The sequence below is a fragment of the Amphiura filiformis genome, chromosome 16 (assembly GCF_039555335.1).
Source record: "Amphiura filiformis chromosome 16, Afil_fr2py, whole genome shotgun sequence".
NCBI classification, from domain to species: Eukaryota; Metazoa; Echinodermata; class Ophiuroidea; order Amphilepidida; family Amphiuridae; genus Amphiura; species Amphiura filiformis.
The window spans coordinates 27,494,015-27,554,962 of NC_092643.1; the positions used below are offsets into that span (position 1 = coordinate 27,494,015).

The 60,948-nt window shown below is 37.1% G+C and overlaps 2 protein-coding genes across 2 annotated transcripts; one reads left to right on the forward strand and one right to left on the reverse strand.

Moving 5' to 3' along the window:
* Positions 1–25,151: 25,151 nt before the first annotated feature.
* Positions 25,152–54,134, reverse strand: LOC140135824 (katanin p80 WD40 repeat-containing subunit B1-like). Its single transcript, XM_072157450.1, has 16 exons — positions 53,770–54,134; positions 48,366–48,496; positions 47,688–47,805; positions 46,921–47,021; positions 46,035–46,160; positions 44,887–45,002; positions 44,093–44,164; positions 42,407–42,611; positions 40,771–40,925; positions 39,610–39,740; positions 37,719–38,035; positions 31,463–31,630; positions 30,658–30,734; positions 28,068–28,142; positions 27,728–27,841; positions 25,152–27,110 (listed from the first exon to the last, which is right to left on the reverse strand). Exons 1-16 carry the CDS (start codon positions 53,795–53,797, stop codon positions 26,978–26,980), a joined length of 2,067 nt encoding a protein of 688 aa, XP_072013551.1. The 5' UTR covers positions 53,798–54,134; the 3' UTR covers positions 25,152–26,977.
* A 328-nt stretch (positions 54,135–54,462) lies between these two features.
* On the forward strand, positions 54,463–58,753 carry LOC140135825 (UPF0598 protein CG30010-like). The gene is made up of 3 exons (XM_072157451.1): positions 54,463–54,680; positions 55,564–55,612; positions 57,000–58,753. Exons 1-3 carry the CDS (start codon positions 54,534–54,536, stop codon positions 57,500–57,502), a joined length of 699 nt encoding a protein of 232 aa, XP_072013552.1. The 5' UTR covers positions 54,463–54,533; the 3' UTR covers positions 57,503–58,753.
* Positions 58,754–60,948: the final 2,195 nt, after the last annotated feature.

Below are 60,948 nucleotides of genomic sequence, written 5' to 3' on the forward strand. Positions count from 1 at the left end.
TAAATGCACAAAAATCTTTTAGAAGTATTTTGTTTGATAATTACAAATCACATAATAATTATTATGCCTCATTTCACATTTATCAAGACATCATTTTTATTTTTATACAGCCTTTTGATCGAGTTGCTTACAACTGATCTAACAATGATACTGATTCCATAGTCTGGCCTTTACAGTTTACCAGTAATTTTGACAGGATTGGTCTTCAGAGACTCAAGAGCAGCTGCGTTCAAGTTTGTCTCTGGTTCCCAAGTGTTTCTTGATTTTGGAAAATCCCGCCATTTTATGAGATATTCTAGACGCCCATTTCTATAGCGTCCTCTGATAATATGCTCAATCACATATTCAGGAGTTTTATCCTGAACTGGTGGCAGACCTGGAATGATTGGAACCTTTGTTTTCTCAGATTCTTGTGTGGCCAAAAGAGGAAGAAAAGAGTCCTCGGGACAATCGTCCGGAACAAGTCCTGGAATTGGATCTCTTTGTTCTAAATCTGCTGGTTCAGTATCATTCCTTGGTCGGACATACCTATCATATGCAAATTTCATACGATTGACGTGAATTGGTGTAGTAATCAATTTGTTGTTTTCTAAATTACGTACACGGAAATTGACTGGACCTGTTTGTTCAACAAGCAGGTATGGACCCGACCAGAATTTCTGAAGTTTGCGTGAAAGTCCTTGCTGCAATGCAGGAATATATACCCATACTGAGTCTCCAACTTGATAAGGAACTTCCGTTGCACTCTCATCAAAACGTTCTTTCATCTTGTTTTGATTTTGCTCTGCGTGACGTTGTGAGATCTTCCTCGCAATTTCTAATTGAGAGATTAGATGATGAATGTGCTCTCTGAGATTCTGTTCTGCATAATTGCAGCCTGACGTGAGCGTTACATCTAAAGGAAGTCTCGCTTCTCTACCATACAAAAGAAAGAACGGACTGAATCCAACGGAGTTTTCAGCAGGAGTTGTACGGTACGCAAACTGTATGGCTGTGATATATTGATCCCAATCAGTATGGAATTCATTTACATAGTGTGAAATGGTGTCTAAAATTACAGCATTGTACCGCTCTTGTATCGCGTTGCATTGTGGGTGATAACTTGAGGTATTCAATTTCTGTGTTCGCATGATTCGACACACTTCCAAAACGATCTTGCTCAGAAAATTTGTTCCTCTATCGCTTAATAACGTTTCTGGACAACCGTGGACACATATGACATTATCGAAAAATGCTCTTGCTATTGTTGAAGCATTTGTTACTTTCAAAGGTACCAAAATGGGCCACCTGGTGCAGTGATCCGTAAAGCAAAGAACATAACGGTTGCCAGAGGTTGTAATTGGTAAAGGTCCTAAAATATCAACACTAACGCGTTGGAAAGCACCTGGTACTTTCATGATTTGCATTGGGGCGATAACTTTGTGCCTATGCGTTTTGCGTTGAGAACAGGATATGCAAGATCTAACCCAGTTATCTACATCACGATACATCCTTTCCAGAAGTACCGCTGACGAATTTTGCTGTAAGTTCTTTGAAATCCAAAATGTGCAGCTAACACGTGATCATGGCAGTTGTTCAGAACTGTATCAACAAAAGTGATTGGAATATACAACTGATAAGTATTCCTTTCTGGCATGTGCCTCTTTGCTGGAGTATGCCAAATGTGATATAATAATCCTTCATGGACATAATATTGATCAGCCTGTAACAACAGATTTCTAGCTTTAAGAGCATCATCTGGCAATTTGTCGTGCTCTAGAAAATTCAACATAGAACTAGCAAAAGTATCGGTCAGCAGTGCATCTTTAAACCCTTGTAAATTGATTTCAGCTGGAAGAGTCGGTACATCTTTGTTTTCCACCTTTTGTCATTCCCAACACGTTTACCATATTGATAACGTATATTTTTGACAACATTCACTTCAGGTTTTGTGTCACTTCTAACATCACTATCTACATTGTCATCAGGCAGCTCAGACAAGACGTCTTCCGAAATCTTGTCTAAGTCTGAACCTATCCATACATTGTTTAATTCTTCACTTGAATCAGACTTACAATGGTTACAATCGACACAAGTGTTTAGATAGTCATAGTTTAACCTAATAAGTGCATCAGCGTTACCATTATTGCGTCCCCTGACATGTACTACATCAAATGTATATGCTTGAAGTTTAATTGCCCACCTAGCTAAATGACCAATTGTTTGTTTCTTGCTGAAAAGCCATTTCAGTGCACAATGATCTGTGACTACTGTAAATTTTACACCATGTTGTAGATATGGGGCATATTTTTGACTCCTTCAACAACTGCCAAGGCCTCTAATTCTGTGGTCGTGTAATTCTTCTCACCTTTGTGCAAAGCTCTACCACCATAAGATATGACTCGTTCTTTTCCATCTTGATTCTGAGCCAAAATGAATCCTAACACTACCCTACTGGCATCGGTTTGCAAAATGAATTCCGTGCCATCAAATCTAGGATATGCCAAAATTGGTGGTTCTTGCAACTTTTGTTTGAGTGTTTCAAAAGCAGTTTTGCACTTTTCATCCCAAACGAAGTGCACTTCTTTTCTTGTTAAATTGGTGAGGGGTTCTGCAATCTTACAAAAATCTTTGATGTATTTTCTGTAGTATCCTACAAAACCCAAAAATGACCTGACCTCAGAGACCTTGGTAGGTGGGGGATACTCCTTTACAATTTTGACTTTGTCAGGATCTGTCGCAACACCATTTTCACTCACTATATGACCCAAGTATTTCACTTCTTTCTGACCAAATGAACATTTCTTTGGCTGTAGTTTTAGACCAGCTTGACGAAAACGGTCAAACACTTGTTTTAGATGACATAAATGCTCAGAAAATTAATTACTGAAAATGATGACGTCATCCAGATAACATAGAACAAACTGCCAGTTAAGACCTCTCAAAACTTCTTGCATTGCGCGTTGAAATGTCGCAGGAGCATTATGAAGGCCAAATGGCATTCTTTGGAATTCAAATAGACCATCTTGTGTCACAAAAGCGGTGAGAGGTTTTGAACTCTCTTCTAAGCCTATTTGCCAATAACCTGAAGCAAGGTCTAAAGTTGAGAAGTATTTGGGTTTGGCAGCGCCTAAGCTATCCAGTGCGTCGTTAATGTTTGGCAAAGGAAAATTGTCACGTGGACAAATATCATTCAATTTCTTGAAATTTATCGCAAATCTATAAGAACCTGGAGCACCAGCCTTGGGTACCATACATACAGGAAAACACCATGGACTAGTTGACTCTTTAATAATTCCTTGATCTAACATTTCATTGACTTGTTTCTTGATTTCCGCTTGAATATGTGGAGTATATCTATATGGTCGAGATCTAATTGGTGGATGTCCATTTGTTTTTATTTCATGTTTTACACCAGAATAATCTCCATGCGGACCTCCTTCCACTTTAAATATATCAATGTATTCGTTGAACAAATTAGTAATTTCTGACATTTCTGAAGATGACAAATGATCAGTGTTTACAGATACTTTAGAAAGTACTTCTTGAAGTCTAGGATCCTCATCCTTACTATCAATTGGCGATGAGTGAATTTCATTGACAAATTCTTCCTTCAAGTTAGGAAATGGAACTATTTTCTCAGATTCAATCAGTGTAAAAGTGCCTAATTTAGTCCTAGGATACAAAATGATTGGTTCATCAGTTGTATTCATTACAACTAAATGAGCACATTGATCAATTACACTTGACACCGTATTGGCAACTAAAATTCCCAGGGCAGTAACACGCCTACCACCTTGACAGAGACCAATGGTTTGTACTGGTAGCCTATTGTTTATCTTTGCACAAACTACAGACTGAGTGTGAGGAGGAATTTCTTGTTTCTCTAGCACTCTAATCTGACTACGCTTTTTGAGCTTCAACTTACTATCACCACAATCAATAATGGCACAATGTTTCTTCAAAAACTTCTTGCCTAAAATGATGCAAGAACTAAGATTGCGTGCAATATTCAAAGGCACCGGAAAAAGTACACCATTGATAGATATGACCAAAACAATAAATCCTGTTACCTCTAAATCACTACCATTTGCTACTCGAGCAGATTTAATACGAGGTTTTTGTATCATATGATGAACAGAATGCAGGTTTGAATACAACCAATCATGGTTTATTAAATTAATTGAAGCACCTGTGTCAACCAAACATTCAACTGGATTGCAATTTATGGAAGCCGAAATGGTATTTGAATCAGACAAATTAATTTCAACAAATAAATCGGAATTGTTCATATCACTCTGTCCATAAGGTGGTAAAGGGCTATGTCCTCCTTTTTTGTCACAATTGGCAAATACATGTTCATTCTTACGACTATACTCACTCCCACCTGCATGTTTTTGAACATGCTTGTTTCTCTTACGATCCCTCGCAGATGGGTACATTAGTTTAAAGGTTTACCGTCAATTCCCTGTTTTGCATAACATTTTCTCCACCCATGGCTGCGCCTATACGTCCACATCTATAACATGTTATGTTTCGTTTGGTAGACCTATTGATGGGCACATGATCTTGATATGAGTTTGCAAAGGAAACCTTTTTACTATCTTTGTCACTTTCTAACTTCCTCAGTCTAGTACTTATATTAGAAACCATGTTTGCTACAGAATCCAATGTTACATTTACTTCATCCACTGAATTACTAGAGTTTTCTACAGTTTTAGTACTAGATGTGTCACTTTCAGCGGTTTGCTGCACTGCGATACCTAATCGTGCCGCGTCTAAGGCATTACGGAATGTCTTAGGTTCTTTGGAAAACACAAATCCCCGCAAAGAAGGCAATAGACCTCTGACAAAAACTGACATTTGCTCGGAATCTGTTTTACCAACTTGTCTGCACCAGCGCATAACATCTGACGCGTATACGTCCAAAGTTTCATTGGTGAGTTGTTTACGCGACAGCAATTTTGATTCAATTCCCCAACGCCACGAATCACCCTCAAAATTCTCCTTAAGAAGAGCCTTAATCTTATCAACCGTATCCTTGTCGCTTTCGGGTATTGACTCAAGAAAGACGCTAGCATTGCCCTCAATTTTAATTGTCAGAGCCAATGCTGCTTTTGGCGCAGTATAATCTCGAAGTGCAGCATAATTTGAAAATTTGGTAATAAAAGAATCTAAATCATCTTCAGGATCTCCTGAATATTTGATTTTTAAATCATACATGTCGTATTTAGTAGCCATGTTTAAATCAAAATCTAATATTTCATCATCAGAACTACTATCAGATGTATTAGAAATTTCTTCAGAGCTATCATTCAACTTTTCTTCTAATTTAATTTCATCATCACCAGAAGCCATGGATGCTTACAAAATTAAATCCATTACAATATTGGCAATCCAAATAAGTTGATAAATTGACTCGCTTTAATAAAGCAAAATTATTTAGAATATTTTCAAAGTCAACTTATTAATTTACATCAACAAAGTTTTGCAAATAACCTACATACATACAAGTTTTCCACTATCTATTTACATGCCATTAATTCATTGATCAAATAATTCATATTAGCAATCATAGTAAGCTACAAACATGATGACCATCAATGAACCCGGTTGACTAACAAAGAAAGCATATTCAATTGAATGAGTATACTGCGCGCGAATTTTAAATACATGCCACGCCACAGTTTATGACGGCTGAATGAACAATCAGACACAATACAAAGCCAAGCTTATAACTGACTAAAGAAAGCAAGCTTCAATTCAATGAATACAATTGTACACTCCATTGATTACACATTAAAGCAAACCCGTCACATACACAGCTGGTATCGATTGGCAGCCAACGCCCATGTCTAGCGCAAAATTACTCAACTCGCCAAATTTTGAAATGAAATAGGCCTACTACGTGCCTAGACTATAGATAAAACATACAATATATGTTGATGCCACCAAAACAAAACTTACCACCATTATTAACTTACCAAAATAAAATTTGAAACAAAAATGGTAAGGGTAGCCCGTAGCATCACTCAGAAACTCCGCTGACGTCTTCGGCCGTCGATGAACAAGATGTATTAATATATTGGGCAAAAATTGTCTCTTGTAAGTGTGATCTTTAAAATAACATTGATATAAAAATATCAAAACGCCTTGGCTTTCTCCACCATTTCTAATAAAGAACTTTGGGAATAGGACTCGCTAAATATTTTAACCGGCGAGGTAGGTACCAGGGAATAATCACACGGCTTGGTAGATGCGTCTTGGTTCACTCGTCTCGACTAGTCCCTCAGATTGGTATTCGGTTCATCGTCTCTTCATCATAGGCCTGAGTAGGGGCGCTAAAATAAAGTTCTTCATAGAACCAGAGGTTCAACCAGGGACTTATTTAGGCTTTTAGAATCAGCCAAGCACGAGTATTATCACACAAACATGAAGACAATCAAAACCCAATTTACTGTTAATTAAGTTATATTTATTACTTACTACATCTTCTTCATTCGGTATGAAACTTTATATTAAAACTAACAAGAGAACTAGGAGTAGAACAAACTCCATTATCCAGTAATAATTAGCGAGAATTGTACTCGCTCTAAACTAAGAAGTTGTGTTCAAATCTTGACGCACACGGAGAGTTTATGGAGAGATGTTAACCATCTGAGTGAATGCCACAGACTACAATTAAACATCCGTTTGCGTCGTCCACAAAACCTCTCTTTACAAAAGCCCATTGTGACGTTTAACGATAGTCTAATCGAAATGATACGAGAGAGTGATCTCACTCGAGGTGAATGACACCATAGTTTTGAATAAATAAATAAATTAAAATAGAAGGCACGGGCTATAAAATAATATATCGCCACAACAAAATAGAGAAACCGGGAGATGATAATCTCTGCTTTATAAGTGCCGTTTTAAATCTTTATAGCTCTGCAGTCGGCCTAATGCCGATTTTTCTCTGAGCGCGCAACCCCGTTCAGTGCAGTTTTGCCGTTTGGCGCCGTACTGCATCATCATCTACAACGCGTGCTAGGCAATGTTTTTTTTTTTTTTTAATATCATTATTTTTTATTTTTTATTTTTTTGCTTGCTATCTTCTGATAGCAATTTTGAGTCAACTTCGTCATTTTAACATTTCTTTATAGCTTTGCATTCGGCGTAATGCCGATTTTTATACTAAAAGAAAATGTGGCGAGACATGCCGTAATTTGCTCGATTCTGGTGCCGGTTTTTATAGAGCTCCTGCATTGATTTACATGGGTAATATTAAAATTGAAATATCTCAAGAACCGAATACCGTATGACGCTTAAACAAACTTTGAAATAAAGCTTTTACATTTCTCTATCTGTTTTATTTCATTTTGGTGTTTGTCGGATTCGTGTGATTTTGCTATCAACTGCAGATAGCTCAAATTTAAATGCCCGTTGGTTGTCGTTTTTGTCTGCTGAACGAGATAAAGGGTAGGCCTACATACCACAAAAAAGCTTTCCAGAGACTGTACGTGCTAAATAGGGGTCGCGTTTTGGCCATAAGTCGAGTTACGTCCAACTTTGAAATATATATTTGATATCATCTTAACTAGAACAAAATTCTGCATAACATTTCTGAAAATGACTACAAATTTTAGGTCCGACTAATTTTTGAGAAAATTAATCTTACTATAAATAGGGGAATGTTGTATGTATGTATGTGTGTATGTGGTTTATGTAAAAGGCTCCGTCAGTTTCGATCCAAATGTCGCCAAATTCATACGGGAGATCGAGGAATATACGGGAAATTGCCTGGACTTTATTTGGTTGAAATCGGTCAAGAATTGGCTGTAAAAACAGTGAAAATATAGGTAAAAACGAGGTTTTTGTTATGAAATACTGCAGCTGGTAGGCAGCGCGTGCGTAATGCGTACTACGCCAATGCGCGCGTAAACGGCGCAGAGCCACGCGACTTGCGAGCCAGAGACCAGTGGACATGATAATATAGAAAGTTGACATGATATAGAAAGAAGGAAAAATAAATAGAAAATAAAAGACAAAAAGGTACATGGACTGGTCCGCATACACGCTATGAGAGGACGTAATACGGGAAAAATGTGTGTGGTATAAATGACATTTGACATGAAGCGGTACTATAAAAAAAATGGAAATTAAAATGACAAAAGAGGTACGAGTATAGGCCAACGGGTTAAACTATAAGAAGAGAAGATAGATTAATATAAATAAAATGTACCTTTTCAATGATTCTACCTGTTCAGTAATTCTTCATGTTAATAACGAACGCTCCCATTTAGGCCTACTCACTAGCGGGGACCCGCGCGAAGCGCGGGTATCCCGCTAGTCTTACTATAAATAGGGGAATGTTGTATGTATGTATGTGTGTACATGTATGTGTGTGGCATATGTAAAAGGCTCCGTCAGTTTCGATCCAAATGTCGCCAAATTCATACGGGAGATCGAGGAATATACGGGAAATTGCCTGGACTTTATTTGGTTGAAATCGGTCAAGAATTGGCTGCAAAAACAGTGAAAATATGGGTAAAAACGGGGTTTTTGTTATGAAAAACTGCAGCTGACAGGCAGCGCGTCAGCGCCGCGTGCGTAATGCGCACTACGCCAATGCGCGCGTAAACGTCGCAGAGCCACGCGACTTGCGAGCCAGAGACCAGTGGACATGATAATATAGAAAGAAGGAAAAATAAATAGAAAATAAAAGACAAAAAGGTACACGGACGGGTCACGGGATTATGATAACGGATGAACATGTCCGCATACACGCTATGAGAGGACGTAATAAATACGGGGGAAAATGTGTGTTGTATAAACAACATGAAGCGGTACTAAAAGAAAAATGGAAATTTTAAAATGACAAAAGAAGCTAAAAGAGGTACGAGTCATAGGCCAACGGGTTAAAGTAACTAAATGAAACGGGAACGAAACAAAGAAGGAAAGAAACCATTCAGGAAATGTAAGAAAAAAAGAAGCTAAAATAATGAGAACAGAATTAAATAAAAAAACATGGAAACGGGAAATCGCAAGCAGCAAATAAAAAAAGAGAAGCCAAAAGGAAAATGTTAGAAATAACACATTATTTTATAAAATAATGGGAATGGGGTTAAATAAATAAATAACATGGAAACGGAAAATCACAAGCTAAGCAGCAAAAAAAAGGGAAATGTAAGAAGAGACAGATTTATATAAATAAAATGTACCTTTTCAATTATTCTACCTGTTCAGTAAAACAGGCAGATGCGGAAAGTGATGAGTATGTAGCCTAATATCACTTTAAACTTCCTGATCGGGACTGATGTATTAGAAAGAAAAAAACTCGCCGCTACATGATAAAGTAAAAATTTAGAGAAAATAATGTAAAACATTATTTCTAGAGTAGAAAGATGCAATGAATCGGGATGAGATTCTAAATGCTATCTTCAGTAGATATAGCGAAAAAATCCTAAAACGCGCACGTAACGTCTCTGCCCGAATTAAAAAATCGGCATTCGGCCTATAGGCCTATGCCGCGCTATTAAAAAAAAAAAAAAAAGGGGGAGAGGTAAAAATAGAGAGAAAAAGGCAGATGATAATCTCTGCTTTATAAGTGCCGTTTTAAATTTTGGTCAGCTTCGTCATTTTTACATTTCTTTATAGCTCTGCGGTCGGCCTAATGCCGATTTTTCTCTGAGCGCGCAACCCCGATCAATGCAGTTTGGCGTTTCGCGCCGTACTGAATCATCATCTACTACGCGTGCTAGGCAATGGTTTTTTAATTTTTTAATTTTTTTTTTTTAGGCCTAAATATTATTATTATTATTATTATTATTTTGGCTTGCTATCTTCTGAAGATAGCAATTTTGGTCAGTTTCGTCATTTTAACATTTATAGCTTTGCATTCGGCCAGTGCCGATTTTTATACTAAAAGAAAATGTGGCGAGACATGCCGTAATTTGCTCGATTCTGGTGCCGGTGTCTATAAAGATCCTGCATTGATTTACATGGGTAATATTAAAATTGAAATATCTCAAGAACTGAATATCGTATGACGCTCAAACAAACTTTGAAATAAAGCTTGTACATTTCTCTATCTGTTTGATGTCATTTTGGTGTTTGTCGGATTCGTGTGATTTTGCTATCAACTGCAGATAGCTCAAATTTAAATGCCCGTTGGATGTCGTTTTTGTCTGCTGAACGAGATAAAGGGTACATACCACAAAAAAGCTTTCCAGAGACTTTACGTGCTACATAAGGGTCGCGTTTTGACCATAAGTCGAGTTACGTCCAACTTTGAAATATATATTTGATATCATCTTAAATAGAACAAAATTCTGCATAACATTTCTGAAAATGACTACAAATTTTAGGTCCGACTAATTTTTGAGAACATTAGTGCTATATAAAAAGGCCACATTTTCCCGTGTTTACATCCGACTGCTAACCGCGTTTTGACCTCGTTTGTTCATGCGCACATAATCGTAAATATCACTCAAATTTTGGCATTTTCTTTTCAAATTTGTAGAGATCACATTCACAAGTTCTAGTAAAACACGATTTTCAACACTAAAATTGTTAATATTGTACCGATTTCCCATAATTTTTATGCACGGTTTGGGACTAGGCCTATAGGCGTGATAAACTTTTGCCGGAAATCGCTTCACAGGCGTATTTAGAGGTATATGAACCCTAAAGCGATATTTTATAGAATCATGTTACTGGTGTGCTATCTTCTGAGGATCAAATTAAAATGTCAAATGTTGCTACATTTGGTTTTGGTTTATAATTTTAATCGCATGTGGTTTTTTGTTCTACCTACTGAATACTAGTATATAGTTGAAATAAAATGCAGGCCTATGTTTTCATTGTCCCATGCGCGAGATATATAGGCCTATTTTCGAATCGAATTAGGCCTAGGCCTACTGGTGCTATATTTACTTAGAATAAAATTAAAATTTCAAATGTTGCGACATTTTGTTTTGGTGTAATTTGGGACTATAGGCGTTAATTTGGGACTATATGAGATTCTAAATGCTAGGCTTATCTTCAGTAGATATAGCGAAAAAATCCTAAAACGCGCACGTCTGCCCGAATTAAAAAATCGGCATTCGGCCTATAGGCCTATGCCGCGCTATTAAAAAAAAAAAGGGGGAAGAGGTCAAAATAGAGAAACAGGCAGATGATAATCTCTGCTTTATAACTGCCGTTTTAAATTTTGGTCAGCTTCGTCATTTTTACATTTCTTTATAGCTCTGCGGTCGGCCTAATGCCGATTTGTACCGATTTTCCAGAATTTTTATGCAAAGTTTGGGACTATAGGCGTGATAAACTTTTGCCGGAAATCGCTTCACAGGCGGATTTAGAGGTATATGAACCCTAAAGCGATATTTTATAGAATCATGTTACTGGTGTGCTATCTTCTGAAGATCAAATTAAAATTTCAAATGTTGCTACTTTTTGTTTTGGTTTATGATTTTAATTGCATGTGGTTTTTTGTTCTACCTACTGAATACTAGTATTTAGTTGAAATAAAATGCAGGCCTATGTTTTCATTGTCCCCTGCGCGAGATATATATTTTCGAATCGAATTAGGCCTAGGCCTACTGGTGCTATATTTACAGAGAATCAAATTAAATTTTCAAATGTTGCGACATTTTGTTTTGGTCTAATTTGGGACTATAGGCGTTAATTTGGGACTATATGAGATTCTAAATGCTAGGCCTATCTTCAGTAGATATAGCGGAAAAAAAAACCAAACAAAAACAAAAAAACAATGATGATTCAGCACGCAAATAAATTACTTTTTGTTTCATATAAACCCGCCGTTATTGCTATCTTCGGAAGACAGTCAAAATGATATCATTAAAAAAATCATTAAACATAAAGAAAAAAAATAGAGGTATGAATCATTTTCTTAGTAGGCCCTAAATGCTATCTACAGAAGACAGCAAGCAAAGCAAAAAACATGCAAATTAATAATGTTCCAAAAAACATTGCCTATAACACGCGTTCTAGATGATGATGATGATTCAGTACGCAAAATGTGAGGATTCAGTATGCAAAATCCCAGAGCCGATAAAAGGGCTATAATTTGCCGCGCGCCTAGAAAAAAATCGGCATTAGGCCGAATGCAAAGCTATAAAGAAATGTTAAAATGAAGAAGCTGCCCAAAATTTAAAACGGCACTTATATAGCAGAGATTATTGGGAACATGAAGGAAAGAAAATAAGAAACAAAACAAAAAAGCAAAACAAAGAGAAAAAACAAACAAAAAACAATGATGATTCAGTAGGCAAAAAAATTATCTCTTTTGTCTTATATAAACCCGCCGTGATTGCTATATCTTCGGTAGACAGTCAAAATGATATCATTAAAAAATCATTAAACATAAAGAAGAAAAAAAATAGAGGTATGAATCATTTTCTTTGTAGGCCCTAAATAAATGCTATCTACAGAAGATAGCAAGCGAAGCAAAAAACATGCACAATAATAATATTCCAAAAAACATTGCCTAACACGCGTTCTAGATGATCATGATTCAGTACCGGGGTACGCAAAATGTGAGGATTCAGTACGCAAAATCCCGGGGCCGGTAAAACGGCTATAACTTGCCGCGCGCCTAGAAAAAAAATCGGCATTAGGCCGAATGCAAAGCTATAAAGAAATGTTAAAATGAAGAAGCTGACCAAAATTTAAAATGACACTTATATAGCAGAGATTATTGGGAACATGAAGAAAAGAAAATAAGAAACAAAACAAAAAAGCAAAACAAAACAAAAACAAAACAAAAACAAAAAAAAAACAAAACAAAAAAAACAAAACAAAAAAAACAAAAAACAAAAACAAAACAAAAACAAAAAAAAACAAAAACAAAACAAAAACCAAACCAAACCAAAACAAAACAAAACAAAAACCAAACCAAACCAAACCAAAACAAAACAAACAAAACAAAAAACAATGATGATTCAGTACGCAAAAAATTCCCCTTAGTCTCATATAAACCCGTCGTGATTGCTATCTTCGGTAGACAGTCAAAATGATATCATTAAAAAAATCATTAAACATTGAAAAAAATAAGAGGTATGAATCATTTTCTTTGTAGGCCCTAAATGCTATCTACAGAAGATTGCAAGCAAAGCAAAAAACATGTATAATAATGTTCAAAAAAACATTGCCTAACACGCGTTCTAGATGATGATGATTCAGTACGCAAAATGCGAGGATTCAGTACAATCAGTTCAGCTCAAAAAAACTTGAAACTGATGAAAAACACCCTGAAAATCTGTTCATTCAGAATTTAAAAAACCTCAAAACACGGATAGTTGGCCTGCAGTGAATTTAGACAAAAAAAATGAAAGTTGCATCCCTTCACACTGGTATAACTTTAACAATTTATACGTTGGTTGTTCTACCATTTCGAATTGATATCAAGGCACAAAAGTGGTCCAGAAAAAAAGGATTTAATTCATAATTTCAGTTGTATATTTGGTAAAAATCATTGATGTAATTAATTTCTCAGAATATCTAAAAGCTTCTAAGGAACCCTTGACAATTGTAACATACTCGTCACAAGTGGACATAGTATTAAAAACAGTTATAATCAAATCTCAACAAGTAAAATTTTGCAACAACAAAAAAAGCGGATTTTGTATGGAAACAAGTCACAAATGTTTTTTGAGATCACAACTTTTGAAAGGATGCATCGCAGATCCGTCAATTCTAAATTAACTTATTCCTCATACGTCATTTTGTAAAAATATTTTAGAATACTATCTGTTCCAGCTTGGATCCCTCGGTCACTTTTGAAGAGATATTAAGAGTGGTTTGATGAGACATGTGCTCTGTTCAATTCCTAGCAAATCAAGGTGGTATTGATTGCGGATTTATATAAACTGAGCTCAAAAAGAAACTTATAATTTTTACACCTTGTGAATCACAAGGTCATATCTTAAAATACTGTCAATCAAAATGAACCAAAATTACACACAGGATTACATTAATACTCTACTCAAAAAAAATGTCAGTAACCAAGCAGTTGTCCAACTGAAACAACAGCAAAATGCGCACTGTCATGGGACAGCTTCCTGGACTTCCTTCACTTTCACAGCCCAACATTTGGCACGCAGGACAAAAAATCTGTGAGAATGCACACAAGATCCTTGCACAGATGATAAAACGGTGCTGCTTTCTGCTTTTCATACACTTTTTTCATGAAACAGGGCTGGGCTTTGAATGTGGTCCAGGAAGCTGTCCCAAGTCAGTGCATTTTGCAGTTGTGTCAGTTGGATAACTGCTTGGTTACTGACATGTGTTAAGAGTAGAGTATTGAAGTAAATCTGTGTGTAATTTTGGTTCAATTTGATGGACAGGATTTCAAGATATAACCTTGTGAAAAATTATAAGTTTCTTTTTGAGCTCAGTTTATGTTCCATTGCATTCACAAACACGAACCTCCTCTGACAGTGAATGGAATTTATCCAGCGAGGACGTCACAAGGTGTCACCGTAGCTGGAACATAGTGAACCCCTATAATGAATAAGCTACACATCTTAATATTCCTTATGCCTGGGGATAAGCAATTCCTTGCAAATCCATCAGGGTGTGCAACCTCAAAGATGTAGGTAACTTTTCATTTTTCTTCATATTTTGCCGTAGGTTTTGAAAAGGAAAAGATTTAGGGGACTTCAGAAAAAAAAAAAATTCTGTTCAACAGATCTCTGCCTTTAATTCACTTATAAGAATCACACAAAAGGCCAAATATTCAAGAGTTACTATTCAATGTTTATACATTTTATTATTTTTTCTGTACAAATTGATTTAGTTAAACACAGCAGGTGAAACACACATATCAACAGAAAAGTAACAACTTACTTCCCATATTGATGAAATGGGCTATGCCAGTTGAAATCCATACACCCCCTGCACACGATATGACCTTAATCTTCCACATACGAAGTGTGAATGGGATTACCTGAATGGGTGATTCCATTTGTAATCTACACCCCCTGTGTGGGTGACTAAGGTCATGTCTTCCATATGGGGTGTATGGATTTCGACTGGTACAGTCCAATAATAAGTCAAAAAAATAACAAAAAATGTTCAAGTGCAAATACTGCACTTGTTTAAGTGGTATACACATATTAATATATTATAATTTTTTCTCATGTTCAGACTTAAATGTACAAAATGAAACATCAAAGAGAACTTTAAATTGAATTCAATTCCCTTTTAAAAAATAAGTCTTGCTTTGTACGCTACCTAAGTATACAGCTCTACAATATTACTACAAAATATCCAGTAAATTTAAGGCTCTATTTTCTTCAATTTAAAGGTGGGCACTATCATTATTAAATCAGTAACTGCTGCCGTTTACCCCCAAATATGGCATTATACTTGTCATGTTACTTGGTCATTTTCTTTGGTCCTCTTTGAGCTCACAAGTTTTTGACAAAAAAGATACCTAATTAGTGGTACATTCTTATTTCACATATTCACTAGAATGTGACATTCCTCAATTAACAAGACAAAATACTATGGTACTATTTACTTCCTACCTTACTCAAACTCTAACAAGTTTAACAAGGTGCTTTACAGCATTTCATTTAATCTGGGCATTACAAGGTGAATACCTGATCAACTGTCCTCATAAATACATTGATGTAGCCCATACTGCCCTTTTACTTTGAAACAGGTGCTTTTCAATCAGACCACAGTATCTACCAGTAAATCATATACAGACCGCAAAATAATTAAGGTACCAGTTATGTTTACCCCTGTAAATTCTAAGAGACAAATAAACTGAGCTCAAAAAGAAACTTATAATTGCACACAGGATTACTTTAATACTCTACTCAAAACATATGTCAGTAACCAAGCAGTTGTCCAACTGACACAACAGCAAAATGCACTGTCATGGGACAGCTTCCTGGACTTCCTTCACTTTCACAGCCCAACATTTGGCACCCAGCACAAAAAATCTGTGAGAATGTACACAAGATCCTTGCACAGATGATAAAACGGTGCTGCTTTCTGCTTTTCATACACTTTTTTCATGAAACAGGGTTGGGCTGTGAATGTGGTCCAGGAAGCTGTCCCATGTCAGTGCATTTTGCTGTTGTGTCAGTTGGATAACTGCTTGGTTACTGACATGTGTTAAGAGTAGAGTATTGAAGTAAACCTGTGTCTAATTTTGTTTCAATTTGATGGACAGGATTTCAAGATATGACCTTGTGAAAAATTATAAGTTTCTTTTTGAGCTCAGTTTACATTGATGTTGCCCATACTGCCCTTTTACTTTGAAACAGGTGCTTTTCAATCAGACCACAGTATCTACCAGTAAATCATATACAGACTGCAAAATAATAAAGGTACCAGTTATGTTTACTCCTGTAAATTCTAAGAGACAAATATGTCAAAATTAAAACCAGCAGGCATTACCTGTTACCTTTAGCTCTGATTTAAGACTTCATTTGTTGAAATCAGTTGATAATTAAAGAAACGGTGATCAAACACCCAAGGAATGAACAAAATCAAAAGTTGCATTTTGATGTTCTAATCAATGGAATGCATGGCACTAGATTTCTTGTTCAAGAACGCTTTTTGTTAAAACCAATAGGCATCCAATGGAGCACACTGCAACTTTTGAATTTCCATCTTCCTTGGCATTTTGGATCACTGTGTCTTTATTTCTGGACCCATTTCAACAAATGTCTTAAATCTAACTTAAAAGATACAGCTATTAGGGTGCATCAAAAGCCCCTCATGTCAACCATATTTTTTCTACCTAGTGTCAAACTGTTCCATTTAACTAGAAAATCATCCCCTCCAAATTAAATTTAAATTCAATCGGAGGGCGGAAGGGGGTCCACCGTGAGCTTAAAGTTCGGACAGAGGCAACCAGTAAAAGTTCGGCCGGCAGCTATTGAATTATATATACAGTTATACATACATATTAATAGCTGCCTTTAGTGAATGTTTTTATAGTACCTCATATCTCAGACAATACCCAATAAAATGCAAATCCATTTGAACTAAGCAAAAAGGCAGCTATTTTCAGACATATTTGAGGTCATAATAATTAATTAATACTCAGATTATAATTATGACATATTTGTCTTTGTTAGGATAATCAGTGGTTAAAATAACTGGTAACTTAATTCTTAGGTTTGCAGCCGATACTGCATGATTATTTGGGAACCAGATGAAAGTATTACAGTCTTCTCTCAAAGTAAACCAAAGTACATGCAGATGATGTTTGACAAACATGGTTACACACTTACACTGCAAAGTTCTAATACGCAAATCAATCTGGTCTGAGGTGCGCTCTACAAAATACTTGATTTGTAACATGTCGGCAAATGGGCTAAAATGTGACATGTGGGCTAAAATGATGAATACAGTGTAATGGGCTCTCCTGGGAAGCAGGATTTAGAACAACACTTTAATATTAAGTAGCCAAAGGAATGAACCAAAATTCATCCAACTTTGATGCATACAAAGATTTTGACCTGTACTGGTTAGCCTGGTTAACATGTGTTAGTTGGAATAAAACTTTCAAATCAAAATGATGATATTACATTAAAATCAAATCAATTGGAATGATAAACTATTCAACTGCACATTTTCTTGTGAGTGGCTATGGTATCGCACCTTATCCTAGGTGCATCTTCAGGCTGACTGATGGTCTGGCGGCAATTGGTCGTTGACTTGACAAGATGGTGTTGCCAGAGGTTGTTGATTTTGAGCACAAACTTCTTTAGAATGATTTTGATTACAGTAAGCCCTACCAAATTGTGGCGAAGGTCACATCCTCCCCTATTGAGTGACGGGTGGTCCCCTATTTCCCATCTTGTCAAAGCTCCATGAAAAATATGCAGCGAGATAATCAGTCTGCCTCAAAATGCACCAAGGATAACGTGTAATACAATAGACACTCAAAACGCTAGTCCAGTTGAATAGATTTATGACGCCAATTGATATATCAGGATGAATGACAACCTTCAGAAAACGTATTTCCATCATACACAGAATAACATTACTCTTGACACACAAAGTCAAGGTAAATTTGTCTATATTAAAACATTACACAAATTGAAAAAAAAAAACAAGGAAAAACCATAACAAAAAACATGTGACACTGTGCAAGTGCAAGAAAATGGTGTTAAGACTGTTCCTTGATTAATTTAAGAAGCACATCAAATTTTGGAATTAGTCCAAAATCAAGGTGCTACCAGCCTAAAAAGTAGATGCGCAGGTCAATTTCTTCCTGATAAATGAAGCTGCCCTTCCTGGTAAGAGCCATCTGATAGGGGCACACTGCTCTCCATTTCCCCACCTGAGATGCTACTGGGATGCATGTCAGTTAAATATTCCCAAGGATCAAGTGCAATATAATTACATCATTTTCTTGTTTGTTTAAATGGTAGCTCCATGTAGAGACACGCTTGGATTCTGATGGGACCAAGCTCAAATGAAATGCTCAAGCCAGGCTAAGAAGCCGATAAGCCTGGCTATATGGATATAAAAGAGAGATCACATTTGAAGATATAGATCAAGGAAAAGAAAGCCACTCTGAAAAAAAAATCAAGCAAACAATTTTACTGCCAGCCTTTGGGTCAGGAGAAAGTTGGCTGACAAAAGTACTCCTGATGACTTTGTTTTGTCTGGCACAAACTTCAACATGCTATTATTATGACTCCAATAATACAAACTCAACATAATTTTTGTTTGCATTTGCCCCAACTGCCCACCTTATTTGCATCCAAGAAAATACACACTAGGATTCACAACATGTTCATCTGTAAGGGCACAGTTGCTTTAACCCCAATACATTTGTACATTCATTGAATGACCTTAGAAAATTTGGGTACAAAAACTCATACTCTGCAACTTGAGGTCAAATTTTGCACTATAAATGTTTAATTGAGATTATTGAACTATGCCATTGAGATGAGGCCATTGTGGTCCATCGTGACATCAGGAAGTAACAGCATCTTCTTACACACAGCAAACAAAAGTAAAAAATATTCTCTAAATATCAAGGTGAAAAATAGTGCTGTACAAATACACAACTTTACTGAAGTGCTACTTGGCTTTTAACAAACAAAAAAGAAAAAAAATATTAGTATTAACCACCATTGGAGCTGTTCCAGATAGTTCCCACACTCCTATGTGAAAGATTGATAACAGAGCACCATAATTATGCAGTCTAACAGTTTAAGAACAATTCCTCATTGTATCCCTCAATGTTGCAATTAAAACACGCAAAATGCACCCCCTATGGAAGACATGACCTTAACCTCCCACAAAGGGAGTGTAGATTTCAAATGGAGTCACTCATTAAGGTAACCCCATTTGAAATTCACACTCCCTGTGTGGGATATTTAAGTCATGTCTTCCATAGGGGGTGTATGGATTTCAACTGAATAGCCCATATCATCATATCATACTCAAGTCTTTAAAATAATACTGGATTCATGGGCTACACTTTCAGTTCTAATGGTGGATTGCGTCGGGGTGAGTTGACTTCTTCAACACACCTTCTATGGAAGGCACAGGCAATAATAATGGCAAATCCAATGATTATTATGAACACACTGGATTGCTGGCCTCTTTGGTGGCTGGAAGGTTTTGCAGTTGAAAGGGTATGAAAGACAAAATAGAAATGAAAAAGCCCACAGCAATATTGCTCAATTCAAGCAGTACCTTTCAAATCTGCAAGCAGAAAAGACTACTTTCTGGGTTTAATAGTGGAGGGAGAAAGTTTTACCACTAATTCCACATGTGTATTCCATTGAAATATTGTGATATGAGAGATTCATTACAATTGGAATTCATTCCAGCTGTTAATTTTATACATTTTCAACGGCACTTTCCAAAGAAAGATGAAGAATTGGACAATTCCTGCTGTGATTTGGTGCGCCATATAGTTTGTAATTTTATCCCAAATTCCAGTATACTTTCTGGAAGGAGATGGTGTTAAATCTGAAACAGCCCCATTAGACATTGGACAATGCTTGCACTCTAGTGACATGTTCTGGTAGTGCATCAATACAAACATATAAAACACTTAAACATATGATCAAAAACCATCGCATCTCAAATTAGAATTTCAACCTCACGTTAGGGTGCGAACCAAAAGCTCAGAACAGTGCTTAACACCAAGTCTTATTATCAGACTGGCCATCCATCTTTAACGACACCAGAAGTGGAACGAAGTACATTTGCAAACGTTCCCCATTGTCCTAGTTTTGTTCACAGGACATTCAAAGATCTTTTGGTTTGTTCCCTTTGTCATATCTGTGTCAAAAGCTTCTATGATTCAAGCAGTTATTTTATCCCTAAATAAATATTAACCATCTTAAGGGCTGGGGTATGAGCGTTTGGACAGTATTTATTGTGGGACATTAGAGCACATCAGACATATCAAATTGCATTCTGAATACTGAAGAATGTCATTCTGATATCAAATAATTTTGATTTTTGAAATTCGCAATTTAATACACATTTTATGGCAAATCATTAAAATTGATATTTTGATATTTAACAGTACTTGAAGTAAACTTTATAAATCTGATGATTTATACTTAAAGTGTATGTAGGTGGGATGAAAAGCCGACGATCAATTGAAAATTTTGACCTTTAGATTGAAGATATGGATTTTTTCCCCAAAACACCAAAAAAAATAGGTCTTTTGGGAAAAAATCCATATCTTCAATATGAAAGGTCAAAATTTTCAATTGACCGTCGGCATTTCCTCCCTGCTACATACACTTTAAGAATATATCATTAGATTTATATTATTTACTTCGAGGACTGTTATATATCAAAATTTGAAAAATATCAAATTTTTATAATTTGTCATAAAATTTGTATTATATTGTGATTTTCAAAAATGAAAATTATTTGATATCAGAAAGACATGCTTCAGATTCAGAATGCAATTGACACGCCTGAGGTGCTCTCATGTCCCACAAAAAAATACTGTCGAAACGCTCAAAACGCCATTCTAGATCCCTTAAGATTAGAGGCTAATGTGATGTGGTTTGTCTTTTGCTATTGATCAATATCGACTGTTCAGTGCCACTAGTGGGTAAGTGAAATAGCTGCCCTGTGAATATTTACCAATTTACACACAGTATATTGTACTCATCTACAGATGGCAGCTATTGTACTTACACACTTCTGGCACTGAGCAGTTGAATTGTACTTGCATGCTCACACAGCCCACATTCAGGATTGGAGCTCTGCATGTAGTCACTGGGCGGGAAAAACCTCATATGTACTTTTGGCCCTTGAACATGGATAAAGCCTTGTAGGTGTAGACTTCATATATTGAAGAGGTTACTTCATCCATGTTCAAGGGCCAAAAGTACATACAGAAAACACCTCATATTTACTTTTGGCCCTTGAACATGGATAAAGCCTTGTAGGTGTAGACTTATTTTGAACGGTTTGCTTCATCCATGTTCAGGGGCAAAAAGTACATACAAGGTTTTTCCCGCCCAGTGACGATGTGTATCAACCACACCTGCTTTCACAAACACACCCTGAACTAACAGAGGTCAATACACTTTAAGTACCATGTCCTTGGTTTCATTTGTAAGCACTAGGGTGATTCACAAAAAATGAAATTGGTATTTTTCAACGGGACACCCCCTCATTTTGTTCATTTTGATAATAAAATCATACCTGCAAAATATGAAAAAAATTCAAAAAAGTTTAGGGGTGCTACCGGTCAATGAACTTTTGTACACAAAGTCAATGGGATTTATGAGCCATTTTCTTTACAACACAAAAAAGCCATGTTAATTTTCCCTGATTGTGCCAAAAATATTTGATCATAGTGTGAGTAATGTCCTTAAAATAAATGCTAAAGAAAATTGTAAAATGTTAACCCGCTTTCCAGAAAATTGCATTTTTGTGAAAACTGTTACATTTGGGGCAAGGCAGTTGCTGGAACAGCCAAAATATTATGGTACTTGGCTATTCAGTACCTTGCACAAGGTGTAGTTTTGAACTGGCCACTATCCAATGTTGTGACCCAAATTTATATACATTTCTTTTCAACCATGGTGAATCTAATCCTTCCTGTGGTCATTCAATTCAAACAATACAAATCTTCCATCAGGTATGGCCATAATGACCACCCCTGATACAGATGTATGGATTTTGATAGTTCCTATTACATAAGATTTCAAAAGCTGGTATCACCATTGGGGTAAACTAATATGTGAAGAATTTTAATCTTTTTTTTTATCAACAGTTCAGTTCAATAAGGTATAAATTTGGGGTGCCTGGTGGGATTCCAGGGGATATCCCAGGGTATTCTTTTCTTGAGCTACACTCCCTCTGTCACTTTTGAAACATTTTTATTATTACAGTCAACTATGAACTTTAATTTGGTAAAACCCATGTTTTCACAAAGTTAGGTATATCATTGAACATTTACTTCAGTTTTGCAAGCCTGGTAGACTTTTTAGGCCCTGAAATAAGCGTTTGAAATTTTTGACAAAAAATCCCATTGACTTTGTGTACAAAAGTTCATTGACCGGTAGCACCCCCTAAACTTTTTTGAATTTTTTTCATATTTTGCAGGTATAATTTTATTACCAAAATGAACAAAATGAGGGGGTGTCCCGTTGAAAAATACCAATTTCATTTTTTGTGAATCACCCTAGTAAGCACCAACTTAATCATTGCTAAACTACAAAGGAAGAACGGTTGGTTGCCCTCAAAAATAAAAAATGACGTATCAATTATTGAAAGGGGAATAAAGTATTTGTGGGCATTTATGTATTTTTGTACACTAAGATAACAAAGTAAAAGCTATCCACAGATGCAAACTGTCAGTATTATTATCTGGTCAAACTTTGCTTCTCATGTAACGTCAAAAAAGATCAACAGTATAGCAGGCCAAAGATCCTAAGCTCACAAGTTTTAAAACTATGGTAAATTTGTAACATTTGTCACCATAAGTCAGTGCTGCTCATATTACTTAATGCATCAGTATGTGTTTCTGAGATCATTTCAAACCCTGAGCCGTCTCAGGGAGCTTAATTAATCCATCAATTTATACATATTTATATTCATTCATTCAGATTCAACAAAAACTACCAATATCATTTACAAAGATATAGGCACAATAGTGTTTCTGATGTAGAAAAAACCCATCAGCTGAAGTAAGGTTTAACATTTTAAATGTAGCTTACAAGTTGACCCAATGAGAACTACCTGCCTATTGCTCAAAAAGGAGTTTTCATTATTAATTGGACCAATCAGCAACATTGTTAGAATAATTTCACCACACAAAACAATTTGGGTGAATTATTTGCAAAACTCCATTCTGATTGGTGATTAAAATGAAGATATCATGTAATTGACCAATCAGAGACAATGTTAGATTGGCAGGTAGTGCTCAGGGGGTTAAGGAACATGAATCGCAATGGGTACAATGCTAACAGGTTCTATATATGTTGTAGAATACACTTATGATCAAAATCATTATCACTAAGTTAAACTGGATAAAAAATTATTTTTGTCAAACTGCTTTGTCAATATCAATGACTATACCTGTAAGAAATACATATGTGACCATCCACCACGAAATGGTAGTAAAAATCTAGATCATTTTCTGTTTATTACAGATTTTAAAAGAATGCACTTTCAGCTTTAAAATGACACCTCAACCAGCTTCATCGGACATCTGGAAGTGAAGTTAAGCTTCATCAAAGGTCAAATTCCTAATATATTTTACATAGAAATCCGTATACTGTTTTTGACTGTATCTCAAAATGGAAAATGCCGACTTTACGACCAGTTTGTGGTGGATGGGCACATATGTGCAATGAGCCCTCAGTGAAGACTGTTTTGTAGTGTGCCTCTCACTCATTGCATATGTGTGCAATGAGCCTCAGTGTGCACATATGTAATGAACCTCATTGTGCACAGTTCATTGCTTTCAACAGCATAGAATAATTATATGAATAATACAGTGTGTCTCGTCTCAAGTTAAGAGTAACGCCATGTTGGATTTCGCAGTGGCAGATTCAAATCGCATCCACTAACCTGATTCCATAGGTGCATACACACACATAGAAAGGCGATTTGCTCGTACATTGGCAACACAACTGTGTAAACATACTGAATTGAATCTGCCACTGCGAAATCCAACATGGCGCTAGTGGCTACTCTCCACTTACGAAAAGAGAGACTATGGGGTAAACTGCACACAATGTTATTCCATTCTTAAATAGTTGGACAGAGTATAGCCACAAGCAAGGATATCTACAAAATTAAAATACTTAACAATCTTAAGGTGACACTAACCTGATGACATTCAAAGATATCATATCCATGCCAGAACATCTTAAAACAATTAGCAGTAATAGATTGATCACACACTTATTTTGCAAAGATTTTTCACTTTCCCCGATTTGGCGCAGTTCATGGCATGAACATTAAGTCGGATTCTTATTGGTTATTGAATCACATCATCATCACATCAGCACCTCATTCACCGATCAATCTGTGTAGCATCGTGTGACACAGGCATGATTTTACGCAATCGGTTGGCCAGTGCAATAGGTCATTGCAAAATAGTGCAGTCACAGATATGCTTTGCCAGACACTTCGGTTCAGACTTGCAGCTCATTATAACAGAAATAGTTCACAAGAAACAGAGGATCATGGAAAGATGATGCAGATTGCAAGAGAAACAAAAACAGGCCTAACATTGCAGCATAAGTGCACATAAAGTGACTTTGCGATTTTGTAACCTTTGAAAAAAAAAACCGGATTAAATTCCAATTTGGTCCCTACAACTTCGGAATGTGTTGCTAATGCTTTTGGGACAATACTAAATAATGAATTATTTGAGCGCAAAGACATCTGAAACATATGGTAAATTGGTCATAACAAAAGGTTTCAATATTGTAACATTTTATGAAGCAAACATATATTTGAATGCCATGCCTTTAGAAGTATTTTTAAGTTATAAATTATGGAATTTCACAAAGTTGTATTTGGTATACAAGCACTTATTACAGAAGAATTATTTTTGTACATTAAGAGTCCATCTATTATACACTGAGAGTACATGAGCTATTAAGAAACTGAATGGACAAACATTGGTGTTTACACCATAGATGACACCACCTAGATGATATAAATATTTTAAATCAAGGTCTATCTAAAGTAGGATTATACAGCTGTAAGCTGCTTTAAATTCCTCAATGGAGTCTTCACACTAGTCCAACTCATGAACATCTTACACCATGGATATGCCCGTTAGTTCACTCAGTTTCTTAATACAGTAGATTTTTTCATGATAATCACGATACAAGAGGAAAAAACAGTAAAGTGCATACATTTTGTGCAGTGTTATTGGAAGATCATACATATTATTATGTTTCAGCCAGGAAATCACCTCTGCCATGTTTGATGGGGTATAGAAGCAGTTTGATGAGACAGGTGCCATGTTGGATTTTGGCAAATCCAAGATGTATTGATTTTTGATTGTTCCTTTTTTGTAACACTATATTCATATTGTTACCTTTTGTCCTCTTGGAAATGGGCTATATTTTATTCACACATCTATACCATCAATGGAATACATGACCTGAATCTCTCACACAGGGTGTGAAGATTTCAAGTGGGAGTCACCCGTCCAGGTAACCCCATTTGAAATTGCACTCCGTGTGGAAGATTAAGGTCATGTCTTCCATCGAGTGTGTATGGATTTCAACTGGAATTTGCCTTTTGCACGGATCCGCCATCTTTCTTGCTACCAAAACAAGGTCTCCCTTGCAAACGCATGCGCAAAAAGTGCATTTTTGTTACTTGTGCTTTTTTTGCAACACGCCAGACGGCTTTTGCAAAGCGTACGCGGTAGTTTACGCACGCGTTTGACAGGCGTACGTACACGCAACACACACTTTGCAGGTATAACCTTGTTTTGAGATGACCGTGCGATTGGTGAATACCCCAATGAGACATCTGTAATGCAAATTGCACTCTACAAATGTTGGTTTGTTATTATAATTATTATTTTTACAAACCTCCTCTGCCAGATAATTAATTTGTCCAGAGTGATGCCAGCAATGACAGCCTGGCTGAAACTTAGTATAGCAGCCTGAGTGTGACCAGCAGCAACACTAAAATACTATTATTGCATCAGCATGGTTCATATTTTAACTCACTGGAGTTCCGATATGCACACATAATTTAATTGCATTTTTTTTCATTAACACAGTTACACCTTTTCAGAATCTCCCCACAACAAACAGATTTGCTATGGACAGTCTTTTGCCTTTTCTAACCCTTCACTCTCCATATTTCTCTTAACAATGTTGGGTGTTTATATGGAGGTCAAGCCAGGACTGTGCTCATATTACCTGTGATAAAGCATTCACAGGTTCTAAGTTCTGCACGACAAGAAGAAAAATTGCATGTTATTTTTTTGGTTATTAATTTGATGTATAACAATCAAAATGTTTGTTTATGTCCAATGTACATAATAGTTGTTGAAGCCCTCAGCTACACCTCTGTCAAAAGCAAGTGATTATGCCTTCAATTGTATTACTGAACCTACCATGTTTCAAATTGGAAATTCCTCCTTTTGTGTAGGAGCACCTCTTCCATTTGAGCTGGGTTATAGTAAGAATTGCAAGACTGACTAATTGAGCATTCCAACAAATTTGTCTGAGACATAGGTCAAACTGGATCTGGCCTGTCTCAAAGAGGTATAGCTTTGAATTCACCTCGCTACCTTGCTAACAATGGAACTATTTTAACGCTGCTGCTGCCATATTACGTGATAATTTGGCTACATATCATATCAGAAACACATCAAGAGTTATTACCTATACTGTTTGAATTACAATCGGAGAAAAATGACACTTATATTGATGATGATGATGATACCTTATAATACGCACTCTTATTGGTTAGTTATGTGTAAAGGACTGTTTAGTTGATATTCTAGCTATTCATGTCTAAATTTTGAGGGTGAATGAGGGTCTTACTCTAGTTGTACTAGTAACAGTTGAAGTTCTCTGAATGTGCTGCCCATTTTGCCACTGATATGCTGCCGTTCTTCTACCATGCCTCGCATTGCTAGTAAATAGGTGTAACATTTGGAGCACTTGTTATACCTGTGGATGAGATCGAAGTACACAAATGAGTTAAGGAGTTCCTGATATCCCATTTTTAACCATGTTACTTGGAGATAATTTGAAGTGATCTCCACTTGAGATGAGTCTGGTATTTATTCATAGCTATTATGTAAAAAGATACACATGTAGAAGCTAGTAGGTGACAAGTGTATCGTTTTGATATGGATGTAAACATTTGCCAACCCAGGTTGATTATCGCTAATTTGCAGAAAACATTCCTAACCATGTGACATGGGGATGATTTGAAGTGACCTCCACTTGAGATGAGTCTGGTATTTATTCGTAGCTATTATGTAAAAAGAGACACATATAGTAGCTGACAAGTGCATCATTTTCATATGGATGTAAACATTTGCCAACCCAAGCTGTGTTTGTGTGCCGTTACTATCGCAAATTTTCCAACTTTTCACCAATTAATTTTGAAAAGGTTTATTTTGAAAAGGTTTACATTTAATATAATTTTCAAAATGAAATCATCCAGGGCTTCAAAAAACGTTTCCTGGATGTGGAGACACAATCCAGCGCAAACCCTGCTCCTAATCTGTTTTGTAAGAAACATTATTTTGATTCCCCGCTGATTTTCAACTCTTGCTTACCTTTCTTCTCTAGAAATATCCACGCCTTGATATGGTGTTCTAATATTGTTGTTGATGAGCCCTGTAAAACTCTTCAAGATTAATTTTAATGATGTACACGCTGTTTGGACATAGCTGAAACAAGAACAGTTTGATTTGATTAAACAATTGACTTTGAAAATTCTGAAGTTAATAAATGACAATAAAGTCGCCAATCTTTTCATTTTAACCACACAAGGACATAAATATTACATTGCACATGATTTTTTTCACTTTATGTTACTTCAATTGCATTATTTCAAACTACAGTTAATTAAAATGACTAAACTAATAAGACAATCTCTCTTCAATTTCAACTTACTTTTCATATTTGCTTGTGATTAATTCCTTGATTTTAGGTAACGTTATCACACACAAATCCAAATTCCATAGCGCTCTGATAGTTTAGAAAAACAAACACATGCAAATAATTATAAACGAGTTAGTACAAGTGTTATATGTGACTACCAGACTCGGAGTTAGACAAATTTCATGTCTTAAAAGATTAAAGAGCATCAACATCAAGTCAACAATTACTAAAACTCTGCTTCATATTGACCAGCTTACTCATAAAGAATTACATGTTAACTAGCAGTGTCTCATCTACATAATCTACTGTATGCCAAAGCTTTTTTTGAGTCTGTGTTTTCTAGGTTGGGTTAATTGGTATCTACAGCTTTTGACAATCTTATTATCAATCAATGGATCGATCCATCCAGATTGATCCGATTTGATCGATCGATCAATTAATTGATATAGAATAAATATCTATGCAAACCCTTCAAAGGTGATGCTATTAGATTTTGAGTATCAAACCACCAGGATGGATTGGGACTGTCGGGAGTTAACACTCTAATCTTTTCGAAACAGACTGTGATGTACATATGTGATGTCAAGCAAAATCAGCCGGAAGTCGGAAATATTGATTTTGAGATATAGCCAAACAAAGGAAACATCTCCTTTTTGGAAACTCTATAATTGCTCATAACTTTTGAACTGGTTGTTCAATTTCAATGGGGTTTTCTGCAAAATGCAGCTTTGTAAATGCTTTTTACTATCCTATAAGAAACTGAATATTGAATACGACCGACTTGAGACTGATTTTGCTTGATCACACCACATACAGGTAATGCACTCTTCACACAGGACCAGTGGCTTAACATTTAACATTCTTTCATGGTTTATTAATATGACCGACTTGAGACTGATTTTACTTGATCACACCACATACAGGTAATGCACTCTTCACACAGGACCAGTGGCATAACATTTAACATTCTTTCATGGTTTATTAATATGACCGACTTGAGACTGATTTTACTTGATCACACCACATACAGGTAATGCACTCTTCACACAGGACCAAGTGGCTTTAACATTCTCTCATTGTTTATTAAGGGTGGGTATGAGCGTTTGGACAGTATTTATTTTGGGACATTAGAGCACATCAGACATATCGAATTGCATTCTGAATACGAAGAATGTCCTTCTGATATCAAATAATTTTGATTTTTGAAATTACAATTTAATACACATTTTATGGCAAATCATTAAAAATTGATATTTTTGATATTCAACAGTACTCGAAGTAAACTTTACAAATCTGATGATTTATACTTAAAGTGTATATAGGTGGGATGAAAAGCCGACGATCAATTGAAAATTTTGACCTTTCGTATTGAAGATATGGATTTTTTTTTCCCAAAACACCAAAAAAAATTAGGTCTTTTTGGGAAAAAATCCATATCTTCAATATGAAAGGTCAAAATTTTCAATTGACCGTCGGCTTTTCCTCCCAGCTACATACACTTTAAGAATATATCATTAGATTTATATAATTTACTTGAGGACTGTGATATATCAAAAATTTGAAAAATATCAAATTTTTATAATTTGTCATAAAATTTGTATTATATTGTGATTTTCAAAAATGAAAATTATTTGATATCAGAACGACATGCTTCGTATTCAGAATGCAATTAGATAGGTCTGAGGTGCTCTCATGTCCCACAAAAAATACTGTCGAAACGCAATAAACGCTCATTCTAGATCCCTTAACATAATTTAAAACAAAATCAAGAGCATTGGGCAGTGGGTTTTTCTGATTTTAATCTAGATGTTACTAGTTAAATTCATAAAACTATGCCAATGATAATGTCTAGCAGCATTATTTTCTAAAGCAATTAATTACAATAAAGTTCTCATTGTTCTATCCCACCCTCCACCACAGTTCACAGACAGTTGTTCTGCCAATTATTCTTTACCCCACCAAATGATGTGACGTCATTCATGAATCAAAAGTTACCGGATAAAATATCACAAACAAGCTGAATGTTGGTTGCTCCAAGGTATGCGGATTTAATCTGGTTGATAACACTTAATTCCTTTGTTTAAGATTCCCAGATGACTTAGAATATTTACAAATCCCCATGTTATACTTTGTTCTGCTTACAATTATTACAGTATAATTATTACACTTGTTGCGCTTTGCATAATGCATGACTGGTGCAAGCTTATGTGAATTCATGTGAGCGACAGTTGGGACTTCTATTGCATGCAGTAATAGACACCAGATAAGCCGAACAAAGTATAGATGAGTTGACCTCAATGTTTATCAACAAAGGCAAGGGACTGGTATGTCGATATGCTTGAGTGGGCCCTATGCCACCACTACACTGTTCAATAGCCTTATTGTGATGTGGCGGGAGTTTTAAAAACACGAGCACTAAACAAAATATGATGCGCGCCTATACTACCAGGCAAACAACAATGGAAATTGTGATGATGCGTGCGCATACTGCCAGGCATTGACGTCAGAAGTCAACTCATCTATAGGATAATGTTAACTTCACATCACATGTCGTGAATTCAACAAATAAAAATCTAGGTCAATATATGGATTGGGTACTTACCTCTTTAGACATAATATATTAAGTAAATCGACTACAATAGCTTGGTCCTTCATGTTAATTGCAGATTCAAGGGCAGTCTGTGGTATGGAAAAAAAAGAAGAAAAACATCATCATTAACTTTATTTGCTTTTATTTCCCCAGCTAATTTTGAACGCCTTACTGATATTGATGAATGCACCACGAAAGGTAGACCTTAACCAATTGGGGCCGACAAAAGGTAGCACGAATAATGCCAGCTTACGTCAAAGGAAGCTGGCGTTAAAACGCTGACAACTTGAGTGCGGTCAGCCAAAATTAAAGCCATGCTCAGAGGGCACAGGTATGGGACGTTCCGATCTTGGGTGTTATTAATCTATACTGATGACACCAAAGTGTTGCTACTCAAGGTAAGTATACATTGATGTATTACGATTGCTTAGCATGATACGGCATAAAGAGGCAATTTGGAAGCACAAAAAGGCTGTGAAATAGACAAAATTAAAGGGCAATTTGGAATTACCAATTAAAATCAATATGCCTTGATACTTTCAAACCTAGTCCATTTTTCTGAAAACATAATAGTTACTGTAAATTATTTGTGCAGGTAGCGTACCATGTGGGAACCCTGCCTGATTCAGGGGTGTGAGTCCACAAATAAAAAAAAGTCTGAAAACAAGTCCGATAAACTCAGAAATTTGGAAAACTCCTATACGTTTGTATTGGGCCAGTGCAGAAAATAAAAATAAAGAAGTCCGAATTCAGTTTTAAATCCGAATTCTCACACCCCTGCTGATTTTAGCATACCAACATGAACATATCTACTTGCCTTTACATCGCCAGCAGTCCAAATAGCGCGGATCACATCTAGATTTTGACGTCTACTACTCAAGACAGCACACATAGAAGTGTTTCCTTTCTGTATCGATTCCATCACCTCACTCTCACTTTGTTTTCTTTTGCTGGGTGCTTCTTCCCTGGCTCCTTGCATATTTGGCTAAAAGTTTAATAAGACAATAATCTTAATTGTTGAGGTAAGTTTAAACTGGTCACACAACTTAAGAAAAAATTTGATTTACTCAAATTTTCGTCCGTCATCCGACGAGACTTTTTCAAGAGTGGTTGACTGGAGCAGGATTTTGGAGTCACATGACAGGATGACAGGTTGGTAGACGGCTGGTAAATGGTGGCGGCCCCTGTCCTTATTGAGATCCGGGTTGTGAGCAGCAATGTATATGGATTCTTTCACCCCGCTGGAACCATCTAGAGTCTGTATTTAAGATGTCTACTTCTTCAGGCTTGAATTGATGACTATGAGTTTTCATGTGGGACCCAACCGGTGAGCTCTTGCGATTATGTTCTTTCAACCGTTTGCAAAGGGGTCTTTCTGTCTCTCCAATATACCGAGAGTCACAATCTTCACATTGAATGTCACAGACAACACATGTACGGTCAGATTTGCTAACTTTGTCTTTAGGACTGACAAGCATATTGCGAATAGTGTTAATAGGCCGGACATGAACCGTTACCCCTGCTTTCCTGATCTTCCTGCTGAGGGCTTCCGTAACCCCTTGGATGTAAGGCAGGCTTATGTGACCCACCGTGGGGGTATCACGTTAAGCAAGAGGCTTAGGAGTGATCTTGTTACTGCCAGTAAAGTTCCAGGCCCATTTAGTGTAGCCACAAACCGACAATGCTTGTTGAACATGATGAAGTTCTTGTTCCAGCTTCTCATGGTCAGAAGAGATGACATTGGCACGGTGTTTAAGTGTTCTTATAACACCCAGTTTGTGCTCGAGAGGTTGATGGCTATTGAAATTTAAGTACTGATCAGTGTGAGTAGCTTTTCTGTACACGCTGAATGAGAGTGATCCGTCCAAATCCCTTCGGATAAGAGCATCTAACATAGCTATACACTGATTGTCCTCTCGCTCAACCGTAAACTTAATTGCGGGATGCACAGAGTTGAGATGGATAGTGAAGTTGTCAATGTCACACGTTTTGAGGACTATCATGGTGTCGTCGACGTAGCGTCCCCAGAACCGTGGTGGGGAATGGTAGGAGGAGAGCGCTTTGTCCTCGAAGTCCTCCATGAATAAGTCCGCGACAATGGGACTCAGGGGGGAGCCCATGTCGGCGCCCTCTATTTGGGTATAGAAAGTTCCATTGTGGGTAAAGTATGTGGTCTTCAGACAGACTCTCAGGAGATCAATAATCTGCTTGGGACTCAAGGTGGTTCTGGTGGAAAGTGTATCATCGTTGGTGAGACGCTTATGGATAATGTCCAAACTTTCATCCACAGGAACGCTGGTAAATAAAGCGCTCACATCATACGAGACCAGACTTTCATTGTCCACGAGTTTGATGGCAGATAATTTGGTTACCAAGTCCTCACTGTTCTTGAGATGTCTGAGAATAATCTTAATTGTTTTACACAGAGCAAAATAGGAAAACTTCATTGTTCAGGCATGAGAATGGCTTTTCTGAAAACTGTAAAGGCCCAAAACAGGCTGAAAATAAATAAATAAAAATGCGTAAATTTGGACATCAAAACTGCCTGAATTCAGACAAAAGCTTGAAAATTCTCATGCCTGATTGTTTCGAAACTTTTCCAGTTCTGTTGAAATCCATACACCCTTATGGAAGACTATCATATTTTTATTATTATCATTATCAATATTACAATTATTATTATTTTCATTATTATTATTATGTATATTGTATGTTTGAGATGGAACCAAACAAGAGCACCAATGGCGCTGTGGCTCTGTGCTTTTTTGAATGTGAAAGTAATTGCAGTCGAATGTGCAACAGGTGAAATCATATACATTGTATGTGCCAGATCACACGCAATCATACATCTTGCTGGTTGGTAGCTATATCTTATTTGCAGAGCATAATACATCCATCAATAAGTTTCATATCCACATGAGGTTTTAGTAATTTGACCACAGATGACCCCTGAGTGACCTTGGATGACCCCAAAATGACATTCCAAAAATTTGGCTTGAAATGTTGACTGTACCCACCAAGTTTCATGCCCATGCGAGTTTTAGTAACTTAACCTCAGATGACCCCTGGGTGACCTCGGATGACCCGAAATGACCTTCCAAAATTTGACTCTAAATGTTGACTGTACCCACAAAGTTTCATGCCCATACAACAGTTTTTAGTAATTTGACCTCAGATGACCCCTTGGTGACCTCAGATGACCCCAAAATAACCGTCTGAAAATTTGACTCTAAATGTTAAGTGTACCCACCAAGTTTCATGCCCATACAAGTTTTTAGTAATTTGACCTCAGGTGACCCCTTGGTGACCTTGGATGACCCCGAAATGACCGTCCGATAATTTGACTCTAAATGTTGACTGTACCCACCAAGTTTCATGCCCATACGACCAGGGTTCGATTTAGAGGGGTTTTACATGCACAAATGCATGTAACTTTGGCTCTGTGCATGTAGAATTTTGCCTGTGCATGCAAAATTTTGTGTTATTCAGCCCATTTTGAGGAAAAAATCAGAGTTGTGCATGTAAATTTTATTTTCTAAATCGAACCCTGCATACGACAGTTTTTAGTAATTTGACCTCAGATGACCCCTTGGTGACCTTGGATGACCCCGAAATTACCTTCCGAAACTTTGACTCATAATGTTAAGTGTATCCATCAAGTTTCATGCTCATACGACAGTTTTTCGTAATCTGACCTCGGATGACCCCTAAGTGACCTCGGATGACCCCAAAATGACCGTCAGAAAAATTTGACTCTAAATGTTAACTGTACCCACCAAGTTTCATGCCCATACGACAGTTTTAGTAATTTGACCTTAGATGACCCCTGGATGACCTCGAGTGACCTTCACCCACTAACCAATACAAACTTGTTCTGTCTGGGGTCAAGATGCACCCGCCCACCAAGTTTGAAGAATGTGCGACCCCTAGTCTCCGAGAAAAAGGTTTTTGCATATTATGCATAAATTATGCAAATTAGGTAGGTAATTACCATATTTTGCGCTGAAAATCGAATCAGGTCGAGATCCTCTGGTCATGCTACCCCCACCACGTTTCATCATCATAGGGCTTAGCATTCTTACGGATCCCCAGAAACAGCTTCACAAGGCGGATTTCTTCAGATTTCCAACCATTTTGTAGAAGCGTTCCGCATAAATTATGCAACTTAACAACTAAATGCGCATACTTTTCGCCAAAAACTAATCAGGTGATCAGCAGGTGTGTATCATTCCTGTCACAAGGTTTCGTTACCATGCACCGCTATCAATTTGCGCTGATATTCGCATAAATTATGCAAATTAGCTATGTTAATTTGCATATTTTCACCGAAAACATACAATTACGGAGCAAACTTGGATACCCTTCCTCCCACCAAGTAGCGTCCCCGTAGGTCTTACGGTTCCCCAGATACAGCTCCGGACAAACATTCGGACATCCCACCCCCACACACAGACGGAAATAGTGATTACTAAGTCCCATCCTGAACAAAGTTCAGAAATGAAATTTTATCAATTTGCGCTGATTTTTTGCATAAATTATGCAAATTAGCTATGTTAATTTGCATTATTTTTCACCGAAAACATACAATTACGGAGCAAACTTAGATACCCTTCCTCCCACCAAGTAGCGTCCACGTTACTCGTGAGGTCTTACAGTTTCCCAGATACAGCTCCAGACGGACACACGGACATCCACACCCCGGACAGACAGAAATACTGAGGCGAGACAAAAATGAAATTTTATAACAAATTTTTGTGACTTGAGATCATTTGCATTTTTTGTAAACACCAAAACTGTTCTGTCCTGACATGTCTGTTGTGTCATGTGTGTTGACCCCGGTCCAACAGACCAATCGTAAGTTCTGTTCGGATCTGGATCTGCCTGGTCTGGATGCTGTACTCCGATTAAGCAGGACTAGCCTACATCACATCAGTGTTTATTTCTGATAGATTTCACTTCATGATTTTTTCTTCAATTTCATCACTTACGAAAGTACAAAAGTAGACAATCTAGTAGTCAGTATAACCTCGGAGCAGTTCGTGTGAGACCTACGTACATGGAATAGTAGTACATGGCTTCCGAATTTGGAACTTCACATGTTCAACTTGTCATGCCGGTCGAGTCCCGCGTTTACAACTAAAATCAAACCACTTCTATATTAAGTCCATCGCTGAATTTTACAAATAACTTAAATAAACATCTTTATATTTAATAAAAAAATATTATGGTATGCTCGTAAATGCTTCGAATGACATTTACCAGAAGCTCATGAGCTCAGAATGGTAAACAAACTAGCGTATTTTCACCTCGATTATGCACCGTAGCTCTCTGTGGTTGAGTTTGCAAGGTCAGTGGGTCAGTGAACTTAGTCTCCTATGCAGCCAGTTTGGTTACGCCCCTCCACAAAAATGTTTGTGTGGAAGGGGCGGAACCAAACTGGCTGCTGTGGAGACTACGGCCAAAATCGATCAATCACACAAAACTGTTTGCTGATTGGTTCAGAAATGGTGATGTCATCAATCAAGAAAAACTAATCGATTTATTGGTTCAAAATAGCCTCATAGAAAAGTACGAAGTTTGTTGAGCATCGCAGCTTATCGGTAAAAACGTGACCTTTAACAAAAAAATCGGCACAGTGCTTTCGTACTGCACTTGCGCAAGCCAAATAGTCCCCAGAAAAGTCATTTGTTCAGATTTATTCGGGATTTATTCAAGATTCAGACATGTTCTTGACTATTTTTTGACATTCCTTACCTATCTCTTTATTTAAATTATAAAGAAATAGTGAAGAAAAGTTAAGAAGTAGTCAAATAATTTCTGATCTGAACTAAATCTTAAGAAATGTACCTCCATTGGTTTCCGTCTGTATTACGCATCTTAAATTATACAGACCAGAATAATCTCTAGCACACACAGGGAACCAAGATATAACTCGATTATCGTGACTATTTTGGTCTTTTTTACCCAAAAATAATACTTTTATCGCCTGAATTTCAATAAAATCTGGAGTGCAATCGATTCGAAAATAACTTAGCCAAACTTAGAAACGAAACTTAAGTCTTCATATCAGTCATTAAATGATCCTTAGCATAAAAACCAACAGCGTATTGTGGCCTGAAAATGAATGCTAGTTAGTTGCATGACAAAGGCACTGATAAGCTCCGCTCAGAGCCAATAAAATGAATCTGAATCTGACATGACCTTAATCTTCCAACAGCAAGTGTGAATTTTAAATGGGGCTACCTGAATGGGTGAGTCCATTTGAAATCTACACCCCCTGTGTGGGAGAATACGGTCATGTCTTCCATAGGGGGTGTATGGATTTCAACAGAAATAGCTCATTATTGACTCCAATATACCATTACAAGGCAAACATCTAGATTAGTCAAATTGGGTTGATCCTTCATGTGATTATTTCGTGTAATCTAATCCTAACTCTTAACCATAATCCTAACCCTAAGACTAATCCTAATCATAACCCTAATCATAACCCTAATCCTAACCCTAATCCTAAACTAACCCTAACCCTAATTTCGTGTAAAATTACATGAAGGAATAACCTAAAATTGAGACCGTCTATCTCACCTTGGTCGAGAAAATGATGCTCAGTGCTTGGAACAATCGTAGGCACGTCTGTGTCAGTCGGAGACCAAGTTGTATAAGGGATGATTTTCTGGTGTGACGTCACCAAATGGGTGAGTCCACCGGGGGATCTGGGTTTTTGTTGTTTATTCATTTATGTGGGACAAAATGACTATTGTTTTTTTCCGCATCTCAGGATCGATGCAAGAAGTATCTTAATCAACATCGGAAACGGTAAGATCGTCCAGTGTACAGAGTCTAGCTCATTAAGACTCAATATACCATTACAAGGCAAACATCTAATTTAGTAACATTGAGACCTGTTCTCACAAAATGATAAAAAAAAAGTTGCATTTTTTTAGTTATTGTAGGGCTTGGAGTAAGACAAATTCTCATGAATCCAAACACCACCATAAAGGTACAGTTCTTTTGCATACAAAAAACCTGCCAAGTTTCCAACAACTCTATGAATCAACCACTTGTATACTTACTGGTAGGAATGCATTCATATCCAGGCCTGCTGGTTCATTTCTATCAGACGGTATAATCATTGTCTGTTCCTTAGCAACCATCTTGGGTTCCGCCACCTTCTTTTGATTTAGCGCTGGCGGTGACCTTGACCTGCGTGATGTTGGTGGTACGGCTGCTGTTGGTGCAGGTGCTGGCATTTCTCGTGGTTGTGCTAAAGGAGGGGGTTGGTGGTAGGATACTGCTGTAGCGGGTGGGGCTGCTCTTGGCACAGGGGCAGCTGCTGGTTCATCATCTGGAGGAGCTGGGAAGGGATCTTCTTGTCTTGTAGGTGAATGAGCTAAACAGGTAAAGCAATTTGAAATAGATGTTATTATAATAAACCTATTAACCCCATGAGAACTACCTGCCTATTGGTCAAAAAGGAGTTTTCATTATCAACATTGTTAGAATAATTTCACCACACACAAAAATTGGGGCGAATTATTTGCAAAACTCCATTCTGATTGGTGTTTAAAATGAAGATATTATGTAATTGCACAATCAAAGGCAATGTTAGATCGGCAGGTAGTGCTCATGGGGTTAATTTATGGTACACTTTCAAAATGTTCAAGAGGATGAGCTGCTTCAAATAAAACTCTCCTCTAAAGGTGTTTGAAATAATACCCATTTTGCCCTTGTAATAGCCCACCACTATTGTCTGGAAAAGTCATAAAATGTTTTTTTCCTATACTTTTGTCCAGAATAATTGTGAGCATAAATTGTGTGAAACAAGAAAATTTAACACTAAGTGGTATATCTGTGATTGGCAACTTGAATCAAGTACATAAAATGTGCAGAAACAAACTATATCTTCTCCCTAGTTGGAAGCTTTATGGAAGTTAGAAATAACAGTGAATCTAACAGTCACATTCACACATGGTCAGTGGTCACCCCCTATGGTTATACCCTCTCTATGGCCCAAAGACACTGTTTTTGAAGCTATCTCGGTTGGAGAGATCCACGGTTGCGATAAGGCTCCACAGTTGGTATGTGTATAATATGCATACCTCCACAGTTTGAATGCGGATGCAACCACAGACACCCCACACACATCTCTTTCACCTGCTGGCACTATTTTTTATTGCATAATAGGAAACTTATATCTGTCTCAAATACATCTGGCATGCAATTGGGACCTACTGCAGACCTCTACAAACCGAGGATGGTGCTCATTGGGCTATTCTATTTAAAATCCACACTCCCCTGTGGAAGAATTTGGAAATATCTTCCACAGGGGGAGTATGACTTTCAAATGGAATACACGTTAGCAGCTCCATTTGAAAATTCACCCTCCCTCTATGTAAGATTCAGATAGAATCTTTCTCGGAGGGTGTATAAAATTCAAATGGAGCAGTCTAATGTGTTCATTCCATTTGAAATTCATACTCCCATCGTGGAAGACATTTCCAAAATCTGCAGCTGGGTCCACACTTTGAATGCAAAAAAAGTCTTGTATATATCGTCGGTTGCAGGTTAACATGTACACACACCCCCACCAACATATAGACATAGTAGACTGCTGCCCTCAGTCGTCAACCGTCTGGATTGACGACTGAGAAAACTTCGTGGAAAAAAAGTGACGGATTTTGCAACAGGATTCCTGTGGCATAGAGCGTGCGCAGTTGTGTCCAAATTGACCTTTTGACCAAGTTTGTTGTTTTTAGAAGTTCAGAGCGCGATCTTGTCACAGCGGCGCGGTACACGGGCGCCGCTAGTCAGTCGCGCTACGGCGCATAACCAAAGTCGCATTGAATAGTTTTCAGAAGTCCGTCATGATTTGGGCTGTAAGATAATCAGTCGTCACTACGAAGCATGACAGTACATGCGAAGTGTAGACGGCTGATTGGAATTGGTCTATAGACATAGACTTACAAAGTCTTTTCGTGGGATGGAAGATTTCTTTGTACTTGGATGGGTCTTGTATATCAGCTGGTGTATTGTCTTCTTCTGGTTCATCTTGTGTTGGTGATTGCCGTGGTTGCGTCTTTACCTCAGGCTCTTTCCTGCAATGGAAAAGTCAAACCAGCGAATATTATAATTAATGTTTGGGAGGAATGTGTGCACTATGTTTGCTTCTGTGACTGCATGTATAATTGTATATGAAACAGAACTACTACAACTGGATCTGAGGAAAGGCATGTGATTGATTATCTTTTTCAGCAGATGGATTTGTTCATGTACTGTCTTACATTGAGGCCAATCATTATCAGTTGAATTGCTCCATGAGAAGCAAAAACATGTATAACAATGCCTCATATGGTAGTACATACTTCCGGTGGTGGCTATCACAATTCACCATCTAAACAAAACATATCCATATCTTTGATATTAAATATTACTGGAGTAGTAATAAAAAAATGAGCTTCCTACACCTAAATCTCTGTTTTAATGAAGAAAAATGTAGGATGGCGCCGTCAATCGGGCACACCCCTTTAATGGCATGTGTAAAGTCACATATGTGACCGTCCACCATGAAACGCTCGTAAAGTCGGCCCCTGGTCAATTAATTTTTTTTGCGTGTTTAGAAAATATATCATAAGCTTTACAATGATATATCATTTGACATCAAACGATATCCAGAAGCGGCGTTATGGATTGTTAAACTTTGCTCCTTCAGCAAAATGGTACATTATTTCGGTGCTACATTATTTCTCTTTTTCCACATTGCTGGTATTAAATATCAAATGGGTGTTATTAGCTGTAACTTCAAATCATTACCAAGTCAACAAGGTTCAGGAATGTCCTCTCATTGTTAATTGATGGTTAACCAACCACTTGGAAAGGATTTAGCCAAAACAAACAAAGACTACAGCTATTTACGAATTCTATACATAAGAAGAAGCTTATTATCCTCTTCAACAATATGATTAATGATTGGTTTAAAAGGTGTTTGACAGGCACTAGCAAAATGAGAAACATGTAGCACCAACTTGAGCTACATATAAATAGAGCCTTTATGCACATTTTGCCGAATTTATAAGCGGTTTGTGGTGGACAGTCACATATACTCCTTTACAATCTTCCAATACAAACCTCTGTTTTGTTGACGTGGTATGCGGTCTATCTGTGATGAAGTTTTTCCTACCACTTGCTGATAGTGGATTCTTAGCAGGTGATGGTGGTTTATTCAGCTCTTCATTGGACAAATCACTGGCTCCTTCTTGAACTGTACCTGCCTTATTAATTCTCTGCAAACAGAACATAAACAGTTAGCAAGTAAAGTTGTTTTCTTTAAACTTCCGTGGTCCGGTATGCAGCTGGTGAATTGCGATCGCAGATAAGTGACAAGGTCGCCAACTTCACGCGCCGCTACCGAAGACCAATGGGTCAGCCGGCTTGTTGTCAAGTGCATTGATCAGCCAATCAGCGTGATTGTTTATTGCTTTTGTGTTTACGCTCGTGTACGCGATACGCACAGGCACGACCACGGAAGTTTAAAGAAAACAACTTTAGAGCATACAATACAATACAATGCAATGAGCGCAAAATGCCATTTTCAAAAGGATTGGAGGGCTTACAAAATAAAAACTTAATACTACCACTTACATTTGAAGGTGCATCTTAAAATATAAATATATTGACCATATTTGCATATGAAGATAATATCTTATTCTACTCTTGTGATGCAGAAACTGTGAAAGTTCTATCACCAGCTAATACTCTAGTGATGGAATCATTACAAGACAATCATTGCAAGAGCATGAAGAGATGAATCTCAAAGGAGTTTAATAAGTTTAATGTGAATGCATCATTTTCACATTTGCTCTGGAAATACCTCAAAAATTTAAATTTGTGGATTTCTTCCCAACCAAATAACATCCATTAAAGTCAACAAAGTAGCTCAACACAAAGTTAACCAAAGTGGATCAACACAAAAGCTACTAAAGTCAACATAAGCGGCCGCCCAACGACACCATGCTTTGAAGCATTCACAAAAACACACGACACCCTTGCTCCCACACACCCCCGACACAGATGCCATACAGTTATTCACCGCCAAACAGGGACTCTGTATTAGACCACAGAACTCAGATTTGTGTTTCTTCTGATTTTGACCACATAACCAGGGACGTTGGACCTTGCACATTGGGGGGTTTATACGCCTCATATGCAAATTACATACAATGACTGATTTTTTATGACATTCAACCAATCAGCTGGAACCTAATTTTATATCACTGATAGAGGACACACTCTGAAATGCATTTTTTGATTATTTGCAGCACATTGCACAAACTAGAAAACCGGGGATGGTCCACTATTACAGGAACGTCCCTGGTTGGAATATAAAGTTTCCTAAACACGCCCGTGTTCACCGAGCCATTTAAAGCGAGGACAAGCGCTTGTTTCCCGCATTCAAAGTAGGGACATTTTGACAAAGTGAGGACAAAATCTGAGTCTTCGCTTTGTGACTATGAGCAATAGGGGGTATAGGCTATTATCTCACTTTGTATGCACGTTTAAAGACAAAGTGAGGTGACCTCACTTTGAATGGTTTGTTTTGTAAAAATGTCCTCGCTTTGAATTCCGGGATAGACACACAATACACATGTGTGTATCACAAGTCCTCGCTTTGAATGCCCGCATACATAGGGTGTGCTCGACAAGGATTACACCCACAGGCAGGTGCAGGCAAATATACACACACTCCACATTTGATGCAACTCACCGTTAAGTCAACTACATGTACGGACACATTAGTTTGGTTAAATGCTGCTCCTATTAACTGTGTATTGGCCACAGCCATATCAGCCACTTTCCCCCATCCCATTGCAAAGGTATCATAACAACGTACTGGTTCCCAGCCAAATACATGCATCATATCCTGGGTACCACTGAATAAATAATTGCCATCTGGATGAAATTCTATACATCTGAGGAAAGAAATAATCAGAGATTAGTCAGAAATAATAAAGCTACTTTGCGTCTTATGTCACCTATCAATCAAACACAGAGACAGGTTGTTTACGATTTGTAACAATGATTAAAATTTCAGAACACAGTGAAAAATAATGTGCCCCTTGGTTAGTTTTTCACCTCTGAACATGCAAACCGAAACCATCTCAAAAGTTAATTTCAGCAATAGGAAATTTTCTTTCCAGAGGGCACAATGCCTAGAAATGTTGCTCGCGTTGTCCGCCATTAATCTAACATTCCACTTTCTCAGCACTAAATGATTACTTTTCTCGTTAAGCGCTATTATATACTTCATTAATATATTCTTATTCATTGATTGGTTAAAAGTGGGTCACATGACCAAAAATAGTTCTACCATCAGTACTCCTATCCGTAAATAGTACCTCAAAGCCGTAAATAGTATTTTCAATGTCCCGGATGAGCCGTAAATAGTACCTCCAAGCCGTAAATAGTACTTTTGACCATGCCTTCCGCGGGCGCGCATGCGAGGCGACGGAACAGTTCACGGCACGCGAAACTGCCAGAGCGTGATTTCGCGCTGCTGTTAATTGGTTAGCCCGATTTTAGCCTATTCGATTTTTTTTAAGGGCAAAATATAGGTTGTGTTTAAAATGGTCGTGCTGTTCACTCAGCTGGAGAGTCAAAACGTCAAATAATTTTCTTTTAACCAATCAATGAACAAAGAACATATTAATGAAGTATATAAACAAATATATACTGCCTTTATTCGAAGTTCTGGTTAAAACTATGGTCCCTCGTTGAGATCAATTAATACTATTTTCCTTCGGGCTGCGCCTCAGGAAAATAGTACTATTGATCTCACCTCGGGCCCATAGTTTTAACCAGAACATCTCATGGCAGTATATATTTGTATACTAACCAATCACAGGCCATGGAGAGTTTAATTGATGCAAACTATTTTCTTTATTTCTGATTTTTATCATAAACAAACAGAAAATAGGTATCGAATATGCGCAACAGGTCACACACAGTGATCAGCAAAATATTCAGGACCTCTAAAGGATTACAAAATACCTGTGGAAATGACAAAATAATGAGGAGTGGATCAGCTTAGGATGAAGGTGGAAGAGGTCCAACCTCAGGTGGAAGAGGAAAATGGAAGACTCTTGTGTGGTGGAGTAGTATCAATAGCCAGTAGTCAAGATGTGACCAACTTCAGCTATGTGTAGATTTCGCGATGAGCCGTTGCACGCTCCTAATTGGAATGTCGCGATCGGAGGAAACTAGGTCAGTTCTAGTGGTGGAGATATGACAGCAGCAATGTTTGTACTGCCAATTACAATAATGTGATGGAATCATTGGAGTCAACAGGTAACCTCATTTGAAATACACACTCCATGTGCGGAAGATTAAAGGCATGTCTTCCATAGGGGGTGTATGTATGTATTTCAACTGCTAACAGCCCATCATCACTTACCTAACTGCACTTGACCCTGGAGCTGTAGAACTCACCAATTCAAATGTTTCTAAATCCCAATATTTCACAGTTCTGAAAGTCAAAGCATTGTAATAATTTGGTTAGAATACTTTCTTTCATAAAAAAAGTGACAAAAGAGAAACAGGTGTCCAATTATTGTCACATTTTTCTGTTTCTAATAAATTTAAGAATTGAGGGTACTATAGTCTCTGTAACACTAAAAATCTGTATTACCTGCATTCTCGTAATTAATATACAGGCAGATAATATTTCCTGTATTACCTTTCAATATGCATAACCTTTGCATAACATGACTAGCGTGATATCCTAAGACTCATGCGGATACTTCACTTGCGTGATGGCTGCACTTAAAACAATAATAAAATTGGCCTACTTTTCAGCAAGATTATGTGTCGTATTATCATTGACATGACCATAAATCCGACATATCAAAATAAACCGTTCCTTTCCGATACATATCAAAAAGAATAAAAAATGAAATTTCCATGCTATTTTGTCCAAATAAGCTTACCGTACAATCATGTTTTCATCAGAAAGTTGAAAATTACCTTCCGAAGTTGACCCGAACCAGGAAATAGAACGAACCAGGAAGTATGTTTACACCAGAATATCGGCATGAGTTTAAGCGTATCGACTTTTTTCAGCATTTTAGATTTCATTATGAGTATCAACACATGTCGATTGTCATATTTTTTCCCCGACAAAGTGTTGAATTAGAAATCATGTGTCGATAACACCTCTAGAGCAAACAGGTGATAACTACCAGTACTTACTTGTCATTGCTTCCAGATGCAAATAGGAATTCATTAGGATGAAACTCTACATGTGTAACAGGACCCCTGTGATGCTTGAATTCCTGTAACATCTTCCCTGTGGTTAAATCCCATAACTACATTGGATACAAAACACATTGGAAATAGAATGTCAGACAAGTGGTAAATTGTGAAGTAAAAATCATCATTACACTTATATCTCTTGTGAGTTCTGCATTTCAAAACAATGAATACCCACACTTATGCAACTTAACTCCAATTCCAATTAACTTAATCCTCTAAGGTCTTGAATTCCCTTAAACAAAGTTGCATGGAGGAATACATGTACAGGTCTTTATACTTGCTTAAAGGATGTCTCCGCAATCACAACATTATGTTATATGTGAGTACACCACGAATGAGCCGTAAATGTCCTCAATTGTATTCTGAGTTACAGTGTAAATGGGCATGAAGGTCGTATTCATAGGTACCTCAATTTGGTGCTACGTGTACCTCATTTAATGAGATACACGTAGCACCAAATTGAAATACCTATGAATATGACCTTCATGCCCATTTTACACTGTAACTCAGAATACAATTGAGGACATTTACGGCTCATTCGTGGTGTACGGGTCACATATGATAGAAAATTAATTATTAAGCACGAATAACATGGTTTTAAACAAACTTATATTGGCCATAAAAACAAAGTAATACAGCCCGGTCGTCTCTCAACATGCGATATTCAAAATTAGCGGGCGCCGAAATTGTCCAGTACAATGACGTCAAAGTAATACAATGAAGGCTGACAACAAATCTGACACACAGTAAAACACTGCTCAGGCATTTTATGCACCTGCCCCATTCCTTTGAACTAAAATTGGAAAATTGTATTATCTACAGTCAAAAAGTGAGCATTCTACTATGGAAGGTTATAAATATGTGCTCTGTACTTCTAATAAATAACTATGATATACTAAGCAATCTTATTAGTTAATTTGTGTTCATTGTAGAACTTTCCCACCTCGGACATATGGCGTATACAACGTAGGACGCAGACGTGAACTCATTATTGCACGTGATTGGTCAGTTCTGAAAATGTTGCAGCTGCGTTGTATGCCCTTCTGTTGCTACCTGCAAAGTTGGTGGTGTACCGAGATACTTACCTTTATAAGGCCATCTTCTCCAGCTGATATGATCCATTTTCCATCAGGACTAAACCTGAGACAGTTGACAGCATCTTTGTGACCCGTGTAGGTATAAATGCAGCCTTTTCTCCTCACATCCCATAACTGCAAAGAAAAATAAGCGGTCGGCTTAATACAATTCCAGAATTACACAAAGTGTAACTAGTATAGCTGATTTTACCCAAATGCATACATGCCATTCTATATCAATCCACAATTTTTCGAGTCTACGAAGTATAGCCGTTACTATAGACCCTGGAAATTAGATACGGTACTAGTGCATGTATGAACAATGTCTTCAATATTGTTTTCTTTCCTTCATTTACAAAGTTAATATATTTAAAAACTTCCATGACCCTCCACTCTTATCTAAATCTAATAATGCCTTTCTTGCAGTCCATATAATTTATTATATAATACAAAGCTTTTAGCTATACCACAAATTTTTAATACTGCACAGTAACACTGTGCAAGATATTTTGATACTGAACAGGCGCACACATTTTGTGTTGTCGTTCGCAACTCGCAGCGCGTTACACAGCATACCTCACGTGCGGAGAGACCAAAGCAGGCGTAATTGATCGAGTTACGCAGTTTGTTGTTTTGTACCGCCGGCAAACATGATGAGCCAGCATGTTTAGTTTGATACTTTGGTACTCAAAACGCATAGAAAAAGCTTCATATTATAATAATAATAATAATATTGGATGGCTTTCGTGTGATACAAAGAATATACCGCACTTGCCATGAAAATACCTAACTCGTCCTTCGGACTCATTCGGTATTGTCATGGCTTGTGCGGTATATTCTCGTATAACACAGTGACACTCAAAGCCATCCAATATTATATAAATATTCTACCTACCTTGATATTTGTGTCCAGAGATCCAGATGCTACAAAATCCCCATACGGGTGAAAGTCTAGGCAACGCATATTACTTTTATGTCCTGTTAGAGTTCTGACAACTAGAAACAAAGCAAAACAGAGACAATGGCATGTATAAAATAACATTAATGCATGTACATGTATGTAGTAACTTACATAAGATCAATACAACTAGTAAAGATCAATCCTAGAATATTAATTACGTAAAATGACAGTTTGATGTAGTTTGTGGGACTACCTGATTTGTTTTCCGAATTTACAAAGTTGTTGGTTACCATCACAAAAATATCACTTTTTTCTTGATACAACGATCTGTTTGAATAACTAATAGGACATGCACATGACATTGACAATTCGATTCAAATTAAAGCTAGAAGAAAATATACCTGTTACAGTGTATCTCACAGCATATGTGACCTGCTCCCACAAAATGAATGTTAAGTCGCAAATTGGTAGTTTCAAAACCTTTTGCCCGCTGATTTGATCTTTGCTTGACCCGCACATATACAAGCCAGTGGTATATTCTTGTGAATGCCCATATGCCCAATTCACAAAGGACATACTTCTGGTTTGCAGAACACCCATTCACAGAGACATACTAAAACTGGCTTGAAGGTATGCGTCAAACAAAGTACACCAACTCAGCAGCCAGAATATCTTGAAAATATAAACTTGTGACTTTAAGCTCATTCCGAGGGGCAGGTCACATATGTAAACTTGAGTCCATTATGTAATATTGGACTTACTTTTAGCTGCTTCTAAATCCCATATTTTTAGAGAGCCTGACTGTGATCCTGCTGCTACCAACTCTTCACTGCTACTAAACCTTACACATTCAACAGGTGAATTGTGTCCTGCTAGACTCTGTAGTAAAATAAAGCAATGTTGTGTATGCATGTTACTTGTCATGTATTTTAGAACTTGATCACTCACATGCAGTAGGGGTATCAATCAATCCCATGTCTCGATACAAATCATGAATAACTAATCTACTTGACTTTCTGCTTTGTAAACATTTTTAAATAAGTATTCAGCACACTTGCCACCTGTCAACTCAGTGATTCTTAGACACAACTTGTAACGTACATTTGAGTGTATGATGTTGTCCACTGTACATGACTCACCAGTTGCACATGAACATTTAACCAATCACATGATGCAGTGTTGCAATAACATTAACTTTTCAAGATAGCAACATTTCTCATAATTATAAAGATCTACTTCTGCCATATATGTAAAATATTACAAAGATTACTTTCTGGATTCCATTTTTTTCCCAAGGCCTGCTTTCTTAACCAAACAGTGCATTGACCATGTCACCTTCCTGCTAGTTTGATCCTAACTTAATTTTAGTACCACATGGATCACAAAATGTACAGGGCTACTTTCACAGTTTATTTGACACCAGTTGGTGTGGTACTTACCATAATACAATTTGGTTTTCCTACAGCCCACATGTTGACTTTCCTGTCATCTCCACCAGTGACCATCACGCGGCCACTCTTTGGCCCCAATGATAGACAATTCACATTGCCACCATGGGCCACAAATTCCTCTGAAAACAAAAAATTTCAGGCATTAAACATACTGTTGTTTTTAATAAGGACAACAAATAAAAAGAAATAAAAGAAACTTCACTATCATTTTCAGCATCAAAATCACAGGAACAAGAAAGAACAAGGAGCTCAATAACTCTCCTCAAATAGGGTTAGGAGCAAGTCGAGGAGCTCCGGAGTGATTGAGCTCTTAAAAAATTAAGGTCTGGCTCCAGGGTTATAGAATTACATCTCATAGCACACAATAATTTTCAACATGCATGATTGCATTTTCAACAGCTCTTCCTATACCTTTGCACAGGAGCCAAGCGTTGTTAATCGGTAATGAATCCATAGTCCAGTAGCGTATACGCCGAACGCAAGGTTACGCGATGTACGCTGCGTTACGCATGAGCGCCAGTAAAATTTGTCATGCCTGGAACGTATGCATAAACATGAACTCTCTTACGTTGGCGGTAGCAGCTAAATATTACCGCTTTATTCTTTTGTTTTATTGCCGATATCAACAAGAAATACCGCGATCTGTGGTTGAGTGGCAATGACAAACGGACATTCCGAAATGAAAGAATCATGCGAATTAGACATCTTTAGCTTGTTTTACGTTGTTGAAAGGATTCAATCATATTTCACGTTGTTCATCACTGATTAACAACTCATGCGTCCGGGCGCAGCGTCTGCATGGTTTACTTAAGCCGGGGCAGCTAAAGCTGACCTCGCTGAAGTAAACAACTCAGACGACGCGGTCGCATCGTTGTTAATCGGTGATGAACAACGGTGAAACATGATTGAATCCCTAAATGTAGAAAAACTTGAAGCTTTTAATTGTCAGCAATTCTAGTATATCATCGGTCAAAAGTTTTGATTGTTTTTTTAAGTACGGTACGGTACCAGTAAGATGGCGTCATAATCAAAAAGAACTTTGAATTTGATGAACTTTTTCGGAACATGGAGGATGAAACAATAAAATCAGGGAATCCAACAGCTATTGATACTATTAATGATGCTAGTATGCAAGGTCATGGAACTGGAAATGGAAGTAACTTGAACATAGATTTAAACCATTGTGGCAGAATGACTTTGAGTTCGAACGGTTTGAATACGAGTTGGCGCCTCTTACTTGGGAGCAAAATTTGGGCGCCTAAATTTATATAGTTGGCCATGTGTTATGAGTTGGGGGTCTCATAGGCTGGAGCCCGGACATTTGCGCAAATTTTTTTGCATAAATGTTGAATTGTTTAATTATAAATTGTAGATACCTAAATAGGTAAATTATATACCAAATTAAAGCTCTTAGTGAGTGCTTCAAATTGGTACCTTAACTTTTAATATAGCATGTATACTTCAAAAGTTATAGCAGCTGAACGAAAAAAAAGTCAGGGTGGAGTCGGCCCATGATATGCTGGCCCATGATATGCACATTTGTGGTAATGTTTGCTCCAGCTTATTTACATGTACATGTTGTTTCTGATTTGCTTTTTTGCCCCAAATTAGTCAAATTGCCTAAATATGACAAGCCTGAATACTATTAAGGGGGTACTACACCCCTGCCCAAATTTGTGCCTAATTTTGCATTTTTCTTGAAAATTATAGCGTATTGGGGACAAGTAAGATATGTATATTATAGGGGCAAGGACTACAACTACTGAACTGGAAAATTTATTTCAGCACAGACAACAGTTGTGGAGTTACAGTAAAAAATGAGGGAAAACCAATATTTGATCAATAAATCAATAACTACTTACTTTAAGTTGCTGAATTTTCAGTACAGTAGTTGTAGTCATTGCCCCTATAATACATACCTTACTTGTCACCAATGTACTATAACTTTTGAGGAAAATGCAAAAATAGGCACAAAATTGGTCAGGGGTGTAGTACCCCCTTAAGTATCCTGAATGTGCAATCTTCAGAGTTTTAGGGTTTTAATTAAATTAATTAGCCAGGGTGGAGTCAGCTTACGATGTGCCTGCACGGAAAATGCCGGCTCAGGATATGCTCTTTTGCGGTGAAGTTTGCAAAAACTTATCAGAATTGCATTTCTGATTTGATACACACACTCACACAGTCATATTTAAATATTTAACTTACAAACATAACCTTGTTAATTTACATGTACAAGGTCTTTTTAAAAATCCTTTATTTTTTTTTTTGGGGGGGTCCAGGTATTTTACATGTTTAGTAGCGCATCATGGTAGGGGGGCAAAGACAAACAAATTCCCGGTGGACCCTGTGTTACTGTGAGTACTGGGTGTGATTATTGTGCAAGAAAATGTCAATTGTACACTATATTTTTAAGCCCAAAATTAAGTTCAAAATTTGTGTTTATCAAGCCAATTTTCAATTTCACACTGTGGGGGAGGGGGAGTTTCTTTGAGAAGGGGTAGGGTTTTTTTTTTTTTTTTTTGGGGGGTGAAATTTTCTTTTGTGTGGGTTGAGTTAGCTAACAACTCATTTTGGGTGGGGGATGGCTCAACTCCCTAATCCCCTTGGTCTTCACAATTTCAAAGGACTACATGTACTTAAAGTCATCTTCAATGTTTATCAGTTCTTCTTCTTCTTCTTTGTTGATACTGTCCAACACCCTTTTTATTTCAAAAGAGTCAACCGGACAGGACTGTGCGCATGTGGTTTACTTGTTACTTTCTTGCTGTTGTTGATTTGTAGTATTCTTTCACCGCCTCAGAGAAGTTTTCCTTGTCCGGGATTATAGTTAAGTTGCTGGGTAAAGAGTTCCAGTCAACCAAAGTTCTGGGAATAAAACTGTACCGGTACTTAAAACAGTCTTTATTGGTGGCGATAGGAATAAAATTGTTTGCTGTTGTTGATGTGTGCCTTAAATTCCGTTTGACCGGACGCAGGGCATTTTGCACTGGAATTGCGAGGTGACCCACGCAGGGGTAGCACTAGGTTTTAAAACCAGGGGTTCTCAGAACCCCTGAACCCCCTGAAAGTGTTAAAATATGCGCCAAATCCTAAAATGAGGGGTTCTCTAATCTGTTAAGTATTGAATGTACCATTTTTATATGTATCAGTATCAGATTTTGTGATTTTGGCTATTGATCTCGCTTTTCACGGCACGATTCTCGCCTGTAACCAACTATCTCGCTTTTTAAGAAAGTTCCCGAGCAGTTTACTTACTATAAAAGTGTTGCTTTATGCCATAAAAGTGCAGAATTCAACACCATTGGCACCACATGGAAGCAATGCTTTACTCAATAAAAAATGACATTTCATTGCAAATGAGTTCAAGTTTAGGCCAAATATTATGATATTTATTGGATTACTGGAGTATTATGACTATAAAACATAATTCAAGGGCAAATTTTTGTCATTTTTTTCTTCTCTACGGCCGATCATTGTGTCGTATTTCACTGATGGCATATCTCTACACACCACCCACAAAGCATTTCTTTCCGATCCCTAGAATTAGAAATTACCAACTCACGTACGTGTGTCATCATTCAGTACTGCAATAATTCATCAGCAGTGATTCTAGACAATATCGCAATCTGTGTAATTATGCCGGTGGTGTGTATTTTATTTCTATTTTTAAATTATGTTACAATGCTACGGCGACTTCAATTCAACATTTATGTTACATTGCATTTTATGTTACATAATTTCTGGACAGGCCGTAAATATTGGAGATCGAAGCTTTTATTTTTCTTTCACATGTTTTCATTTTTCTGCGCGCATGAAAACCCCTGAACTGATATGCAAAAATGAATATATGCGCCCAAACTTAAAAATATGCGCTGTACGCGCAGAAACGCAGGTTAGCGCGACCCTGGACCCACGATTGCCTGGTGAAAAATTGTCAATCTTGTGGCTTTCCTTCTATCGTTGAGGTTCTCCCACTCTAGTTCTTTCTTCATTGCTGTAACGCTTGACCTCCTCTTGTTGAGCATGTGTATTAGCACTGCGGTCAACTTAATCTCAGTGTTTGCGATTTTTTGTACCAGTACCTGTATCTTTCTAACGTATTAAAGTATAAATTCTGTACAAGAAACTTTCTCAGGAGGTAGTCATTCCAAAAGAAACGGTTTTGTATGTTGGGATTGACTTGCAAACATGGATGTGAAATTCTGCAAAGCAGCGAAACTTATTATTTTAAATCCTGTTGATGACTGTGATATCATACATGTGCAACCCTACTTCATGTAACTTCAAACTTCATATTTTGGACAGCAAATTTCAAAATACTGTGAATCATTAGTTGTACATTATGACTTGAATTTATATACATGATATGACATTCTTGCATTTTAGAAAAGTTAATTTTTCTAGACAGAGCATGATTTGTTAATTTCACCAAATTTAGCGCCATTTTTGAATGGAGCGTTTTAACCCTTGCGCAATTTGAGCACCGTAACAGGTAGAAAACATATGAGGGTGTAATTTGAACACACTTTCGTTTCCGTGTCACATGATCCACACGGTCAAATTCAAGGTCAAATTCAAGGGCAAAAGGTTTTACAATTTTAACTTGCTCATATTTATTAATTTAAATAATGACAGATTTGGATTCTTTATGACATTAGCTTTCCAATGACACCAATTTCAGCTCATTTGGACAAACGGTTGCGGAGATATGGTCGTTGAAAAATCTGCCACCGCGCCATTTTTCGCAGAAATCGCAAAAAATGGGCCACCCGTAGCGGGAGAACCGTACAAATGTAAGTCCGATTAAGCTCAAACTTGAAATTTCAGCTTTGTCAGCCAAAATCACCTTGTATACCAAATTAGAACAAATTTGAAGGAGGTCAGGTTTAAAATTACATTTTATTTGGGTGATTTGACATGGAACATGTGGAATGAGCCCACACCTCTTTTTACTTTTCATCAACGACATCAGTGAAGCTGAATCCAGTACAATTCGCCTTTTTGCCGATGATTGTCTAGTTTACCAAACAATCTTTGTTTTGTGACCACCCACCTCCTGTTATGCCCCTGCAGTATTCTACGGAGGACAACTAACCAAGTACCGTACCAAGTACCAAGCTATCGTGGGGGATGTGAGCAAATTTGTGGCTAGACAGCTCGAGCAAAAACAGTACGGTACTTGGTACTTTTTGGTATTGGTAACCTCCAAAAAAAAATGTCGGTGGATCCATCGATCGTTGAATTCACCGTTATGCCCGTACTGTTACATTCATTCATTAATCATGCATTTAAATAATAAATTAAAAAGTTAAAATTAAATTTAACATTAAAAAAGTGTCACTGTCAAGTGGAAAAATAAAAAATCTTGTCCAACTTCAGTTTCCATACTTACGTAGTTTCCATGACCGTTTGGTTGACATTATGCAAGGAAATTATGGCACTGAGCTGGGTCGATAGCAGTTTCTAATAATAAAGTTCTTTAACCTTCAAAATTATAATTTATAATCGGACTCAAGAAGAGTAGAGTACGGAGTCCATGACGAAGAATTCTGTCATCTAAAAAATAAATTGCACACAAATTCAAAGGACGACTGCCACTTTTTTGTTAATCAGATGCATTTCAGTCCGCTATTTACAACATATTTGTCATATCCGTTGATTATTTTCATCATCCATACAAACATATGTTGTTTTATAACACTGTAAAACACACAAATCTTCCTCCGAAGAACATCAATTTCATCTTCAGTCTGTGGCGGCGGCCATGGATTTTGACGATTAATTTATACCTTTGAAAACTTAGCTCTGATTGGCTACCAATAAATATTCATTTAATATTGCGACATCAAATTACATCCAAATTACTTTATGAAATGACACAGATATGTTATATTCTACCCTACATTGATCAAATATTCAATAAAAATTGAATTTTGTACTGTAAAAAAGGAAAATATTTAGAATAATCGTTAAAAATGAGATACTGACAACTTATGTACTATCCAATCGAAAGGCGTTTTACTGCAAACTTGGCTTGGGCGATCGCTAACAGCGCCATCGCCGACAAAACTTCGCAGCGCCAAGGTCAAAAGGTTATGTTTTGGTTGCACAATCACAACATTGAAAACACACCTCTTTTCCTGGCCTATAATTTAAATGATGATGCTGTCCAGAAATATAAGGATAAGTGCTGGTTTCAGAGCACTCTACAGACAATCAGTTAGATGCATTAGTTATGTTCAAGGCCAGTCACCAGAGCCAAAAGTTAGAGAGTATTTTTATTACATAGATCATCAAGGGCAGGTAAGCTTATCATAATAATTTTAAAAACAATAAATGAAGTCCATGAGTCAAGAAGTAACATTTTAGCTATTAATAATTAAGAGAAATTGTGTTGACTTGGTCCTTCAATCCAAAGGTAATCTTTCACTCTGACAGGAAGTAACTCGGAACAGACATATCTGGTCAATCAGGAGCCAGAATTCCAATCTGTGACTGATAGAATAAGAATTGCAACTCCTGCCTGTCAGTTCAACTCCTACTCTGGGCCTGATGCCTATCTAAAATACAGGTTAACATTTATTATCTTACATTATCTTGTTGTATTTCAGCTAGGACGCCATAGTTTAATAGAAAACCCAGATTTTTTTAGAACAATACGTACCGTACAATCTATTCATCAATATTCATGACTTCAGTGACCTCGATGACGGTGGCCATCATTTCTATTCACAAAGTCCATTGAAGTGAGAGAGAATTGTTGTGTATTTTCACAACATAAATTAACACAATAGAAATTAGCATCTCATGAATGTGCAACCATTCATTAGAAATAAGTCTGATCTGCTTTTACTTATGTAATGAGCTCGTAGCTGGGCTTTGGGCTGGCTGGCCAGAACATGGTCATGTTAGTTAATGATTGATTTATTCTGGGACTGATTTTTCAGACTAGATCTCTATCACATCATTGTTGTTGTAGTGGTATTGATTTGAATTTGGTAACTTGTTTCCTGTATGCAATTCTTATACAGACTTTGCAAATATAGATTGCTTCAATGGCACTGTAGCCACTGGCCAGCTAGCTGAGCAGTACCCAGTGTCCCAGGCCAGTTTTATCAAAGAACTAACGGGGTATTTGAAATTTATGTGAACTTGGTTTTAAAAAGCAGTTGTTGTTTTTTTGCAGTTATTTATGGATGACACAAAAGTGAAGAATTTCATCACATGCTTTAAAGGTAAGAAAATGTGAATGCAATGTAGTTTCTAGAGCAAATGTTGCTAGTGGTGGTTGTTAATAACCAAAGATGCTATTTCAAATAACACAATGTAGATTGTAGTGTACACTGCAGTTAATCACTCATTCACTAGTTGTCCTATCTGGTTCTGTCTTGGGCAAGTCATTCAATAAATGTTAATGTGGGCTCTAGCAGTGAGATGTTTTATGTTGATACTAAAGTCCAATTTGCAACTTAATCTTGAATGGCTTGAAGTGGTTGTGCTGTGTACATGTGTCTTGGTGGAGGATGTTCCATTCAGAAACTTTCTTGTGATTGACATTAACAGTCCTGAGAGGATGTTGTGCATTTAAAAAGTCCCAATTACTGGGGGGTTCTCAACTTAAGTTTGGGTGGAGATGTGCGACTGGGTCTACGAAAAACTACCAGCCCTTTAAAACCAAATTTGACTAAAAACACCCAATTTTGGGGAAAACTTTTGCAAATTTGTCTGAAAAATAATGAAAAATTGGCACTTTTTTTGAGAAAATTGTAAAAAAACAAGCTCTCTTGAACCAAATTTTCAGTATATTGAGAGCCATCAATAAACTAAAATGCACCAGAGTCTAAACTAATTGGCTAAAATGCACCCCAAATCTGCTGCACACCCTGTACCCTCATTTCCCTCCAGGGCCTGATTACCTGGTCTTCGGATGATTGGAAGTACTTGGTACTTGGTGGTTGTACTGGCCAACACTCCTGGCTGGAGTCAGACGGTCAGGGTAGTGTCTGCGCTTGTAGTTTTGCTTTTGCTTATTGGTCTTGCTTGGTTGCTTGATTTCTTGTGATCCCGTAGTGTTCTTGAAGTGCCGATTTGAAGGCTGCTGGTTTTATGATATTTGTGATGGGTTCTGGCAATGAGTTCCAGTCAGATATCGTGTTGGGTACGTATGAATGTTTATAGCAGTCTTTGCGGGTTTGTAATTTGGAGTATGAATTTGGATGTTGGTGCAGTGACAGACGCTGGACAGGCTGCAGAAGATTTCAGATGGGCAGGGATAGGTGACCTTGTCTAGCTTGTTGGAAGATGCATAGACGCCTGATTTGAAGACTAAAGATAACTCTTGATGTTACTTCCCCCAGTTAAAATAGGGGAGAAAATGTGCTTGTGAAATGGTGTGTAGATTAACATACATATTTAGCTTACAATTTTCTGTGTCTGTAATATTTTCTAGCAAAATATATATAACTAATAATCAGTTTTTCTCATAAATATACTTGTGTTGTTTGTGTATTTGTGATGTTTTATTAAGCAAAATAGTTTGTAATACTATGGGCCAAAATGCCTGAATGTATAAATAAAATTGAACTTGAACTAATCTTCTATTAAAATTACTTCATTTTACAGACACCAAGTTCTTGGCATTTTTCTTCAAGCGGCTCAAAATAAACAATAAAGAACGGTACAACGAACAGTTCCCCTATCTGTCACCATGTGGCGTGGAGAGAAATTTCATACGATGTGATGATAGGCCAATAGTGTTCACCCAAATCTTGGAACATGACAACACTTCTCCTGATAAAGGAGAGGAGGCATCATCAGAATGCTTGGACAGACTGTCATGCAATTTTACAGGTGATAAATATACAATTCCAATGGAACCAGAGAAAATCTGCATGCTTCCAAGAAGTGGGCGTATCTATCACCCAGCGCCTGGTAAAACTGGTGGTGTAGGTCTTATTAAATCTAGCGTTGCTATAGAGTTAAGTAAGCATTTTGAGTTTGGGGAAGCTGGAGAGTATGCTCCTCCGACACATTTCAACTGGAAAGGACAGCGATATACATTGACTAATGAACTTGTAGAATTGATGACGGATGAAGAAAGGGGAGAGATTGGTACATTGCCTTAAGGAGCAACCTTTTGTCATGAAATACTGGTACTATACCTATATTCAATGGATTTTCTTATGAATTTACAATATCCTTTTTCCAAACATGATGAGAAAACTCATCATTTGTATAGACCACTTGACATGTAACATCATTGCCTGGCAGTATGCGCGTGAATTATGGCAATTTCCATTGTTCTTTGCCCTGCAGTGTGTGTACGCATCGTAGTTTGCTCAGGGCACATGCATTTTAAATTGCCCACCACATTTGATATAGTACAAGAAAGCCATTGAACAGTGTAGCAGTTCATTCAAGCATATCGATAGACCAGTCTCTCGCCTATGTTGATAAACAGTGATGTCAATTGGTCTATAGGAAAATCAATTGGATTACAAGTTCTGTAATTATTATTCAATATAGATTTGTCAGCTCTTTGGACTACACCGTCACTCACATCATTTAATTTTAAAGGATAAACCTCCTCTTTCCTCCCTCCCTTCAGATGCAGACTTCACAAGTGAATAATATCACTCTGTGGCAGTTGAGATTGATTGAAGTAAGAATTAATTCTCTCCCTTCACTCAAATGCTGGGGGTAAAATTGTTTACCAGTTAGGCAGTGTATGCTTTCTTGGGAGTGGCCAATATCTTCAATTCTATTGGTCCCAGTAGGACCAAAGTGTGTGTCTGCACAGACCGACCAGTTAAAAATGAAACAACAACAGCCTTCAAGAGAAAACTGAAAAATCTTAAGAAATCAGAATGATCTTGACTGCAGAAACAAGTTGCCTTGTCAGCAAAGAGCTCTCTTTGTGTGTGATCATTTTGTAATTGGAAACAATCTGCTCCAATAAGATAACCATCTATCCATCATTTCTTTCTGTTCACCCTATGTGTAAAGATAATAAAGTTCATCTTTTCCTTCATCCTGTAATTGAGGACTGCTATTCTCTTGATGTGCCACCAGTGGGGAAAAAAAGGTTGAAAAATAAAGTACTTTATGTCTCGATATAAACCCAAGTTTGATTTGTAGTGTGATACTGAATCAAAACCCAACTACCGGTACCCTGGCGGAAACGGTAGTTCAATTTTTTTTCTATTGTCCCAAACAATAGAAACCAGCCCCAACGTTAACCGCACATTCTGCCAGGGTGCTGATAGTCAACCAACAGTTGGGTTATGAAGCCATCCCTTGAATGCTGTACGTACACATACGAATTAAATCTTGAATTATTATATGTTGTATGAATCTGCAATAAAACATTAACAGTGTGTGACATTGGTACTTTTGTCTGTTTGTGAATGGTTTGTGCAGGCCGGGCTGGAAATAAGACAAGTGTTTGAACTTTGAGCTAAACCCTTGTGGGATATTTTGCTGATCTGAATCACCTGACGTTCATAAAACTCATTATAGACCAGTATAAGACCAGCCATAGACCTCACAAAATTGTGTCTTTAGGTTCATAATTTTAAATGGGTGTTTTGGCGAAATTTATTTTCAACATATGGTCTTCAGGTGACAGCTGATCGAAAATACAGGTATTTTGGTGGCACTTGGTGTACATACATGTACTACGCACTAATTGAGATTTCTGTTAAATAGCATCGGGTAAGGATTCAGGTTGGCCAGGTACCTCCCATGAATATTTTACTCCTAAATGATTTAATCAAAAAAAATATTACAACCCTGATAACATTCTAACTAGTTGTGCCATTTCAAGCTATTACATTTCCACATATGTATCAATATCATTTATCAACTTAATACAAAGGAGCTCCAAGTAAAAACCCAGTGAGTCACCCAAAGTGGCATATATTCCAAAATTGGGGCTGAAACCAAGGGTTGCTATCCACTGGTATTGCAATGATAGTTTAACATTTTTTATTTTGACACAGCTAAAATTGATCATTTGGCTAGCTTTCAGCACTACAACACAAATCAAAATTAAATATAAGTGTATGTCTACTACACGTAACCAATTTACAAAAGAAGTTACTTGCATTATATTTTTAGTTGTTTTAAGGGGGTACTACACCCCTGGCCAATTTTGTGCCTATTTTTGCATTTTTCTCAAAAGTTATAGTGCATTCGTGACAAGTAAGATATGTATATTATAGGGGCAAGGGCTACAACTACTGCACGGAAAATTCAGCAACTCAAGGCAAGTAGTTATTGATTTATTGATCAAATATTGGTTTTCCCTCATTTTTGACTGTAACTCCACAACTGTTGTCTGTGCTGAAATAAAATTTCCAGTGCAGTAGCTGCAGTCCTTGCCCCTATAATATACATATCTTACTTGTCACCAATGCACTTTAATTTTTGAGAAAAATGCAAAAATAGGCACAAAATTAACTAGGGGTGTAGTACCCCCTTAAAGTTGACATCTTTGAAGACCGGCTTCATTTTCATTATTAGTACCTCACATTCTTATTTTTTCTTCATTTTTATTTTTCTCAAGGAAAAACATGTTTTCCGTAAATGTCCATGTTTTCTGGGTTTTTTCCTTAAATTCTGTGGATTAGTCCGTTTTTTTCATGACACAGAAAACTTGCCACTTAGTCCAAGCAGTAGTCCAAGCCACAAAAGCAACAAGAGACATTTGTCATTTTTACATTCAATATTTTAATATTTTCAATACTTTTTCATGAACAAAAACAAAATATATATACAAACTTCAGTTAACAAACGTCTTTAATTTATATCTTAATATATATTTCATTCAATTCAGTGCACATCACTTCTGTATCAATTTTTGTCCAAGAAAACATTCCGATAAGAAATATTATTGTGATGAAAAAGACATACAAACCATAAGGAAATATACTCTTTTTACAAAGTGCAAATGGGAGAGGATCAACTGACTAGTTGTGATTGCTAATTAGTGTACATCATGAATAATTATCATTTGCATAATACTGCTGTATCATTTCAAAAAATAGAAAACATGAACGAGATGTGACAGAACATGATTATATAGCAAAACAGGAAATCGATATATAGATGGCAGAAATAGACTTAAATGCATTTCCATTGGGCTTTTGAAGTATTCCAGTTCAAATCCACACACCCCCTATGGAAAACATATGACTTTAATCTTCCTCACAGGGAGTGCAAATTTCAAGTGGGATTACCTGAATGGGTGACTCCACTTGACATTTATAGTCTGTATATCTACCTTGAGTCACCGGCACTAGCTTTGAAGTTCAGTGTGTTCTGCGTTAGCTTAGCGTTACTTGGTGCATGTACAAACTTTAACGTGCGCGATCAACATGCCGCATATGTATACACAAGAAACCATGCTATGCCAACGCAGCACACGCTGAACTTCAAAGCTAGTGCCAGTACTAGTGGCTCGATGTAGATATATAGACTATACACCCCCTGTGTGGGAGATTAATGTCATGTAATCCATGGGGTGTATAGATTTTAACTGGAATATCCCATTAGCTGCTGCATGTATGGT

Excerpts from the sequence above, each read along its gene's own strand:
- LOC140135824 (XM_072157450.1), bottom strand. The coding sequence starts at position 53,797 with ATGTCAACCAAACGGTCATGGAAACTAC. Across the intron at positions 44,165-44,886 it reads GCATCTGGAAGCAATGACAA|AACTGTGAAATATTGGGATT; the intron begins GTAAGTACTGGT and ends TTTGACTTTCAG. Across the intron at positions 38,036-39,609 it reads CCATCCCACGAAAAGACTTT|CTCATTCACCTACAAGACAA; the intron begins GTAAGTCTATGT and ends TTACCTGTTTAG.
- LOC140135825 (XM_072157451.1), top strand. The coding sequence starts at position 54,534 with ATGATGATGCTGTCCAGAAATATAAGGATAAGTGCTGGTTTCAGAGCA. Across the intron at positions 54,681-55,563 it reads ACATAGATCATCAAGGGCAG|TTATTTATGGATGACACAAA; the intron begins GTAAGCTTATCA and ends GTTTTTTTGCAG. Across the intron at positions 55,613-56,999 it reads TTTCATCACATGCTTTAAAG|ACACCAAGTTCTTGGCATTT; the intron begins GTAAGAAAATGT and ends TTCATTTTACAG.